This window comes from Cricetulus griseus (assembly GCF_003668045.3).
Source record: "Cricetulus griseus strain 17A/GY chromosome 1 unlocalized genomic scaffold, alternate assembly CriGri-PICRH-1.0 chr1_0, whole genome shotgun sequence".
Classification (NCBI taxonomy): domain Eukaryota; kingdom Metazoa; phylum Chordata; class Mammalia; order Rodentia; family Cricetidae; genus Cricetulus; species Cricetulus griseus.
The window spans coordinates 85,036,617-85,108,705 of NW_023276806.1; the positions used below are offsets into that span (position 1 = coordinate 85,036,617).

Consider the following 72,089-nt stretch of genomic DNA (forward strand, 5'->3'; position numbering starts at 1 on the left):
ATCTGTTGAGGTTTGCTTTATTGCTGAGTATGTGGTTGATTTTAGAGAAGGTTCCATGTGGCACTGAAAAGAAGGTATATTCTTTTGTGTTTGTATGGAATGTTCTATAGAGGTCTGTTAAACCCAATTGGGTCATAACTTCTGTTAGTTCCTTTGTTTCTTTATTAAGTTTCTGTCTGGTAGTCCTGTCCAGTGGTGAGAGTGGGGTGTTGAAGTCTCCCATTATAAGTGTGTGGGTTTTAAAGTATGAATTGAGTTTTAGTAATGTTTCTTTTATGAATGTGGGTGCTTTGTATTTGGGGCATAGATATTCAGAATTGAGACTTCATCTTGATGGATTTTTCCTGTGATGAGTATGAAATGACCTTCATGGTGAAAGGGAAAGGGACAAGAGCTCCTGAACAAACTGGGAATATGGAGAAGGGGTAGGGAGGTAGGAGAAAGAGCAGGGGAGAAGAGGAGGGGGAAAGAGAACATGAGGGATCAGGAAGATTGAGTCAGGAGATGAATAGAGGGAACCAAGAAAAGACACACATCAAAGGAGGGAACCATTATAGGTTTAAAGAGAAATCTGGCACTAGGGAATTTTACAGAGATCCACAAGGATGACCCCAACTAGGATTCTAAGCAATAGTGGAGAGACTACCTTAAATGCCCTCTCCCTATAATGAGAATGATGACTACCTTAAATGACATTCAGTCTAGTGGCTGATGGAAGCAGCAGAGACCCACAGCTAAGCACTGAGTTCATCTCCTGGAATACAGTTGTAGAGAGGGAGAAGTGATGAACAAAGAGGTCAAGACCATGCTGGGAAAACCCACAGAAACAGCTGAACTGAGCAAGTAGGAACTCATGGACCTCAGTCTGACAGCTGGGGAACCAATATAGAACCAAATCAGGCCCCCTGAATGTGGGTGTCAGTTAGGATCACTGGGAAGTCTATGGGGCCTCTGGCAGTGGAACCAGGATGTATCCCTAGTGCATGAACTGACTTCAGGAACCCATTCTCCAAGGAGGGATACTCTCTTAGCCTAGATACACAGGGGAGGGCCTAGACCCTGCCCCAAATGACTTGACAAATTTTATTATCCCTCATGGAAGACCTCACCCTTCCTGGGGAGGGGATGGGGGATGGGATGGAGGTTTGGTGGGGGGTCATGGAGGGGAAGGAGAGGGAACTGGGATTGATACGTAAAATAAGATTGTTTTCTTATTTAAATAAAATGTATATAAAAATCCCAGAGTTCAAAGTATGGAAGAAAATATTGTGTACTCCAAAATTCCTTTCCTTTTCTTATTGCTCTGGGAATGAATGCATCTCCAAGTCTTCCAGGTTGTTAGGTGTGCCATGTGGTCTGGGTTCAGTCAATTAATATGAGTGCAATGGTGTGTGCCCTTTTCAAAGAGGCTCACGAAGGCCTCCCATGTGTGCCACTCCTCCCTTGCATTATCACTTCTGCTTTCCTGGACATCACTTCTGGTTTTCAAAGCATGTTGGCTTTGAAAGCCTGTGCTAGAGATGGCAGAGCTCATGTTGTCCTGGGTTTTCTGAACAACTGTAGAAGGAAAGACTGCTCCAATGACTGGCTCATCAATCCAGTGCTAATGTCTAATTAAGAAATAAACCTCTGGATCGGCGATGTAGCTCAGCAGACAGAAATGTTAGACCCAGAAGACTGATGGCCTGAGTTCCATTTCCAAAACCCATGTAAAAAGACAGATGCTGAGTGTGCATCTGTAATCCCAACATTTATACGTCAAGATGGGTGTGGGCAACAAGAGATCTGACTGGAAGCTCACAGACCAGTGATGCAGAAGTGCAGTGCAACAGCAAAAACAAGAGAGACCCTGTCTTAGCAAGATGGAGGGCCAGAACTGACTCCCAGAAGATATCCTCTGACCTCCATGAACATTAGGGCATGTGCAGACTTGCACACACACACACACACACACACACACACACACACACACACACACACACACAGGCATGCACCCACACACACATTCATATTTTTTAAAAGGAGACACTTCAGTTATACCTGAGCTTTTATAGCTTTGGGGTTCTATTTATTGTGAATGAGGCCAGAAGTATCCCATGTATTTAAAAACAAACACACAAACAGATGAAACAGATGAACGGTTAAGCAAGCAGAGATTCACATTCAGAACAAAGCTGACAGCATTAAGCTTCTGGATTGATGGCACACAGCTTCAGAATTCCTCCCAATTATAAAACAGAAGTGTTGACAGCTGCGACTGTCAGGGTCTAGAGCCTGCACGGATGCAGGTAAAGGAGCAAAACAGCCCATGGAGGTTACATGATTCAGAACATAGCCATAGAGATGGGTAGAGATCAGTTTAGTGCTTCTATTCCATTTATTCCATCATCTCTGTAGGAGAATAATAAAGACAGAAATTATGTTTCTGGCTCTGTTTGTTCCCTTTTACTCTATTGCTTTCATTTCCAAACAGTTCCAAGTGATGCATCTTACCCTGCTTCCTAGATGTTTTCTAACTAGTGGGGTTTAAAACAGAACTATTAGATTTATTTTAACTTATTTCTCAGTCTACCTCTTTCTCACTCATTATTAAATGACTGCTTTGTGGGGATTCAGGAATGGTCAGTTAATCACATTTGTCCTTAGATTAATACAGCGGTTTGAGTATAAAACCAGTAAACTGATGAAGATTTGAATATTGGTTTTCCATTTTTTATTTTCTTTTTATTATTTGTGTGTGTGTGTGTGTGTGTGTGTGTGTGTGTGTGTGTGTGTGTGTGTGTGTGTGTACGCCTGTGGAGGCCAGAAGAGAGAATCAGAGTCCCTGTAGTAGTTATAGGCAGTTGTGAACTACCCAATATGGGTGCTAGGAACCAAATTTTGTCCTCTGAAAGAGCAGCCAGAGCTCTTAACTGCTGAACCATCTCACCAGCCGTTTCTCTTTTTAATAAGAAAACATTACACTTTTACCTCCCCTCTATGTTCAAATTGGAGAAGACCTTAGGGATTATTTAGTCCAACACATGCGCATGCATACATGGATGTGTGAGTATGAGCACATAGGCGATTTCATGGGCATACTTGCACATGCATAATGTACAAGAGAGACTTGACTCCATCCAAGTCATTCAGATTCTTAGTTAACACTTCTTTGGTAAGGCTATTTAACCAACCAAAACTATATTCAGTTACAGTTATGATTTCATGCACAAAGACATCAAATAATCAAAGTAAATTTAGATACAACATCTGTATTTACATTCCTAGAAATCCAAACATTAATGAAACATGGAAACATTCACTTAGCTTTCTCTGAGGCATTGAAGTTTTGTGACCTTTTCTAATTACTCTCAAATTATTACACTCAACCACTCTTTGATCACTTTGAAAGCCATAGTGATACATCATGGAGAGTCAACATGCTTGTTCTACCTAGTACAGTCTCATTGATTCCAACGCACCCAAGACAAATCTAAAAGGAGAAATTATTTTCCCTTCCATTGTGGTGAATAAACTCCAGAGATAAAGACTCCAGGAAACATCCTGGAGATGACTGCAGCAGATGTCACTGTAGAGTGCTGGATTCCAAATGTCTACCATCCAGAAGATGTTCTTAATGGAGCCAGGCTGTGTATCCCAATGTGTTGAGTGAAAAAGTACAGATGAGATGGTATAGGAACACTATAAGTAAGTTGAGAGTTCAGAACATGTGATAAATGGTGTCAGCTGCTTCTGTTTAGGCTTGTGTGTTCTTCATATGGGTTAGGTCTTTTGGTTTGTTTTTTGTTTGTTTCTTTGTTTGATGAGAGAGAGCCAGCTAGGATGTGAAATACAAATTAAAATAAGAAAATTATAGTACCCAGTCTTATAAGGGTCATTTTCAGTCTTTCAACCACATAGATGACTTCCATGGAAAGTCTCTACTTTCTTTTGGGTTCAACTCTCTGAACCAGTTCAGATGATTCTGTTATTTCTAATAATGATTAATATAAATCTTAACTTTATATTGTATAACTATGTTTATTTATGTAGGTCTAGCGTATAAGATGAAGCTAGAATGTTTCCTGTGTGTGTAACCAGAAAAGTGAAAGAGCAACTAACATTAGCATATAGCAGCAGAGACAAAACTCATTGGAGAACCTGCAATTGAAGTATTCCAAATCCAAATTATTTAAAATATAAGATTTGAGTTTGTAGTATCATGCCATGTTGTGGAATTATTCAATGTACAAATTGTTTGAAATATTTAGATTGTCTTCAGATTACATACATAAAACATATATATATATATATATATATATATATATAGAGAGAGAGAGAGAGAGAGAGATGTATAAATAAAGTAATTTAATTGCATGCTTAGAATTGAGTCCAAAATTCAAAAATCTGTGGTGCCAGGCATTTCAGATACTGGATACTCAGCATGTGAGAGTTGAGTGAATCTATGCTGATGCATACATTCTGAGATACTCTTTGGGAAACTGAGTTCTGCCCTTAGGACCCTGACTTCCATCAACATCCAGTGCTATTCATGCTGGCAGAAACCTTTTTAAAATAAGTCTAGAAATCATCTGGGACCAAAAAACATCCCAATTTAAATAATACCAGGAATCTAGTACCCTCTAAATAGCTGCTTTCTTTCACCACAAACTACTCTCAAGATTTCCCCTACTAGGAGGGCTTTACCATGACTGTAACTGGAGAGGTCACTTCTGAAAGAAGCTTTAATGGAGACTGATGCAACAGGAAGAACCATTTCTAGACAGTAAGAGCCATTTCTAAGACCAGCTTTTCTGAAGGTCAAAATGCGTTCAAAAACAGCAGTGAAAATGTACCTATCATTCCCCCTTCTATGTCAGCATCCCTACAAAGGATTTTAGCTACAGTGGTTTTTGTAAAACAGATATATCCCCCAATTTTTGCAGCCAAAGGTTATAGAGCCCTGAAAGGGTGCATGGACCACAAAACTCTGAGCATATTTTTACATTGGCAAGAAAAACAAAATGTCAGTCAACTAAATTTAAGATTGTTCACACACATCTGCTACCAACAGACTGCTGTAAAAAGAAAGAAGAAGAAGAAAAGGATGGGGGTAACTCACATTCTAAATGTCTCTGGGTATTTCCTATTGTTTGGGTGATTTGTACTCTTTCAATAATGATTGAAAGGCTATCAGAACAGAAGCTAACATCTGCTGGTGGTTTGTCATGGTGCAACAATTTCTTGTTAAGCAAATACATAAACAACCATATCTCAAAATGTCTAAACTAGGTAGCTGTAGTTATAAATATATCACTAAAATATTTTCCAAAGAGGAAAAAATGTAAAATGTTACACTCCTAGCAATATCATACAGTATCATGTCCTTGAGAGACTGAGAATGAGGGAAAGATTGACAGATAACAGATCTCTGAATCCAGCATGCCTCACATACCCAACTTTACTACATATAGTGAGCACAGGTTATGACATGAACCTCACATTGCCTATATTATTGAATGACAGCCTCATCTCCCAGAAACACTTGTTCAAGGTTCACCTCCATAGGGCATAGACATGGCTTGTGATAGAGGGGAAACTAAAACTTGAAGTCACATAGTATGCTTACTATGAAAAAAAAAGCACCACTTATAAAAATCCATGCAGAATCATAAAATCAAAGGAAACAAACTAAAAGAGCTGGATGATAAATTTACCTTTCATGCATTTCAAAAAGCTTAGTGCTTTTAAATATTGAGATTAACTTAGGAAAACACTAGTGTATTCACTAGGCAAAGCTGACAGCATATATGCAACAATATCACCCTAATATAAAATTAAGTCATATCTTTTAAAATTACATATTCCATATACTGTCAAGAATAAGTACCATTTATCTAAAACTCAAGTGCCAAATTACTGAAGAGTTGAGATTAATAGTAATTCACCTGAAAATTATGAATAATAGAAATAAATGTCTGTATTTGAGTTTGAGGTTCTCAAATATAAGAACTATGAAGATAGTAAGTTTTATATAACAATAACATTAAAAGAGCTTCATTAGAATTTAAAGTAAAAGATTCTGTATAAGTGCCTGAAACTATATTTAACTGTCCCAGAAAAAAAGATAATTCTTAAATTATAGCTTAAATGACTTCACGTTCTCTTAGACAACTCTGAATGGCAAATCAAAATACCTTCTGGGGTCATTATTGGTAGGAATTCAAAGTCGCTTCTCCATTGGTTATGTGAGATCGTAATATACAATTATCCTGAGGAATTTAAGGAGGTGGGTGAAAGAATTATTTGGGGGGAATAAATTGATTTTTGAAATTTTGATTTAAACAGCTAAGTTGGAGAAATTTTGGAACTAAATAAACATTTAGTGTTGCTAAAATAACAACTTCAGTAGCTCATATCTAATAATTTGATAAAAATATCTACATGTACCTTTGCATCAGTTTTATAGTATATGTGTGATGTGCTGTGTATATTAATGCCAGTGATTAAGTCACCAAACACCCCCAGTGTGTTTCAGCATTAGAACAGATAAGGGCTCTTTGAGAAACAAAACCCTGACCTGTGGTCAAAGAGTTTAACTGTTCTTCAGAATAACAATAAATCAGAAGCCACTTTCCAGAATCTTCTATTGATAAAGGGCAACAAACTACACCCTTGAAACTATTTCATGTATGTTTATAAAATGCTATTTCTAAAACAACTTTTCCATAATTACAAGGTAATTAATTGGTGTTGGATTTTTAAAGTCTTTACATTCTCAAAATTTAAAGTACAGACACTCAAATATCAAAGTATGCAAACTTAAAACATTCTTTAATTAGCATCTTAGCTTTTAAACAGTGGTTCTCAACCTGTTGGTCCACAGACACAATCCTGTATCTCAAAAATATTTACATTACAATTCATGACAGTAACAAAATTATAGCTATGAAGTAGCAACTAAACTATTTTATGTTTGGGAGAAGGTCCCCACAACACTAGGTTGAGAACCACTGCTTTAAAATGATATTTAAGTGGTTGTTTCTAAACTTAAAAATGCAGTGAAAGGACTCTTTTACAGTGTCAGTTGGAGTCACTTGCTTAGACTTGGGGGCTGCCTCTCCCCATACGTCTACAATGTGGTGAGCATATAACAAATGATTGGATGTGGAAAACTTACACTGTCAGGTTGCTTGTCTGGGTCACAGTCCCACGCTGCCCTTAAGCACTGCTCAGCCCTCTCCATGGTGCTGAACAGTTACCCTTGTCCATTTGAGGAGGAAGAGATGTTCACTGAAACTGGCTTGAGAAGGAGTCCATAGAGGGCCACTTTGTTAGCAGATAAAGTTGCCTGGAGAGTTTCCACAGCACGGGCTACAGGGGGAATGATCGCCTCCCCCCCCACCCCCCGCTAGCAACCCAGGCAGCTCAAAGCAGATTTTGGAGCAAAAATCTTCAAAACTGAAAGAAAAGAATAATTTCCCTGAGAGATGAAGCTGCCTGGTTTTTGTCTGTGTTCTTCAAATTGGGGGGAAAATAAATACATAGACAAGCAGGAGCCTCAGAAAGCAGAGGAGTCCAGACAAGTTCTTGATCTTTATGATGAGAACAAGCCCTCATTAATCCAAAGTAGCTGATTCACTTCATCTACATTAACTAGAAAATGAACATAAAACCGAGAATTCCACAAGGAACTAAACACACTGTGCAAGCAGCTTTGCCTCCCTCTAGTCCCAGCTTCTGTCTGCTGAAGATCCTCACAGCCGAGACCAGACTCTTTTGCCTCTCACAGATTATCTCTTTCTGAGGCTGGAACGTTTAAAGAGCCACATGACACCCAATGATGTCATCTTGAAAGCAGGTCACAGTTGCTGCTGTATGTAGATGAAGTCCTTCTATTAAGTGTTTAGCATAACGATTTTCTTGAAAATCTATTTGCAGCAAATAACTTGGTCTTCTACCAATATGCTTAACCCTATCAATACAGTGCCTCTAAGGGAAAATCAATTCATGCTTCACATGTAAAGCAGCCTCTGGGTGAGCAACGATGAGCTCCTGGTGCTGCCATAGGAAGTGAGTAATTATAATTAACTCACAAAGAGCCTAGTGATGAAGTCCCCTTTTCCCTCCCTAGGATCTGTGGTAGAAATGAGAGGATGTCTTCAAATACAGAATCTACTTCAAAAACAACTCGGAATGTTTAGCATGTTAAAAGCTGTAGTCTTTTTTTTTTAAACAGACCATTGTGACTGCAAAATAAAAGTTACAGCAACTTTCTTCAATCCTAACACTATTTTTATTTAATGGACTATAACATCTCAGAAACAAAGAAAACTTACTATTTCTGAAAGGATTTTATTTTTTTTTCAAAAGTTGGTAGGGAACTTTCTTTGACTAATTATTTTGTATGTGTTTTAAACTGAGAATGAAGAGATAATTAAAATGTTACCTATATTATAATTGATTGCTATAAATCACTAGTAACACATAACATTTTGGCATAGTTTTAAGGGGCTTATGATGAGAGTGCCTGTCTTATTCTGAGTAGCCTGCTTTTCTTCTGTTTCTATTTAGTCATGGATCCTAATAAAAGATTTTCAGTCACAGTTGACAAACCTGCCACTAAGCAAACTCCATGTGTTATGAAAGGGTGGAGAGCATGTGAGGGGAAAGTGGGAGAGGGGGAACAGGGAAAAACTGCAGCAGAGGGAATGCGGGTGCACTGGGCCAAAACATACTAAATACATGTATACAATTATCAATTAAAAAGTTTTCATAGACGTTTTGTTGATACACTACTGAAATAGTATTTTGCATTGTATATACTCATGTAAAAATAAAAACAAACGAAACCCAAAATGCTAGCATCAGGATAAAGAGCCAAAATAGATGCATGGCGTGTGTGTCTGGATTGCCTTCTTCCAGCCTCAAATTTCCCAAAGGAAGCACTGTCTTAGCCCAGGGCCACTGATATCCCTTCTTTCCTACTCTCCAAGAAGCTGGAAGGAGTTAGTCAGGCTGAAGGATTGGCCAGAGGGCCTCCACGGTCCAGGTTTGCCTCCATGCTCAGGACTTCCTTCAACTTGCTTGTTCATGAGGCTAGCAGGTTTCAGTGCTACCTGTGACTGTTAACACTTTCTGATTCTAGACCCCAGTAATAGGAAGTTCCATGTGGCCTCTGTCTGAATTATACCCAGGGTTCCAGTTTTTGTGAGAGATAAATCTTTTTGAATCTCCCTCTGCCTACCTCTGTCATCATCCAAGAAGTAGTTTCTAAATCAGAAAGGGAAAAGAAGTTATGTGCTAACCTCTGAAAGCCCACCTTCCTATAGCATCACTCTGTTGGTTGGACTTGGTGTGTATATACTCTATGAGCCAGTTAATGTAAGAAGCTTTATGTGCAAACTAAGTAAATAAAACTCTCATTTGTATAATAAAGCTCTATAATATTGGCCTATAAAGGGGGATGCCAAAGTCTTAACTCGTAGTATTACACAATGCACTGTTCAACTCATATAAATTTTATTATTGAGTGATTTAGGAATTCAAATACATGGAATCTTTCTTTTAAAATGCTACAACTGAGTTCCATGGGTCAATTGTCTGAATATTACATTTTATGGTGAAAGAAACTTGGAAATGTGGGAAAGTACCTCTTTTTGCATGTTTAAGTTTGCTGTGATACAATGGAAACTGACAAAAGTCCCAGAGTGAGTAAATAGACTTATCTCATCTCCCTTCCAAGTAATATCTGTTTGTATCCTACAACATGACTGTTTCTGGTACCAGGTTCCGGTAAATTCAGCTCCTGGAAGATGTTGTAGCAGTTAGATTTTGCTAAGAGTAAAATATTCCAGGTTTCTACACAAGTAATAAAACAAAATTTTAGTATCTCCCTTAAGTTACCAGCATGTTTGTTACAAGACCTGCTGGTCATGCGTAGGGAATGGCATGAATCCGTGAGGGTACAGGTTGTAAGGTTTGCTTGGTTTGTTGGTGAGTACTGTGTCTCTGTGTCCTTGTGCAGTGGCCTAACACACAATAGGCACTCAGATAGCTACAGAAAGAGTGAAGTTGATTAACAAGTTGAATCTAATCCAGGAGAGTAACTCTGCCCTCTCACCCCACCAAAGATGTCTCTTTTAGACTAGGGAAACCAAGAGAACAGGAAGACCAAACGGTTTCCAAGAAAAAGAGCTATGAAAATAAAACACATGCATTCCCATCGCATCCCACTTCTCTTTAGATCCTAGCACTTTCTTCATTCTCATGAGATGAACTCAGTGATCTGGTATAGTCTGGTGTGATGGCAATGAGGGTGCAGTCTTGGTCTCAAACAATAACCTACCATCTTCTGTGATGTAAGCTGTAGAGCACAGACAAGACCATGGCAAGGATGAGTGGCAGTATGCACTTTTGGAAACTACAACAAAATGTGTTTATCGATGGCAAGGTACTAGTGACTAGTGCTTTGCATCTACATGTAGGCCTCTATATAAGCTTTCAGGTACGGAAGTCACCTTTATTATATTAGGAAAGTTAAGGTGTTAGTGATCAATGAAGTCACAATTTTGCACATCAGTCAATGTTTAGTGTTTTAAAATTTTTACTTATTTCTTATTTTTAAATATATTTCTAAGTTTAGAAATTATTACTGTTGTTGTTGTTATTATTGTTATATTTGTGGGGGTGTTTTGCCTGCACGTATATATGTCTTGCCTAGTACCTGTGGAAGTTAGAAGATGGAATTAGATCTCCTGAAGTTACAGGTGGTTTTGAGCCACCATGTAGGTGCTAAGAATCAAACCCAGGTCCTCGGGAAGGGCAGCCAGTATGTTTAAATGCTGATCTGCCTCTCCAACCTCATATCATTTTATCATTTTTAAAGATTCCAATATAATTGCATCATATTTTTCCTTCCTTCAAATTCTTCCCAGGTCTCCTCCCCATACCCTCTCAAATTCATGGCCTCATTTTCCTTAATTATTGTTGGTGTGTGTGTGTGTGTGTGTGTGTGTGTGTGTGTGTGTTTTCATACATATACAAATACAACTTGCTAAGTCAGTTTAGTGTCACTTGTATTTATATTACTTCAGGGATGACCACTAGGTGTTGGATAACCAATTTGAGGCTCATCACTAGGGAAAACCAATTCTCCCTCTTCCAGCTGTTATTACTTGACTGTAGTTCTTTGACTAGGGCTCCATGAGAATTCCTCCTTCCATGTTAGCATGTCTATTGGTGTTGTCATTTTTTAGGTCTTGTCTAGGCAGCCATACGATGGGGGATGTCCTTCTGTGTATATGTTTATCTTATTGGTTGTTGAATAAAGCACTTGACCAATAGGGGACCAAGATAGGTGGGATTAGGAATCAAGGAGAATTCTGGTAAATGTACGAAAGAGAAGTCTTGTGATCCAGGCAGGAAGTGACATAGTAGGTAGATTCAGAATTTAAGCAAGGACAAGCAGGAAGTCATTCTCCTGCTCTTCCTCTTCCTCCTGCTCTCTGCTCTGGAGCTGCCATGTGGTCCTAGCAAGACAGGACGCATTCTGCCAGCATTCTCCATAAGATAAGTCTTATGATTATGGCTGATAATTAAGACTGAGGTAGTAGATAAGAAATCCTAGTCAATTGGCCAACAGCATTGTAAACTAATGTAAGACTCTGTGTGTTATTCTGGGCGTTCACACGGCAGCAGGGCTCAGGAGGATGGAGTAAAGTCTTATCGTAACAGCCGTATTGTGGTATCATGGGTGAAACTTCCTTATTATAACTAGGAGACACAATCTCACAGCAGATTTCCTGGTCCTCCGGCTCTTATAATCTTTTCCCCTGCTTGTTCCATAATGTTCCTGAGTCTTGGTGTTTTTTAAACCCCCAAACCAAAACAGCTTGCTCATTTTCAAACACTGCCAGGGGGGAAATATCCTCAAATGATGAATTTAAAGAATTTTGGAGAAAGGAATCTGTGTTACTGGTGAATATTGAAAGACATAAAATAGAACCGTGTGAAGACATTTTGTACAAAAATATCTTTTGCCGGGCATTGGTGGTGCACGCCTTTAATCCCAGCACTCAGGAGGCAGAGGCAGGTGGATCTCTGTGAGTTTGAGGCCAGCCTGGTCTCCAGAGCAAGTGCCAGGATAGGCTCCAAAGCTACACAGAGAAACCCTGTCTCAAAAAACTATATATATAATAATAATATATATATATATATATATATATATATATCTTTTGCACACTGTCATTCATGCTTATATATTATTAAAATAATTTTGGAAACTTTTAAAATTTATTTTCAATGACTCAGATTTAAAGAAAGCTGCATCTGGTCCTATGTAAATATCAAGAATTCTTCCCTTTGTCCATAAGGTTACTACATTCTCTGCGCTATTTGGGAATCTGAGACACAGGGTGAAAGATGGAATTTGGGAACTGAAACACTAAGACTCAAGGTATCTAAATCTGTAACAGCTGGGTAAAAGCCTGTAAGTTGCCCCTGACCTGGAAAATTTAAGTTATTGAATTATTAAACATCACAAGGCTTACACTCTGTGCAATTGCAGCATTTGAGATTGTACTGGCAATGGTCACAGCAAAACCTCTTTGAAGGCCCAGTGTACTCTCCCCTTGAGTGGCCTTGACTTGATTGTAAACCCCTTTAGTCACCAGATTTCTCCTGGTGTATTTAAAGTTGCATTTTAGAGATCCAAAATGAGTAATTAAACTGGAGGTCAATATGACACAGTCCATGGATCTGACTGCAGGGATATCACTGACCTTGGGAATATTTGGAAAGTTTTAATGAATCAAAGGTTACCAATCAATTGCATGTCAAGGTTCTCTTGCTAAATGCTAGGGACACTAAAGCAACACCAGAAATCAAAAGAGCTGACAGCCCTTCTCTCCAGGATGGCTAAGGCACTAGGACCCTCAGGTGGTCCTGACATCTGTCCTTGACTTGCTCAGATCTATAATCCTCTGATTTGGGATTAGAGTGATCCCATGGGGTTGGTCTTCTACCACTACTGGAATGGAACTTATGCCTCAATCCTGTGGAAAAGGGTCTTTGCAGTCTTCTAGAAGGAGGAGAATAATCTGCAACTCCTTGACTATGTGAGAAGTGTAATCTCTCAGGAGATGCCCACTCATGCTAAAACAAACACTCAAGTCTTGTTTCAGTCTCAGAAATTGAAAGTCTTTGGTGAGAATAACACTAAAATACATGCTTGAATGTACTCTATTATGTAGTTCTTATATACACATGTATGTATGTATGTATGTATGTATGTATGTATGTATGTATGTGCACACACATATGTTCATTCTTAGACATGTTGATTCTGGAGGATTCATTTGGAGAATCTCAAACAGGTGCTGGACCCAAATCAGTACCAAGTCAAAAATCTCCCTTTTTGTAGTGTACAAGTTCTCCACAGTGCTATGAGAAAAGTGCATTGAATGTTATCAAGAACAGATTCAAGCAAACATTTCTTTGGGACATCTCTCAAAAAGTACTTCTTTATCTGCAACTGAAGGTAACACCCACCTCACAGATGGATTGGTATTTCTATGAAGATTAAATGCCATGCCATCTGTAAAAACTCAGCACGGAGTCTTGAGCCAACAGGCAGAACTGGGTGTGGCTAAATGGCAGGCAGGGTCTTGGCCATGAAGTTAAGCCAAATGGTACAAAAATATCTCCTAACCACCTCAGAGGGTTTTCTGGGTTTTCAGGAGTACATACTAGTAATGTTAAACAAGTTAAGATTCTTGGAGTCTGTATTATATTAGTCAAATTACAGATTATTCAGAGCTGAGAACTAAGTGCATTTTAACACAGGAATCTTACTAATAAAAAGTACACAGTGTAACCACTGTTGTTCTTGCAAATTAATGAATGGTTTTGAGGCAGAAATGTTAACTCTTTCTCACTTTGACACCTACAATTTCCATTTCCCAATAACAGTTGCTATTCAAGTTTCTTATTTCTAAAACAAAACTTTCCCGTTACCACATGATACACTACAGTATGAGGGCGCTTAATATGCAAATTGCTAACATAACTTAATATTATCTTCCCTCCTGTTGCTCTTTAATTTGGCAGTGAACAGCTGAGGTTTGAGATTTTAATCAAAGAGCATGGGATAAGGCAATTTATAAAATCAAATGGATTTTTTCAATTGTTTCATTCACTGTTTAGAGCTATCAAATTGTAGAGTAGTCTTACAAATGCATTAGCTGATTGCTGTCCCTCCAGCTTGACCATGCTTAAATGCAGGCTTGTTTTCAAGTGGTATGAAATGATGGAAGAGGAATGCATGCAAGTTCCAGCTCCAAGGATGGCTTCTTATCTTTTAAGTCTAATTTTCATCATCTGTAAAATGGAGATAATAATTGTGCCTCCTTCACATGGTCATTGAGCAGACTGGATGAAGAACCCAAGGAAAGTATCAGCCAAAGGCGAAGCACGTGACAAGTCTTCAGCTCATCTTAAGCCAAAGTTGGGAGCTCATGCTTAAACATGACTGCTGCTTCATGTTTGAAATTTTAAAGCAGATGTATTCTGAGAACTATATTAGCCACTATGTTCTGCCAAAACAATGAGCAGAAGTGCTCAGAAGGACCATTCTTGAGTTAGGGGGAGGATTCAATCAGGTCAAGGAGCTAGTTTCCCCTGCAATGCATACCTTGGACAGGCAGCTGGGACAGTCAGTAACTGTAGCTATGGCAGTGTGGGTGTGGGGGACAGTTGATCTGGCTCAGGAGCCAAGACAGGCAACTTGATTAGATTCAAGATATCTGATCATGATCTAGGCAGCAAAATGGAAAAGAAGCACTAGTCAGACCCAGGGAACTCTCCATGAATAACTTCAACCCCACTCACAGGAAACCAAACCTCCCAGTGGGCTTCCTGAGGATGTAGAGGCAGTGTGTCTGGCAGGTAGCTCAAAGTAAATCAAAATCTTTTTCTACGTTGTTTCCATGTGGGTTGCAAGCCCTAAAAAGCTGTAAAGATAATGATTCTGTAAGGGACCCTGTCACAGTGATAATCATGGAAGACAAGAGAACATTGACCCATCTATACTGACTACAAACCACTAAGCACAGAATTTTTTTATGTTTTGTAGGGACTAGGGTTGGAGCTCAGTGGTAGAGGACTTATAGGACACACATAAATTTGATGCCCGGAATTGACAGAGTACAATGAAGTCTTGAATATTTGCCTTCCTGATAGCCTGGAGGCTTGGAAACAATTCGCCATCTAGTATTGCTTATGTCTTACATTCTGTATGTGTCTTTCACGTCTTTCTTTCTGTACAGTTGTTTCCACATGGCTGTCATCACTAATCTAGAAGTTATTATTAGCTGTGCGGTGGTGGTGCACGCCTTTAATCCCAGAACTCAGGAGGCAGAGGTAGGTGGATCTCTGTGAGTTTGAGACCAGCCTGGTCTACAAGAGCTAGTTCCAGGTCAGCCTCCAAAGCCACAGAGAAACCCTGGCTCGAAAAAACAAAACAAAGCAAAACAAACAAAAAAAGAAGTTATTATTATAATCAATAACCTTTATCAGAACTCAGCAGTCTCTGCGTACTTCCTGATAGCAGATGGCATAATGACTGTTTTTTTTTTTAAATACCTGTTTGACTCTTACTTTTTGTAGACATACAGACATTTCTTTGTCCTTCAGCCCCCAGAGCCAAATGATGACATTAGATCAACACACCATATGAAAAACTCAATTGACAGAAGACATTTGGACAAGGCAAGCTCCTCTATGAGAAAAAGATTCAGAAAACTTAGGAGTTAGGCTGACTTAAGGAACTCAACACTGAGCAGACACAAATAAACAGGGCAACCCATAGGTACAGATGGACCACCATTTACTCACAAAACACTTGAAGTGTTAAGATTAAAGCAGTGCATCAGTGAAAATGTAAGGCTAGGATGCAGATTTCAACAACTCCCAAAGGCTAACAGACACACACACAAACAATGGGGCACCAGGATCAGCAAGGCAACAGATTGTCCTGAACTGGGAGATTTAGAACAGTGGTTCTCGACCTTCCTAGTGCTGTAACCCTTTAATACAGTTCCTCATGTTGTGGTCACCCCCCACCCATAAAAAATATTTTCGTTGCTACTTTATTACTGTTATTTTGCTATGTACACAGTTCTGGAAATAGAGGTTTGTCAGCGGGGTCGCGACCCACAGGTTGAGAACCACTGCTTAAAAAGCTTAAGAGCCATGAATCTGGACCCCTAATCCACAGACAAAATGATTTCTGAAATCGAGTTTCCGTCCTTCAAATAGAATCTTCAAATCATTTAATTGCATTTTCTATTGGCATTCACAGCAAAGGCATCCTAAGGACTCAATTTTCACTTTCTCTTTTTCTCATAAATCAAGAGCGCTGCCCAGCTTGGAGGCCCAACGTTCTCCAAAGTGGTTCACAGGCGCCCTCTAGTGGCCAAGAGGCTAGTGAGCGCGAGCCGTTTCTCTAAATTTCCAGTTCTAGGGTCAGTTGAAAACACATCTGCCTCTTGTACTTTCACAGCAGTAAAGCCAGCTTATTTTTTCCTTAAAAAACTCATATCTACTCATATCTACGCAAAACTATTAGATAGTATGCCAAGCCATGTAGTCTTCTTCACACATTCCAAAAAAGTAACGTTTGCCTGATCTCATTATATGACTGAAAAAAAAAAAAGACAGCAAAGTAGCAGAGGTATATATATATAATTAACTCTTATTTAAATAACTCTTCCCAAATTTTCATCATTTCATTGATTACTTATAAATAAACGATCATATGGAGAAACTCACTGCTCACTCGTTTGCCAGTGCCGCCAGTTTGTAGCAGATGCATTCATTCCATAACCAATACCCTACCCGAGAGTTCTTAAACTGGTGTGAAAAAACACGTTTCCATTTCAAATCCTCTTAATGTTCGACATTACTTAAAACTCTGGACTCCTGGCACCTTCTGGAGAGCTGAGCTTGTCTATATCTGTCCTGCACCTATGCATGCCGCAGGTTTCCTGGAGCCCGGGAGGCAGCCCGAAGGGGCATGGGCACACTCAAGCCCAATTCAGTCTGTGATCACCTTCAATTTTTCCTTTCAAACATTCTCTTTCTAATCCCAATTAAGCTGAGTTTCCAACCAGCTGAGCATTACACAGGCACACACCAGAGCAAACACACAGTAAGAAAAGGATAAGGAGGGTAGCGGTAGCGCGCCCACCTCAGTGACAGAGAAACAAGCTCGCAGAAAATCCCCTCTCCGTTGAGTGCAGTCAAGTTCATTTGGGGTTCATGAATCTTGCCTTAATTCTAAGATGTCAAGAGCCTCACTGTGGGCTTCCATGCAGCAGATATGCGACGCAGACCCTCCCTCCATCGCAAAACCACTTTAACACATTTTCTTGGAACCAGAGCCAGGGCTACCTATATGCACAACAAGCCAGTCTGAGCAAGCTGGCAGGGACACTCACGGGTGTGCTGCTGTCGGAGAAGGTGTTCATGCTGACAGAGCTGCTCAGCTTGTCTGAAGAGACGGAGGGTGGCGACGGGCTCCTCTTCTCCAGGGGCTCCTGCCTCTGCAAGTACTCTCGCCATGCTCGCTGAATGCTGCAGAAAACCCAGCAATATGTCACTGCCCGTCATCACCCACAGACTCAGAAGGGCATGGGGGTGGGGATTGGTTTTAGAGATACAGAAACTGTAAGATAAATTGTGCTTCAAGAAACAACCCTTAGGCTTTAGCTGCATTTTGACCACCGAGACTGGATCGTAAAACAGTAACCACAACCAAACCAACTGGTTTGTCTTTCTCAGATTTGACTAGGCTAACTCAGCCTGAAAAAAAGTCAATTAAGTCCCGGGGGAGGGGAGTACACATCAGCCAAAGTCAAAGCCAAACTGGTCTGGGCACTAAATGTTCTTTGATTTATGGGACACCAAATACTTCAATTTCTCTGTTTGAGAAAAATTAATGATTCATTTATTCAGTGCATGACTTTAGAGGGTCCACCCCATGCCTAGGCCCTGGACACAGACTACAGAGCACATTTCTGGGATTCTACACACACAAACTTCACAACACTGGGCAGTATGTCTGCATGGCCAGAAGCAGTGGTCTAGTGGCCCTGATACCTGGACAAGTCTACAAGAACATTGCAGTCATTCACTTCACATACTGTGGGCTGACACGGGTGACAAAGACCACCTGAAAGTACCCTGTGCTATTTAAGACACTAAAGTAACAGGTCATTAGGTGGGTTTTGTAAATGTTTCATGCTAGACAGTTTGTTATTCTAACTTGTGGTTAGTATCAGGAAAAAAAAAACTTTCTGAAAAATAGGCACCTGTCCTGTTTCTGCGTTAAAGTTAAGGAAGTTTTCATGGATCACTGGCCCCAATCTCAGGCAGTAATATGTCTGAGTTCATGGGTACTCTGTGAGTGTACCTGGAACTTTCCCAGGCATTCACGTGTGCACACCATCTGCCAGGACTCTAGTATTCTAAAGCGACAAAGTTGTATCTGTTACTACCTCTGCTAGACTCCTAGACACACCAGACTCCTTACTCTCTTTCGAATGAGCTAGGCCAGTGAAGTTATTGGCATATGAACAAACTGATAACCCTTCCTCAAAGATGAGTTCTTTCCTCAAGGAGAATTGAATACCATCAATTCTCAATAGCTAGTGGATATAAGGAATACAAAATGCCATCATATTATTAAACTTTATTGTTTTCCTAACTAATTAAGGTTTGTGAGTTATAATATTTGAGGAAAATTCCAGAAGGTACTATGAAACCCATGTCATGAATTCAGAGGCCAATGGAACTTCAGGAAGCTATGGAACTTAAGCACCTGGACTTAAGCTTAGAAGTCAGATTCCTCTTCTGGGATCTTGTTCTGTTCCTCGTGGTTTGTGTAAAATTCTACAGTAAGATTTTTTTTTAAGGGTTGTGATGGTTTTAATAGTAATGGCACCACAGGCTTATATATTTGAATGCTTGGTCACCAGGGACTGTCACTATTTCCACAGGTGGCCTTGTTGGAGTAGGTGTGGCCTTCTTGGAGGAAATGTGTAACTGGGGTGGGGGGGGGCTCTGAGGTTTCAAATGCTCATGCCAGGCCCATGTCTGCCTCCATGCTTCTCGCCTTGATAACAATAGACTAACCCTCTGAACTTGCAAACCAGCCCAAATGTAATGGTTTTTCTTTTTAAGAGTTGCTGTGGTCATAGTGTGTCTTACAACCAGAAAACCCTAGGACAAGGGTCCTCTATCCACCGCTCAGGCCCCCTAAAGCAAGCTTTGACTCTGCTCCAAATGATACTTTCTCACTGTTTTATTGCTCACTGCTTGAAGAAAATTCATCCTTGTTGGTTTTTTTTTCCTTGCCTTTAAGGTTTTAAAGAGAATTTTAAAGTCCTACAGGTGTCTGGGCATCTCACTGCTTCTTTTAAGACAGCTGAAGACTTTTGGAAGCCATTAGTGAGTCACATGATCTGAAGTCCTACCAGCCCTCCAAAGCTCAGTGAATGCTTCAGGAGCACTTTGGATAAATCCTAGCCATTAGGGTCTCAAAATATGTTCCATTTAAAAGAAGCAAAAAGTTAAATAATATATTTATGACCACTATAATATCCAAGAGCTTATAAGACTCCAGCAAACAAAGAAAAAACCTACCTTGAAAGTTCAAGAAGAAGGAAAGAAAGAAAGAAAGAAAGAAAGAAAGAAAGAAAGAAAGAAAGAAAGAAAGAAAGGAAATGTGTCATTTGAAGCAGTGTTACACTTTAGCATGCTGAACACCAGGGGGCAGTGTAACTCTGTAGAGACCCAAACAAGGTTGAATAAATCCAAAGTGAGGGCTTTTCAAAGGTTTTATGGAATCCAGGGGGTGACATACTAATTTTAAGTCAGAGACTAAGAAAGAAGGGTTCATTTCTTCTAAGTGGGTAGGTATCTTCTTTCATTGATAAATATTGTAACAATGTCTAACTAATATCTTTAAATTGTATGAAAATATACAGTAAAGTATTTACTATTTTTAAATACATATTACAACATTTCTATGTCCTCTTAATTCTTTAATATACTTTGTTTATTTTTGAACACCTGAATTAAGCTATTGTACACATACACAGAAAGAATTATATGTAGTTGAAAGAGTATTACCCTATTATTCTTGATCTTAATAATTACAGTTTTAAAGACTACATTGCAGATTGGATAATGCCTTTAAACTTACTTCAGTGGTTAAAAATAACAAGCCATTTCTGTCACATTAGACTATTGTGCTAAATTATGGCATTATTATTTTTTAGTGGTGCAGCCAGGATATCATTAATTTGTGGGCCCCCAAAAAAGGGATTTTTAAAATCCAACTCTACTTATTCACCTTAAACTATACCTCTAACTTGATCTTCAAACAGTAAAACCTTCTACCATCAAGCCTTGCGAATACCATATTCAAACGCTGAAAGAGGGGATTAAAAAAAGGCATGGAAGCTTCTGACCCACACTCATAGGCCCCACTTTCTCATGTTAGCTTTACCGTAATCCCACCTCATGATTCTTCCTTATAGATGCAGCCTAGAGACTATCTTGTACACTTTTGTTTTTAAAATTAAACTATATTATCAATATGATTTCAAGAATTGATTGAAATAAGTGAGTATAACTTGTTCAGTCCCACCTTTTCAGTTATAAGCATCATTCATAATAGAAACTGAACATTTTTGAAGTCAGTTTTTGGGTATCAGTTCTTTTGTTTGTTTGTTTGTTTGTTTTTGTTTTTTGAGAAAGGGTTTCTCTGTGTAGCTTTGGAGCCTATCCTGACACTGGCTCTGTAGACCAGGCTAGCCTCGAAATCACAGAGATCCACCTGCCTCTACCTCCCGAGTGCTGGGATTAAAGGCATGTGCCACCAATGCCCGACTTGGCTATCAGTTCTTATTCTCTTTCCTCCTGCTATTTGCTGCTTCTGACTTTAGTCTGCTTATTTGTGTCTATTTTGTGGTGGGGGAGGGGTGTGTGCTGACAGTGGGCACCATCCTCGTTGCCGCCAGATAACCTGAGAGCAGAAGAGAGAGCTTCCATAGGAGGACTGTGATGCTCAGAGAAGGTTTGGGGAATTCTGGGATTTGAATTGGGTCCTAGAGGGTGTATTAGACTGAGGAGGGGACAGAGGTGGAAGAAAAGGCATGAAACAAAAGGAAAGCTACCAGGCAGGAGGCCCAAGGGAAGGTGCTAAAGCTAACAGGCTGTGAAGACCGTTCCCCCATAGGTTGTAATTTAGACAACCTGGTCTTAACTCCAAAATACTCTTCTTATTAGGAAGACAGAGTTCTTCTGATATGAGGCACATAGGATCCAGGAGTCCAACACAGAGGAGAGCTCCCCCAAGACAGCATTAACCCTGAAAACAAAACCTATCAGATTGGGTCTCTTTCTCAGAAGTCCAATCCCTGGAGCAATGATGACCCACATAGATACATCACTGTCTTTGTAGTTCCCAGATAATGGTCAGTAGCTGATTAGCAAATGTGTTCTTCTAACATCACGGCCTAGAAATTGCTTTAAGAAAAAAGTTCTACCTCACAAGGAAGTGTGTTTAGCATGATAGATGTTCTTGACTGGTTTTACTTCTCATTAGCAGTGGCCTTAAGCAAAATGCTAAACAGTCTGGCCTACATTTTGCTCTTCCACAATAGGAGCATATAATAATGAATTCTTTCTAATTCTGTCAAGAGGGCAACTGATAACATATGCATGTCATTTAGCCCCACACCTGACAAACAGAGCAGACCTGGAGAAACTATTATTATTGCTTAAGAAAACAAAAGACATAACAATATTTTCAGGTTATGTGCAAATCACCCATCAACATGCTAGTCTGGATTCCCAAAGATCCCACAAGCTTTGCTTTGAGGACCAGGTGGACATATTAAATACATTTGGAAAAGACACATTTGGATAGAAAAGCTAGAGCAGGCTGAACATTTTTATCTGATGTTCCCCCAGAAAATCATTTCGATCCTGTTAGGGCTGGAGTGTAAGGGAGCACAAAGGCCGTCAGGGTTCCCAATGCCACACAGGAGATGAGAGTTGGCTGGGATTTGAATCCAAGTTGCTCAAATTCCAAAGTTGGTGCTCGTAACCACTCTTTCCAAATACCTTCTATAAACTACACTTTTGGCTGAAGTCACATTTTAGTTGCTATGATAAAACATTGACCGAAAGCAGCTTTGGGGTTTATTTCAGCTTTGGGGTTTATATCTCAATGATGGGTCCATCATTGAGAGAAGCCAGAATAAGAACTCAAGGCAGGAACCTGGAGGCAAGAACTGAAACACAGAACATGGGGGGATGCTACTTACTGACTTGCCCCTCCTGCCTTCTTCAGTTTGACTTCTTATGTAACTCAAGACCCACCTGCCAAGGTGTGGCACCACCCACAGTCAACTGGGTCACAGTGATCTCTGACATCAATCTGATGTGGGATGTCCTTCTGTATATATGTTTCTCTTATTGCTTGATAAATAAAACACTGTTTGGCCAATAGAGGCAGGAAGATAGGTGGGACTAGGAGTTGAGGAAAATTCTGGGAAAGGTAGGCAGAGAGAGACAGCAAAGAGACACCATGTAGCCACCAAAAGAGTTAAGAGGTCTGGGCATTCACTGGTAAGCCAAAACAATGGGGGAATACATAGATTTATAGATATGGGTTAATAATTAAGACAGGTCTATCCAATAAGAAGCCCTAGCCATTGGCCAACAATTTAATGATGAATACAGCATCTCTGTGTTTATTTGGGGCTGAAGCTGTGGGGCACCTGTCAGGACCAGAAACTCCAGAAACATCAATCATTACCAAGAAAATGCTCCCACAAACACCCAAAGGCCACTTTGATAGAGGTGATTCCTCAATTGAGGGTCTGTCTCCCCAGTTGACTCTAGCTTGTGTCATGTTGATATAAACTAACATAAGTAGGTGGAAATTATGCTTTAACAACGTGATTTAGCATCACTTTTTATGAAATAGTCTCACAAATTCTATATCTCAACAAGTTTTTTTCAAGTTATCTAAACTTGCCAAATATATTTTCAGATGAAAAAAATGATTAATGTCCAATACACCTATATGTTGTTCTATCATAAAATATTGTCAAAACATAAGTAATGGTTGGGAGGAATTTCTTGATATTCTTTTATAACCTGTAAACTGTGGCCCAGTCATAAAAGATGACACTCAGGGGGCCTGAGAGGTGTTTTCCACAGGGCTCTGACATTCATTTGTTGTAGATTTTCATGGCCAGACCATTCTAGCCTCCACTCAGAGAAGGCTTAGCAGTACTCCTCAGGCTGTGCTGGCATCCTTCATCTGGGTGTTTTCTCTTGACTGTCTGATGGAGGTTTGCCTTCTCCTGGTGTGGGGAACCTGCCTTTCACTGCCCCCAAATGTCTTCCATTAATCCTATGTGATCCATTTATCATTCAAGTCTAAAACTCAGAATGGCCTCTTAACAGCTGTGTTTGTGAGCCAGGTAATGTGCTTTGGTTGACACTTGACTCTCTCTCTCTCTCTCTCTCTCTCTCTCTCTCTCTCTCTCTCTCTCTCTCTCTCCTCCCTCCCTCCTCCCTCCCCCTCCCCCTCCCTCCCTCCCTCCTCAATGCTCCCTCCCCCCTCTCATTGTATCACTTATTGAGGCCTCCACGTCTTTGTTCTGACTTTGCCCTACCACATTACTGGCTTGCCCTTTCTTTCAAATGCTTTCCTTTTCGAAGTTTCTGAGTGTGAGATGCCAGTTGAAGGGATCATGTCCTGCCCCACACCCCATGCTGGGGTTCACACTCACACAGGACAGGCTGCCCACACTGAGACAAGTTCTTTTCTTGCTTGTCTTTTACCTTTGGGGATCTGATCACCAGGGTTGCACTTGCCAGAGTCTCTATCTCTGCCTTTGCAGTTCAGAGCTCACCATCAGCTGTTTGTATCATGGGAGCCCAATAGTGCTTCTTCATGGTGGAGGAGGGAGATGTCTCCAGAAGATATGATAAAATGACCCTTACTCTTCTCTTTCATCAGGAGAAGGCAGATGCTTATGTTGTCACCACCAACAGAGGTCAGAGGCCCTAAGACAAAGCCTATGACTTTGGAAGGTGACCCTAAGAGCTCAGACAAAGGCCATTGTATTAGTTCCCTTTATGCCTGAACACTGTCCCTTGGGAAGCAAGGCTGGACATGCCCTCTCCTGTAAGGATGCCAAGGACTTGGGGGAAGGGTGCCATAACAGATATGCCTAGAGGTGCAAGAGACTCAGCCAATGAGGAGGTAAAGTCTGCATTTATGAGGGCCTGTGGTCCCATCCTCCAGGATTCCAAGCCTTGGGGCCTACTTAAAGGAGACAGCTTCCTGGAAGCATGAGTGCTCACCATTGGCGGGGAGACAGGAAATCCTCAGGCAGTTTAGCACAAGGGGAAGTAGAACAGCCTGCTGCAGAAAGGAGACTAGGGAAGGAGGAGGGGAGGGAGATGGGCATAGAGGGTGTGAAGTTGTGGGTTATAGCAAGTGCTGTGTGTGTGTGTGTGTGTGTGTGTGTGTATGTCTTTCTCTGTCTCTGTGTGTCTCTCTTTCTCTGTCTGTGTGTTTGTGTGTGTGTGTGTGTCTGTGTCTCTCTTTTTGTCTCTGTGTGTGTGTCTGCGTATGTGTGTCTCTATCTCTCTGTCTGTCTCTCTGTCTCTGTCTCTGTCTCTGTCTCTCTGTGTGTGTGTGTTTGTGTGTGTGTGTGTGTGTGTGTGTGTGTGTGTCTCTCTTTCTGTCTCTGTGTGTTTGTGTATGTGTGTCTCTTTCTGTCTGTGTCTCTGTCTGTGTCTGTGTCTGTGTCTCTCTCTCTCTCTCTCTCTCTCTCTCTCTCTCTCTCTGTGTGTGTGTGTTTGTGTGTGTGTGTGTGTGTGTCTCTCTTTCTGTCTCTGTGTGTTTGTGTATGTGTGTCTCTTTCTGTCTGTGTCTCTGTCTGTGTCTGTGTCTGTGTCTCTCTCTCTCTCTCTCTCTCTCTCTCTCTCTCTCTCTGTGTGTGTGTGTGTGTGTGTGTGTGTGTGTGTGTGTGTCTGTGTGTAGGGAAGATATGCAACCTGCCCCAGGAGTTAAGAATTTAATAACCAGATTAGACAAAACTCACTGAGCTGGAGTGAATTCTCTGATAGGACTCAAATTCCATTATTGGGCAAGATTAAGCGCTCTCCCCCACCTCAATCCCCTCCAGTGACTGGAAATAGGGTTCAGAGTTATTAGGAGAGATAAAAAGCATTCATTTCTACTTCACTGAGCTGAGACCCCTCCATCACACCAGCAAACATAAACTCACAAGGCCTCAACTCTCTCAGCTGGCTGGACTCACAAATCCAGAGAGGTTTTTTTTTTTTCTCTACTTATTTCTCGTCCTGGCACCCACTCCTCTGCCTTGATATATGGGAGATGATGAGAACTTAAGAAGAAAAAAGACCACGCTATTTTGCTAACTTAATTTTATCATCATTCAATGAGGCACTCTCATGTTTTTCACACATAACAACTTCCTTTGCAGCGCCTTTGCATTAACAGGACCTCATCTTAATGAGATTCTAACAACCAGGCAACCTGTGCTCACACTCCAGCATGTTCTGCACTGAAACTGATACTTCTTACATAAAACAATTCAATATCCAGATTCATTCTATCAGGAAGTGAGGCACAGAACTTCCTAGCAGGGGGTAAGGCTGGTTCAGAGGCTGTGTCTGGGCTTATCATGAGGCGTAGGCTGGTTGCTCATACTGTGACGATCATCTCAAGGATGTGTAAGGCTGGCACAGATTTGCAGTGGTGTGGATGTCTATTTTCTTCACTCAGCAGGATATTACAAATCTGTCATTCCATTGCCGTCTAAATTCCCTAATCCAGCAATAACTTATTGTTCAAAGCTCAACACCCCCAGGCACCCTTCTTCAGAGTGACTTCCTCAGGCTTCTCTGCAAATGATCAGATGTTCTCAAGTTCAGATATGTTTAAACTCTGTGGGTGTTAAACTTCTTAGAGTTTTAACAGGGGTGAGGAGGAGGGGTTGGGGGAGGGGAATATTGTGTACACCAAGCAGTGTTGGCAATTCTTATAAGCCCCTCAATTATAGCGGGGCTTTGAGTGAGCCCTGGGGTGGGGCAGAATTACAGAAATCATGAATGGGATATCCTGTCGCCCCATGAGATTCTGATAGCTCCCCTCTCTACTTAGAATACCTTTAAAGGGTTGATAACCTGCCTTCTAATAGGGCTTGCTTCACTCTGGGTCTCACTGGCTTCACTTAATTGGCGTTGAAGTGTGTTTCATTGTTACAGTCACTCCTAACAGGAGGTGGGGCTCACACTAATCTCTATTGGGAAAGGCTATGCAGAAGCATCATCCATCCACCTTCAGAAGAGCAGGGAAGATAACGGTTGTTCCCCCCACCACACACATTGATGGCAGGGATGAAATTGGGAAGTTAGAAGGGGGTTAAAAAGCAGCATGTGTGCACACATGTAAGGTGTTGCCTCCAACGGCAAGATGAAAGAATGAAAAATGATAGAAGGAATTGTGCTAGGCTTGAAAGGAGAACCAAAAACAGTGAGTGAAAAATTCCATAAAAGTACCTCCTAACATTGGCCAGTAGATAGTGGTATGCTCTAAAAGCACCTTTGTTGCTGCCTAGGCCCTGGCTGGACCTGTAGCACACAAATGTGAAAAGAAGAATTTATGATTCTGCACCAATACACTCCAAGTGTGTTCAGGAGTACAAACATACATACCCATAGAACGAGTTGCTTCATGTTACTTTGCAACGACTTACATTTTCACTTTGGACTCCAAGGGCTGTAGACTGAGGGAGTACTTTTCAATGTTATTCTCCACATCCATGGCCAGCTGGTGACTAGAAAGAGAAATGGTTTGTGTCATTATTGCTCAACCCAGGAAGTCATTGTTTACAGTGAAAACACTTCAAACTTACACGGTTTTGAAAAATATGATGGAGATTTATTAAAGGAACCCTTGAAATGGGTAGTAAGTGACCTCACTCTAGAAAGAAAGTATTGTATTTATTTTCCCTTTAGCGCCTAGTGGAAAAACATGAGGAGACAGATAAATTCTGTATGGCCACTAGATGGTGCCACGAGCCCAAAATAGCTCTTGTGAGGGATAGAAAAAGATCCTTTTACTCTGTGACATTGGGATTCAGGATTTGCTGTTAATTCTTTATTCTTCAGCCATGTGTGTGCTAGAAATGATTCAGAGCATGGGGTCAAATGGTGAAAACACCACTGATTGTCCCTGTCCTTTCAGTCTGGGAGGTGTGTGTAATGTGTATAACTGTGCTTAATGTAAGGTGTTACACACAGTTACATAAATTGACCTAATCCAGGGTAGGTGAGCAAAGACTCGCTTCACAATCATGTGATCTTGTAGGGGTAGTAGCCTTATAACCAGGGCATTTTAAAAGTTCAGTCTATTAAGCATCCCATTGAGCCAGGTGGTGGTGGTGTATGCCCTCGGGAGGCAGAGGCAGGTGGATCTCTGTGAGTTTGAGGTAAGCATGGTCTACAAGAGCTAGTTCCAGGACAGCCTCCAAAGCCACAAAGAAACCCTGTCTCAAAACCCTACCCCCCCAAAAAAAGCATCCCATTAATTGCAAATCAGCAAATTGGCAAAGAGTATCTGCAATATAGGCAATATAGCCTGCAATCACCAAAGACAGTAATAATAAGTTCTCTTTTAATAAAGAAAACATTCATATGTCTTAATTTGGGCATATAAATTACACATCATCAACAAGATGTAAATGACAAATATCTATTGACTTGAGCTGGCTAGCACTAGTGCATCTCATCAATAACTTCCTGTGGTTAATCAAGTCATTATATATCAGTACAATGGTGGAACATGCGATCACAAGTCTCCTACTAGAGATAGAGCCTGGTTCAATAATTACAAAAGAGCAAGGCACTCCGACTAAGGTCTTACTTAAGTTAATAAGCAATTATCATTAACAATAGACTCCCAAGAAGCCTCCTAATTAATAGGGTACCAATTAATCGTCTCTTTCTTTGGATACTTGCCAAGGTCTATTGTGTCTGTGTATATGTGTGCATGTGTATGTGTGCACATGTGTGCACACATGTCCATATAGGCAAATGCCCTCAACTGGCCTTACACAGTGCGGAGCTGTAGCTTCCCTGCCATTCACACTGACTGTCTTCCACAAAACCCTGTCGAGCATTTGGAATAAATGTAATGTTCCAAAGGGGAATAACCGATCAACTGCTATGACACCATGATCACTTAACTTATGGTCATTTTGAATAGCAGCAGTGATTTACATCTCTGCACCTAAGTCAGCTACAGCTGTAATGAAATGCCTGATCTGCTCACTTGAAGCACCTCAGGTTTTTCCATCAACTCTGACAGTTTTCAAGGACATAGTCCTGCCTGGAAGCAAACCAGGAAAATTTTCCAGCAATCTATGCAAATGTACCAAGAAATCCATGTAAATGTGGGGTCTGGTGCCTACTGCATTTGTTTTCTGTCATTGACAACCAGGAAAGAGACAGTTTCTTTGGAAACTTTTCCCTGCATGGAAGGACTTGTCTGTGTGCTTTCCCATCGATAGAATCTTCCATCCTCTCAAGAGAACAGAACACATCTGCAAGACAGACAGACCATCTCAGCAGCTGTTAGATTTCTCGGGTCTCTGGATGGCACAAGAGAGTAAGCTGGCATTGGTTGGGGGCTGGGTGGAACAACCCCCCACACACATAAACTTCACAAATGTTCACATGTCTTCCTGAGAGAAGAGAGCTGGGGAATTTTCATGTTGGCTGTACTGAGAGATTTAATAGGGAGCTGTGGTCAATTAGCAAGGAAAAAAAAACTTTTGGAGTTCATTTCCTCCATTTAAATCAATAATGGAAAACAGATGTAGCCAGGTTGTATAAATGAATGGGCTAAACATCACAGAGACAGTATGCCCTCAGAAAATGTGGCTACTCGGGGAGTTTACTGAGTAACTGCAAAGGTTGAAAAGCATCAGCCCCTCTGGTCCTCACCCTGACTCCTCAGAACCTCTTGAAAGAAGCTGCTAAATACTGCCTCCAGGACCCCAGATTCAATTTATCTGGGGTGGACCTTGAGCCAGGACATTTTTGTTAGGTTGACTCTAAATATCCAGGATGAAGAAGCATGTTGTAGACTTAATGTCATTACAACATGAGTCTCCATGGAAGAAAAATCTTTCTAGAATGAGCTAAAATACTCATCATTATTGTTTACAGAAACCTAGTGAAAATTTGGTAAGGAAGCATGCCAGCACATATGAGATAAACTACAGAGGCACGCCTGGAACTTCAGCTCCAACACGCTAGAGACAAGATGACCTCTGGGGTCCTCAGGATTTCAGCCTGGTCAAGAAAACACAACCCTAGGTCTGGAGAGAGACCCTACCTCAAAGGAATAGACATGCCCCCACACACATGCACACACATGCATGTGTGCATAAAATCACACACAGAGACTCACATAAGTAAGTAAGTTTCTAAATTATATGTATTAAGTGATGTTTACAAATTGACATACATTGTAGGGTACTTAAATTACTTTAATCTGTCCCCCTGAATGTATATCATTTCTTAGGGTAAAATTTTTAATATAAATTCTTCTGGCATTCTTTGGACTATATAAAAGTCTACCATTAGCACCCATTCCTCTGTCTTTCTCCACCCCTCCATGCTGCCCCCACCCCACAGCCAGCCTCTGGAAATTCCCTCCTATTCTCCATTTCCATGAGTTCGAACTTTTTAGATTCCACAGGAGTGGTAAAAAGTTCTTTCAGTGCCTAGCTTGCTTGTTTAATATAAGTTTATCCATATTATAACAAATGACAGGATTTTATTCTTTTGCAGATGAATAGTATTCCATTCTGTCTATGACCATATTTTCTTTATCTGTTCACTGCCCTTGAGGCTGTCTCCATGTCTTGGTGGTTCTGAGTCATGCTGCAGTAGGTGTGAGTACAGATGTCTCCTGACAGACTATTTTCATTCCCTTAAGATATATATTCTGTAATGGAATTTCTAGATCATGAAGTAGTTCTACTTTTTAAATTTTGAGAAACCTCCACAGTCTTTTCCATAATGGATAAGTTCCTTTATTCTTATTTACTCATATTATGGGACCAAGCATGACAATAATGGCCTACATCAAATGTGTAACTCAGAAACTTCATCTAATCAACAGTCAAGAAACTAGTCTTAAGTAGGTGGCATGACAAGGCCATAGACCACAGAAATGGGAAAACCAGAGATGCCCTGTCTAAAGGGGAAGGGAAGGGAGCTGGCAATGATGTTGCCATTGTCGTCGGTTGTCTCTTTTGATGCCTTCAGGAAGATTTCCCAGCCAGTAATGACATCTTTAAAGATACTTGACCCTGGGGCTCTGGTGGTTAATGGTGTATCCAGACTCACAGGAGTAGGGAAAAGCAGAAAGAGAAATCATATCCGATGTGTTCCCCTTACAAGAGTATTTTTTGCATCCTGGGTGTTTTCAGTCCTTTCTTCTAGGGCACAACTTGTACCTGTAGGCTCAATTCTTAACAAAAACATCCCCTTTGGTGTGGCACAGGATGGCATTTCAAAATCACTGTCATTCTTGTTACTAACATGGCTGTTTCCATAAACCCAGTTCCCTAATCATTGTTCTGCTTTCTAGAACAGAAGAGCAACTTGACTGCTCCTTCAGGAAGCATTTAACAGCAGCCATTGTGTTCCTTCTGAGACTCCTTCTTTTTCCCAGGCCCCTCATGCTTACTTCTTTGGAGTAGTTGATGCGGTTTGAGAGCTCTCATAGTTGTAATTTACCTACTTCTGAATTCTCAAGGATACTAACATCGTTTTTTAGACTCCAGAACCACACATGCCACCGATGCCTGTTGGGAGTACATGAGAACTCAGCTGAGGATTTGGCTGATGGTTGACATGGGGTTCTGGAGGCCTCCAGACCCAGGTTTCATTCTTATCTTTACTAACCAGCTGAGTACACAGAGTACACTTGGACAAATTGCTCATCCCTCTCTGAGTCTCGTTGTTTATCTGTGAAAAGGTCATAATGCTGCCTAGGTCAAAGGCCATAATGAGATTTGGTAGAGGAAACATCTGTTAAGCCTTAGTAATATAGACTACATTGTAAGACCTCAGTAACAGATGGCTTTTTTTTTCTTATTCTGTCTTGATGACCCATATCAGTTTATCAGTTGAACATATTAATGTTTTAGAATAATTATAAAATCACAAGCCATGATAAAGTTCAATAAACCCTTGAAGCCTTTGGACTCAAGTTGAAATTAGGGTAAGATTCTCATACGCTCTAAATAGTATTTTATTTTAAAATGCAAGCATAAGATACTTTTATCTTTCTGTTTTGAATTTTATTTCATGTTGAAATGCTATTTTGAATGTACACTCTATTAGCCTCTTTTGTCCTTGCCTTGTGTCCAAAATTATGCTTGCCTCCTGTGACTAAAATTAAACACAAAATGGGACAAGTTTCAGACTCCTGGACCTATGCAGCAAGCATCTATGCATTTAATTGTTCAGTTAAGCAGCAGGATTACCCTAACATATCGATCTATCTCTCAAATACAACATAATTCTTAGCCAAAAGATACAATATGCAACTGTCAAATTTACTTATTCATTTTTGCCTTGTCAGGATTTATTTTTATGTCATCTTCTCAGGTTAGCAATTAATTTAACTTCCTTGGAACTTTTACTTACTTCTCAAGCAAATATTTTCCATCATCAACTTGTTCTAAAGGATTCTGTAATCTTTTCAGTTCTTCCTGTAAAAAAGAAAAATTCAAAAATTACTATCTTGTAATTTTGGCACTATTATCTGAGAGTGGCTGTTAAGCAGCATTGAGACAAGCCACCACCGAGTCTGGGGGGAAGCAGCAATTGTTACGTCTTTAAACACTCATTACATTGTAATCCCTGCTTTAATTGGAATACAATAATCATACAAATGGATTGATTTTTCATCACCAAGGAGAATGCTTCCTGTTATTTTTCCAGGGTGGGTATTTTTTTATGAGTCCACATACATACACTCTTTCCAATTTATGACTCCACTGTAGTTTGCTGTTTGATGAATGGGCCTCTAATGAATGTGTGCTGGGTTTGGTCCTGCAGCAAACTTTCTCTCTTGTCTATTGGTAAGCTTTTCTATGTAGTCCACAGTTATACACACAAGCACATGCACATACACACGCTCACACACACATACCTTCCTCTGAATTTTGAATATCTGTAGCCACTGTGATCTCATTAACCACAGAGATATTAAAGAAGTTGATATGGGTTCTTGATGGGACTGGCAGCAGGTCCTCAGTCTTAATAATCACAAAGAGGAAATGTAAAGAAAGCTTCGGATATTCTGTTCCTGAGAAGACCATTTCCTGAGGCCTGTTTCCTGAAAAGTGCTGAAGTGACCATTCCCAAAAGAAAGCCACAATCAGAACTGAAATTATCCCTCACTATTGGAGGGATTGATGTATTGATGTATGATGTATGTATTTTGCATATTGATGTATGATTTTGCGACTCTAATATCCCAGGGGCCCAACTCTCTTATGCAAAGTGGCAAATGTTTGCATATTTTTGTATATACCTTACACAATTCTTTGCACACATTCGAAATCATATCTGCACTGCATTGCACATTGCACATCTCCACCACCACCAGGCTGCTCGCAACTTCAGCCCTCCATCAGCAGAGGCCTCTTCCTTGAATTCCTTTCAACAGTCCCTGAATTATCTTGTTTCAGCTGAACCATGCCTTTCTGTTCTGGGAACAGCTAAGTTGTTGTGAGAGCAGAATCAGCACTGTTTAGAAAAGAGTTTCAGCATTTAGAGGGCTTTATCAATGACAAACTTATCTGAATCCTTTGGGATGCCTTCTCCCTGAAGCCCTCAAAAGAGGGAAGCATTTCTTTCCTGTGAACTACATGGTCTAGATACAGGATGGTTTCTCCTTACTCCAGATTATGTCTTCCAGATTCTCTCAACTCCTTCCTTCATCACGTCAACATGCCCACTACCCAATCTGGGTCTTGTTCGCCGTGCTTGTCATTTTTACTACTATTTATCCAGCTTCTTATGAGATTTCAAACAGTCTAGATAGGAAAGTGGATGGATAATTGACAGATAAAAAGTGAATAGATAACCTAGCATTTTGCTCTTACAGTAAAATTCTTCTTTCAGTCTTATAAATTTATTCCTTATATCTGTCTTCTTTTCTCCAATCCTTCCCTCTTACTTTGTCATATCTCGCCGCACCTTCAATGGCATAATCAGTAAATGCAAGTTATATAAATGGTAGTGCTGACACCCACTTTTACAGAGAAACGATTTGTGTGTGTGTGTGGAGGATCCTTAATTATCTTTGAAAGCCAGAGGTGAATTTGTAGGCTCTTCACGTTCTCCCCATTGTGGTTACTAAAGAGCACCAGCTCTTGGTAAACTTTTCACTTTCTCATCTGTGGTGTGTGATGGTGTGGACTGTTGTTACTTTACTTCCCTTGGACACTCAGGGAGAAGAACAGGAAGGAAAGGGTTGACATACTCTGTGCCAGGCACTTTCTCCATTTTTTTCAGTTGTGGGAGTCTTCTGGGAGGCCACACTTTGATGCATTGCTTCCTCCAATCTGACCATCAGTGTTCTAGCAAATCATATTAAACATAAGGTCAATGACCAACCCAGCTTTCCGAACAGCTGCTCTACTGACTATTTAGAGGCTCGATTTCATCATTTGGTTATTTAGGCTAACTATACAAAGCATGCCACTTCAATTGCCCTGGAAGTTTCAAAGCATATCCTCATTTACTCAGAAATGAATTAAGAAGTTGGTTTGTTCAACAATCCCACTGGGAGTTTTGTCGTTGACAAAGTTCTATTTTATCATTAAACACATATACAAGTACTCTCTGCCACCACTACTTTCTCCCACTGGTATTTTCTGTGTCTGGTTTTGTATTTGGCAATGACTTTTGTTGTTGTCTTTGTTTTTTTTTTGTTTTTTTTTTCAGAAGCCATTAATAGCTCCTTGGTGTTGTGGAATGGGCTCCTGAATCTGAGGTCTGACTACAGCAGGAGCAGCTTGCCTCTCTCTGCTTTACCTCCACTCTTCCCATGCTCCTCTAAGCCTGTCCAGATGAAAGGCCACACAGTTCCAGAAGACAAGTTCTCCTCCATGACACCCAGTGACTGAGTCTTCTCAGCTTTCTCTTAGCCCACCACATTCTTCTTCCAGGAACACTCTAACCCCATGCCCCTCCACAAAGGTCTTCCCAAGCCCCTAGAAGGGCTCTTGTCTCCAGGCCCAGTTCCCCAGCAACCTGTCATCATTCCAGTTTTCATCTTACTCTTTGTCTGTCTCTCCCACTAAATTTCTGGGGGTCGGGGCCGCTGTCTCTGTCACCTGGTGTATATACCCCCAGAGTGAAGCATTTATGGCTTAATGGACACATGTTGAGTAAATGTATTGAATCTGCTGTGGCAATGATGCAGACACTTCAGCAGTCTGAGGGGTTCGGTCTCTTCTCTCCCACATGGCCCCTTTACTGTTCTCTCCTCTGTGTCTTGGGGAGCTTGTGACTTGGGTTTTTATCAGCTATGTCCCTTTGTTCATGACTCTTGGGAGGCGGGCACCAAGATGAGTGAGAGGAGCAGAAGGAAGAGGTCAGCAGGTTTATGCTCTTGCTGGAACACAGCTTGACAGGAGGTGAAAGCCACAACTCCCAGTAGCCTCTCTCACATATCATTTCCAGCCATAGTCCTATGACTCCTCCCTCTCCTTTCTTCTCCAGCATTTTCCCTTCTTTTTCTTTTCCCTCCTTTTCTTTCCTCTCCTCTTCTTCCTTTCCCTTCTTTCACACAATCAATTGATGGCTTCAGAGTCTTCCCAAACCTGGAGTGTTGCCCTAGACCCTGCCTTCACTTCCTTATACTTTTTCAATCAGTATAAGTGAGTTATCTGTTTTAGTGTTGGCCCTAGCTAAAACACCAAGAATCCTAAGTTGCTTTTGTTTGACCTCCCTGGCAATTAAAGCAAGTACAATGAAGAAAATGATTCAATCGCGTTAAATAACAGAGTAGCATATCTACTCAAAGCTGGTCTCTTGAAGGAGAGGCTGTCGCAACTGAACCCAAAGCTCCAAACTTATAGTATGGCTCAGTTTCACTCAAAAAATAATAAGGCAATTCCTACCATATTCTATTTGGCTACTATCTTTTTAAAATATTTAAGCTCAATGCCTTTGCAAAATACAAGATGAATTATTCAGGGATGATCCATATACACAGAACTGCAAATTCTTCCAAATGAAATCTGTTATGAGTGGTGAAGGAGTGTAAGCTATAGCGTTATGGTAAATAATTGACCGACTACTTGTCATGCTTCCCACTGCCAAGAGAGTTTTTCTGATGTAACTTGGGTGTGAAATACTAGCATGAATGGCCAATAATAGGGTATTTGACTTTTTGTGTCTGGCTTCTGCCTCCTATCCTAATCTTGCCAAGTGTTTTGTCAAACACAGTGGGTGGAGCCAAGAGACTGGCAAGTTCATCTCTGTGGCCCTATACTCAGCTACTGGACCTGCTGAATTATCAGTCTTGTCTGCCTTTTTGTTTTCTCTATCTTTACTCCATCTATGTTCTGAATAAGTAGGGTATATTGTTTGGACAGGTTTAAAATAAAAAATCTTTTCAATATTGCTTTTCCTCTAAAGTGCACTTATGTCTAAATACAACCTCTTAACTCTTCTGAATTACACATTGGCCATGTTATTCCCACCATGCCCCAGAGCATCTAGGGAAAGTTAAAATGTGGACACAAACTGCAATTTAGTTCATTTTATGGCCATGGGTGACAAAACCAGTGACACTCACATAAATCAGGGTGTGTGTGTGTGTGTGTGTGTGTGTGTGTGTGTGTGTGTGTCTGTGTGTCTGTGTGTCTGTGTGTGTCTGTGTTGGGAATAATTTCATATTAACCTAAGGGTAACTATTTAACAAAAGTTAAAAGCCAAATGTACTTTTGATGCTTTTGACTACTTAATCATTCAATTAAATATTAATAGGTTTCTTCACCAATACCCCCCCAGATCCTTTTTTTAAATGGAAGTATAATAAGGGCACTAAAAGGGGGGTTACTAATGTTTGCATAATTTGGAAAAGTAGAAGACATAAAATCTATACTAATTTTAGCTCTGCATCATTAAACATGAAATATTGATTATTGCTCTTTGTAACGGGGTTTATGAAGCTAGCTAGGCTGCTGTGTCCACATAAAGTGAGTCTGATGCTTTGCCCTCGGACCCCAGTGGCTGTAAATGATGCCCCTTGATGACAGCTGGGAGGCAGGCATTCTGATGCACAGCCTTAAGAGATGCATTTCCCAGATTAGACCAGGGATGACCCAGCTGCACAGCTCAACTTCAGAAAATTAAATTGGAGGGAGTCCAACCTCTGTTGAAATAACTGTGTGAATTATAACGCTTCCATAGGCCTTGTTATAATGTAAATGTGCTTACAATTTACTACCATTTCCCCCATCCCTGCTGTGAATATGGGCATTAATAGTCATCCCATATATTTAAAGGCATCAAAAATAAAAGTGCAAGATTTCTGTTTTCTCCCTTTGGAAGAAGGGAGGCGAGTTTTCTTTTTCTTCTCTCATTTTGCCATTTCCTTTTTCTTTTTAAAAATTTTATGTAAAAAGAGCATAGAGTTTGTTTATGTATTATGCATTCATGTTCTTTATGGCTGGCAGACCTGTAAATTTCACCCTGGGAAGTTACCTAGCAGCTGAACATGAATTTCTGTGGAAGGAAAAAATGGCTAATGCGACATCAACAGCTCATTTAAGGGACACATTCAGGTAAGTTATGGGCACATGGGTGAGGTGGTAGACTTTAAAAGACATTTTCTGTTTCCAGCACTCTGAGGATATTCTGACAGTCCCTCTACTTCCAGAGGGTCTGTGACTTTATGGCAGTGATCATGAGGTGAGGGAGTGAATGAGTGAGTGTGGGGCTGCTCTGTGCCTGTTCACAGCAGAGGTTTTAGTCACAATAAACTTAGAGACTTAGTAATGTAATACACAACCGGAATTATCATTGATCATTCTTTATTCCTGTCTGGCCAGCTTATATTCACAGGATACCCTAGACTTCAGCTGCCAAACATGAATGTCAAACACCTACCTAAACATATTTGAACAAATACTAAGGGACCATGTTCTATGAAACTCAGTTTCAACTACTGAGTCATTGTCCTAGGTCCCTGGGTATGAGGTAAATTCAGTCCTTGGATTCTCTTGGAGTGCATGGTGTTTTTTGAAAGCTACACTGATGATGATATCACCAGGACCAATCCTTTGTCCACACCCAAAAAAATGCTAGGGTGAGTCAGCCCCAGAATGAAAAGCCCTCTCTGTTCTTTTGTGAGCTGGAGTGTACCTTTATGAGCTTTGGCTGACTTCAGATCACAGACATTCTAATGCTATCCCTATAAAATAAAAACATTCACTATAAAGAACCTTACACATTCTAATAAATCCAGAATGTTAGAATATTAAACATTATTACTAATGATTTTAAAGTTGTCCCTTTACTCAAAGTTTATTTAGGGGGTTGATGAGATAGTTCCAAGAATAAAGGCACCCTGTCAAGCCAAACAACTGGAGTTCAGTCCCCAGGGACCATAGGGTGGAAGGAGAGAATTGACTACCACTAGTCTTCCTTCAATCTCAACATGCATGCCTTGGTACTCATACACATGCATACAGACATGTGTGTGTGTGTGTGTGTGTGACACACTTGAACACACACACAACACACAATTTTTTTCAAAAGGTATATTCAGTTTAGCAGCAGGAATAGCCATAAAGGAAAATCAATTGAAACTGAAATACTAGGTACAAATATTTTGTACTTTATGTATTTTTACATTCTGGGGGACCATCCCACAGACCATGCTTCGAACTGAGAACTCAAATACAGAAAGCACATAATCTCATACATAAACACCTGTCAGAATGCGGATGGAATAGCAAAGGTGGATAAGCAAATCCATATTCCAACTCCAGATTTCCTGTGCTGCAGGACCACAGCAAAACACTGGCAATCACAGTCGAATGCACCTCCCACTTGCTTACACCTGATTCGGGAATGCATCTCTTTGCAGTGTAGCAAAGTTTCATCAGGAAATGTCTTTCTTAGTCCAGTTGAAAAATGAGTTTGGGTTCCTTACATACTCACTGTGGAATAGTGTGGAAGCCACCATACCCTCCGACCAACCCACTCGTCTTCCCTTCCTTCAACCAACACCATTACTCTGGGCACTGTTATTATTCACCTATATTATTCACCAGAACTGTCATAGAGAGGACACATTGCCTTTATTTCCAGTAATTTAATTCTCTGATCTTAAAACTCACTGTTAGCCTAAATTAAAATAATCTTCAGGATTAAAAATACCCCAAGTTCTCCAACATACAGTTTTGTCCCTTTATCCAGAAATCCTACAAATTTCCTTTCAAAATGTGATTCATGTATTTGAGTGTTTTCTTCTGCAGCTAATTGCATTTTGTTTCTTTGAATTACTGTTATTACTACTAAGATTTGATGAATTTTATTAGTTGCACAAAGTAGCATTTCAAATCATGTCTGCAAGGGCTGGCTGGAAGCTCTGTCAGCACAGTGTTTGCAATGTGAGCATGATGACCTGAGGTCAATCTCCAGTAGCCACATAGGAAGCTGAGTATGGTGTGCATGCCTGTAGTGTCAGCATTGGGGAGGTGACACAGAGAGGTCACTGGAGCTTGCAGACAGGATAGGGTAAGCTAATCAGGAATGCTCAGATCTCCCAGAGTGACTGTGTCTCAAATAATGTGAACAACTCCTGAGAAACAACACCCAAGGATGACTCTGGTCACCAAAACACCAATGCAAACATGTACCGGACATGTGTGAGCCCACACTTATTCACCTGCACCTATATGGACATTCACACATTCCCCTATACACTCAAAACCATGTTGGCGAAAAATGCAATTAGCCAATTTGAATTGCCTGATTCCGTAACCTCAACATTACTCTTACCATTCTGGTCCCATGAGTGTGTTGATGCAGGAGGTAGCATAAACAGTGACATTACCTCACCAATGGTGTTCATAAAGGAGACCTTACAATGATTGTCAATATACTCAGATTTACTGTCTGTGACATTCATGTTACTTGCATGATTGCTGTCTGATCCTGGGTCTCAACTTCATCATTCATAGGATGATGGTATCAATGGCTACCACACATTGTTATGAATGATTAATTACAATGCCAAATTTAAAAGTGTTCTGTATGCTCTTTGGTGCTAACCATCCATATGGAGAATCTTTACATTTCATAGTGAAGATAGCAGGTATATCATTCTTGTGGTATACTGTAATTCTCTTCTGTCTGTTCGAGCCCTCTGAGCCTAAATTGCTTCTTCTATAAAATGAGAATATTATTTGTATGAAATTTCAAGAGTTGCTAAAAAGGATGATGCTCTAACTTCATCGAAATCATTGTCTTGAACTAGACAGAGGGTTAATTTCACTGTTGTTTACATTCTCTGCTATTATTATCTCTCACACACTTGGTTAAAACATTGGCATGCACATAGATACCTTTCCTGGCCCACTCTATATCCAGCTCTTTCTATTTATTTCCTATTTGTTCAATGTTATTCAATTTCCACTGTCTATAGTTGAAAAGTTATGCTTGCCAGAGTGAGCAAGCTTATATACAAACATTATTAGGATAGACTCCTGCCTTGGCCCTTTCTTCCTCTCCATCACTAGATCCTAAGCCTTAAGCCTCACAGGAAAATTGGAGCAGTCTTTGTGCCTGCTGTGGCTGCCATTCTGTCCCATTCCCCTGACCCTTGCTGCCCTTAGCCACTCAGGAGGTAGGCAGGAGGATCTCTATGAATTAGAGGCCATCCTGGTCTACACATTGAATTTTGGGCCAGCTAGGGCTACATAGTGAGAGTCCATCTCAGAAATAATTCTTGTAAAACAAGGATGAAGTGAATCCTTAAACAGATAAAAAAAAAGAGAGAGAGAGAGAGTAGCATATACTACAGGGTGCAGTGGTGCACATTGATCATCATCAAACAGCTCCTTTCTGTCTCCATAATTTTCCGTTTTTCAGCTACCTGGAGTATAGTTTTGGAAAATGCCATACCTTGGGACATACCTTTTAACCTGGATGTTAAGGCCCAAAAGACACATAAACACAGCTACTATCCCAGTCCTTCCCATGTTGCCTTGAAAGCTCCATTAAAATTTTTCTTCAGAAAACAACTGTTAACATTAAGAAAGACAGTGAAAGGGATGCAGTAAATCAAGGAGCTTTCCTTCAGCCATTGATCATCTTCCTGTTAATTATTTAGCAGATGTAGTCAAGTGTCAAGTGCTGTCCTTTGTGTGGGACCGCAGTGGAGGAGACAGCGGACACAGCCCTGTCCTGCTGGGTGAAATGTCTAACATCAGTAGAGAAGGAGAGAAGAGTTGTAGAAGCTGTTGAAAATGTTCATTTTTAAAAATTGAGTACCTGAGCCTTATGTTACAACAGAGCTTGAAAGACATTATTCTGGAGAGGGCTAAGGAAAGTGGTCTCATGAGCTCCTGGGTGCTGTTGCTCCTCACTGGCTAAGTTGAATGGCATACCAACATGTAGAAGGTGTAAGGGGCAATGGAAAAGCCATGGGTGGGATTTAGGGGTGATGAGTACATTTATTGACCAGGAAATGTCAAGCACACCAGAGAACAAAAGACAATGTGTCAGAGAGAGCTTTGTCATGGGTCATGACACCATTGCCAGTAAGAATGCCCACTTTCTCCCTGCATATTTTAATTGTTAGCAACCACTGAGTACCACATTATGGCTGGTAACACCTGGAAGGCAGAGCTTGCCGAAGACCAACCCTTGGGAGTCATACATTCTAAACCAGTGTTGATTTTCTTGAATAGACAAATCCGAACAAGGAGAAAGTGATACGGGGATCATGTAAACAGGATATCATCACTTAAAACCAACAAGAAATTTCCAGCAAGACAGCATTATTCTGTTCACATGGGAAAGTCTCTCACTGGTGCTCATTACACTTCAAGGTCTTATCTAGTCCCTGAACTGCTTCACAACAAGTAGGTGAAACACTTGGATACAGAGAAGTGTTTTATCCTAAAGTCAAGCTTTATCAGAATTGATGCTTCCTCTTCAGACTGGGGTAGCAGTCTGGAATGTATGGAAAGAATGCATCAGTCCCAAAGAAGATATCAAGACTCAGCTGAACCCTGTATAACAGCTTTTATCATATTTAGATGCTAATCTCTGTGTGGTATAGAGATTGACACAACTGTTACCAAAAAAAAAAAAAAAAGTAGAGATATATTGAGGAGAAAGTGAGTAATCTAAGTATGGAGGACAAGGAAGGATAGAGACCAACAAGGGCAACATCATGGAACAATGTCCCCACTGTCCAGCAGTGTCCAAGTCCATGAGTGTGGCCGAGCCAGTGCAGAGCCCCAGAAAGCTCTCCTTCCCAGCTTGGTTAGTGCTCTTCTTTCTCTTCACCATTTTCATTAACTCCTGGCCAGGCTTTCTTATTCTGCATTTAGTATGCAATTGTCAGTATTGATATCAGTGAAGTCCTCATGGCTACCATGCTAAGTTCTTCAGAGACTGCAGCCTCCCAGTGCCTTTGCAGGAACAACACATTCTCACCATTTGGGGAAGCCCCTCAAAGATGGCATTACCTCTTTTCCATGAAGCAGCAACAGCACATCTTCACTTAAACTGTCTAATTTGCTCTATGGAAATCTTTTGGAATCCTCTCCTAGGAATGTGCTAGCCAGAATGAACAAGAAGACTCTGATACACAGAGTAGTTTCCAGGTAGCCAGCATCTGTTGAGGTGCATTCTGGTCCTGGCTATCAACAACTGTGAAGTAGACAGATAGCCACTGAATCCATAATGCCACATTTAGAGGCAATTATATTACCCAGCCTTAACCCAGTTTTAAATTGAATAGAATAAAATGCATTCTGGAACATTCCTTAAGGGAAAGAATCTGATAATTCACCCCACCACACCACACCACATACTGAATAAAAAAAAGGTGCTTACTCTGGGCAAGAGGGTTCTGAAGATATCAATAGAGGAGCTTTAATATACCTTAATATACCTTGGAATTCAGTTAGCTACAATTTCACGGTGGCTAAATAATTTATAGTAATTGACAATTCATTAGATTATAATTCACCACCACCAAACCTACGGATTTCCCAATATCTTTTAAAACACACATTTTCAAAGTGAAGCGTGGCATTTGCTATGTTCATTGCTCCCACAACTGTCTGATTTTATTAGTTTAGAATGCACGCTATTACTTAAACCTGAATCATTTGGATGTTTTCCCCTAACACAGAGACATAAACCTAGGAGCATTGCATTAGCTCATTAAGCCTCTTGATTCCAGCAGTTTCTGGCCTTAGCTAAAAGCAATCTACTACATGTGCTTCGGTGGCACCCTATTCACCCTGCTCCACAAACATAAACACAGGCATGGAGTAGACGTGCCTACCAATGTACTTGCCACAAACACAACACATGGACAGCTTGGTGGATTATCAAGTAAATTCTTGTAACTGTTCTCCAAGGAAAGAAATAAAACCTTGCCAAACATGTCCCACCCTGATTACAGTTCCCTCCTCTCCTTCTTGCTATGCCATCCTTACATAGCTGAGGATGACTTTGAACTTGTGATTATCTTGCCTCCCTCTCCTCAATGCTGATAATACAGGCTTTGTGCCTCTAAGCCTAGTGTTATGCAGTACTGGGGATCAAACGTAGTCATCTCCTGACTCTTGACAACTATTCATCTGTTTTCCGTCTTCATCACTTCTTTAAGGAGACCAAGAGTGAAGTAATATTGCATAAAATTTTGAGAATGCCTTTCCCCACATAGCACCATTTCCTTTGGTCCATTCATGTTGTCTAGCGATAGCTGTACTCCTTTCTTGTGGACTAGCAAGCCATCATATAGCTATGCTAGTTGGTTTAAGGATTGACTCATTGAAGATGATACAGTTTGAGTTCAATTTTTAGCTCTTCTAATAAAGCTTCTATGAACAATTATGAATGGATTTTTATATGAACATAACTTGTATTCTTCCATGATAATCAATAATGCAATTTCTGGACTATATGCTCAGTTTTTTTAGAAGAAATTGTTAAGCTGTTTTCCCTAGTAATTGGACCATTTCACATTCCTAGCAGCAATACACGAGCAACCCCAACTCTCTGCGTCCTTTCTAGTATCCTACTTCCCACTTTAAAATTCATTAGTACCACATTAATTTATAGATCCCCACTGCATTGTTTTCCTTTCTTTCCTGTTAGTTTGTGAAGATCCCAGGCAGGTTAACTACAGAGTTTCCCAGTCTGGTTTTTCTGGCATCCTCATGTGAACTTCAATTAGTAGCTGGATCCAGAGACTTAATCAGATATAATCTGATCCCCTGGTGAGATACAGACTGTTCCCCAGGTGTGTTCTTCCACAGGAGGCTCAGAGTGGTCTGTAGCTTCTGCACCTCTGAGAGCTGTGACCCTTGAAGCTCAGCACCTAAATCTATTCCTTTGTTGTATGTAAGATGTGGACAATGGTCATATGTTAGTTATAGGTTCCTCTGTTGTTAATTACATGTTTTAATTTGTTGTGTGAAACAGTTGTCTAAACATCCTTTCCTTTCTCATTTTCTTTATAAAGTAGTCACAGGTTGAACTCTGGTACTCCCCTCTCCCCACATTCTGAGCCTTCAGGGTACTATGGTCCTTGACTATCATTCACACTTGTCCAATTACTTTTTTAAAAAAACATTACTAGTGAAAGGGGAAAATTAATAAAAGTCTAAAACCCAGACTCCAAAGCCCAAATAGAAAATGCTGAGTTCCCAAAAGGCAGCCCAGCAGACAAGGTTAAACACAGGTCCACAGGACTCAAGCCCTTAGGCGAGATATCACACCCTAGAATGATGTCCACATTCCTCTGGTCCAAAGAGGATCAGATAGTTATCAATTGTAGAAGTCCCCAGCCCAGGAGACAATTAACAAACTCATTTCCTCTAAGCTTCCTGCTTAATTACACCTTGCAAGAAGCATACAATCATTGTCCTATCCTGTGTAACTACGGAAGTTTTGTAATCTTGGGGCTTCCAGTCTTATAATTTTCCCTTATAAAAACACCCCTCAGTTGAAAGTGGGTACCCCATTTGTTCCCTAATGAATGGGGTCCTTGCTGCAGCTCGTATTCTCCAGTCAATAAGGAAACCTTTGTCCTTGCATTCAGGTCTCCTTGTTGGCGGGTTCTTTGGGGGTTCCCGAAATCTGGGCACTGAAAGGTTCAGGTATTATGCTGGCCTGCCCTTGTTACCTAGTGGAACAGGCAGTACCCTGGTCAACCCAAGGTTCCATGGGAACTAAGTCTGCACACAGATGCAGAGGACCCCTTTTATGCTCTCTGCTTCCTCTCTACTCTCTCTCTCTCACCTATGTGTTCTCTCTGCCTCTCTATGGCAACCGACCATGGCGGTCAGCCATTATCCCTGTTCCTCTCCTCTTCTTAGTCTCCCTACTCTGCTGGGCTTTATAATAAACTTATAGTCAACATGTCTAATGTCTCAGCATTTCTCTTTTCTTCTTTTTAAACAAAAGAATAACAGGCACAATGCTAGGAACTCGTGAATTTGAACAGATGCAATCTTTCTTTTGTTGTTATGCTGGATATTTCTAATGACTCTTTGTTTTCTTACTACTAAAACTCAAATTATGGACTGCAGATGTCTCTCTGTTGGTAGATTATTTACCTGGCATGAGTGACTCCCTCCCTGGGTTTGATTTCCATCGCTGCAAACTGAGTACAGTGTCATCCCAACACTTCAGAGGTGGAGGCAGGAAGAACAAGTGTTCAAGGTCATCTTTGGCTACATAATGAGTTCAAGGCTAGCCTGGACTACATGAGATCCTGTTTAAAAACAAACAAACAGGAAAAAAACCAAATTATTCTACCTGGTGGCAGTTGGCTCCTCTTCTAGTTAGCTCTTGAAACTTTTTGACCTGAGCCATTATCTGGTGACTTCCTGATTATTGGCTGTGACAAACTTCTCCGGAACTGCACATTTCCTGCCACAAACCCAGAATCAAACATTTTCTCCCAAGAAACACTGGTTCCTTCTAGGGAGAAAGGAATCTATGTGTGGTAGACATTGCATCTGGGTGTAAGTCCAATGTTCTGTTCCTTTGCTTCAGTGTTCTTCCTTGGGAAGGGAATTCCTTGAATCTTTTCATGTGTTTTCAATACTGGGCCTATTGTCTACGACTCTTTTTATCCCTAATCCCTTAATTTCTCTTGATTTTCAGCATTTTCCTTTTGTGCTTCCCTTTTGCGTGCTAATGGAATTATCTGTGTGCTTATTCATTCTTGCATTTCTATTAGCTTAATGTTCAATTCTACAATTTTAAATTCTATCTTGGTTCTGTCACCTCCATGGCAGAGATGAGGACTTTTAGATAAAGCCTCCCATAATGGCTTTTAAAAAGTACTTCATAAAAATCTTTTTTTTTTTTTTTTTTTTTTTTTTTGGTATGTTTCAGGGGCTGAGACTTCGGTGTCTGTGCCTTAGAAAATGCTTATGAGAAAGACACAAACGTTGACAGGTGGTCCACATCCAAATCTCCATGCAGCCTTTGCGATGGCAGCAGGACCATAGTGCCTTTCAAAGCACTGGTGTTTGTCTCTACTTAGAGGAAATTGTTATAATTTATAATGGCTTTGCTCTCTGTGGGAAAACACTCAGGAGCAATCACCTGCAGGCCATTCCCTTCAGTATCCTAAGGCCATGGCAGGCCCTTTTAAGAACAGGTTTTCAGAAAAGAATTATTTAACCCTTGAAGGTCTGTTGTCAAGCCTCTGCGGTCCTGGGGACAGAAGCCTACAGAGTGTCGAGCTTCCATAGTTATTATGTTAGCAAACTGATCCCTAAGTATAAGATCCTCTCTCAGTCAGTGGTGTTTTAAAGAAGAAGAAGCAATTACAACACCAAGAAGTTTACCTAGCATCACACAAAACAGCCCAGCTCTTGAAGGCATTGTTTTCTGATACCTTGCTTATCCTAGATATAGGGGGAGGCTTTGGTCCTGCCTCAAAGCAATGTGCCAGATTTTGTTGACTCCTCTGGGGAGCCTTATCCTCTCTGAGGAGTGGATGGGGGAGTAGACTAGAGGGAAGGTGAGGAGAGCAGGGGGAGGGGAGGGGGTGGTAATTGGGATTGGTATGTAAAATGAGAAAAGATTGTTTTAAAATTTAAAAAAAAAAAAACCTAACAGTCAAAGGGTTGGGGAGGTGGCTTGGTGAGCCAGAGAACTAGCTAGGAAGACAAGAGGACCCAGGTTCTAATTTCTAGTACCCATGTAAGAAGCTGGGCATAGCCGAGCACACCAGCAACCCCAGTATTGCAAGTCAGGTCAGGCAGGTCCCAGGAGTGCATCCCAGCCAGCTTAGCAGTGAGTGAGCTTCAGCTCCAGTGAGTGATGTTGTCTCAAAAGATGTAAGATGTGGAGTGGTGGAAGACTTTTGACATCCCTCTAGCTTCCAATGCACATGTATACACAGAGAGACCAAATGATAGCCCAAAACTAAGCCATGGAACTCCTGAAGTCTTAGTGTTTTAAAACCACATGGCTCATGTCTGCTTGTGGTCCATGATCACCATGAACCCATCTGGGCTGCTGGGTTTTCACTGAATTGATGCTAGAAATGAAGTATCCAGCAGCCAGCAGACTGTCCATCCCTCAATGCCACATAAACAAGCAACTGCACTGGTTTCCTGGGCTTCTCTAATAAAGTATATCAATCTACTTATTATTTGAATAATTATGGAAGCTAAAAGCCCAAGATGAGGTGCCAGAAGGATTAGTTTCTTCTGCGGCCTCTCTAGACTTGGAAATGATTGTTCCCCAGCTGTGTGTCCTGAAGGCCCTCCTGCTGTGTGCATACTTCCAATTCTGTTGTTCCCTCTCCTTATTAGGACACCAGTATTGCAGGATTAGAGCTTCCTCCCTGGGAGCTCAGTTGAAGTCTGTGTCTCCAAATACATTGTCAGGCAGTGGGGTTAGGCTGCAGCATATGAACCTGAAGGAAGCACAGCTCAATTCACAGACTCTGGGCACACAATGCCTGGGTTCTGTCCCATAAGCTCCCTCGCCTTTGTACCTGCTGTTGAAGCTGCCTTTAAAGTCTAACAAAGTGAGAGTAAAAAGCACTATCAAAGACTCTTAAGAGTGCACATGTCAAAGAAATCTGTGCTGTGGGAAGAATGGAGGCACACTGCCTGGTGCTCATCTCTTGTCCATTAGGTTTCTTTCATGCCTCAATGGGGAGGAATTTCAAAACCACAAAAAGAAACCTGTCAAACTTCTTCCTAGAGATACCACTGGGAAGGCAGGAAAGCATCCCATCAAGCAGGCTTTTCCCTTCTCCCACGTGGGGCTGTATCCATCAGGAAGAATTGCAGGTTTGTCCATGAAGTGGAAACTATGAGGAGTCATTCAGCCTGGAGCAGGACTCATCCATGAACACATGAATTCCTCTATACTGCTGTCCTAAGGAGACCCATCCTTCCACATCATTAAGACAGAACAACAGGCCCAACGGTCAGAAGGATAACATTAGACTCTATTAACAATAGAGAGATTATTGGTAGTTTACTATACAAGCTTGTGGTCTTTTTGAAAGATCTTGGAATTGGCTTTTCAACATTTGGGAATTTACAGCGAAAAGCTTTATTTATACCATTTCTTCTGGGCATCAGATGGTCTGGTGTCTTGTAAATATCAAGAGATTGTCCCCTCTGCCTACCATTCAACAGTTAGAGAGGTTCTACACTATTCTCATGTAGAGATGGGCTATGCAGTTGAAACACTTATTCTTCCTTGGCTGGAGGAGAACTCCTCTATCCTTCAACACATCTCCATTTAAGCAGCCCTTCCCTTACTAAGACAAAAGTTTGGCGAAAAGATTCTGTGCTTTTGTCTTCCACAATACTTTTCAAACTGGCCCAATAAGTGGGGATAACCATGGATCAGGGGTGCTTTTCTTGGCCATTTTGACTGGAGGTTCTAGGATATACAGTAAGGCCAGGCAAATGGTCTCACAACCATGAATGTGTTAACCTCTAAGGCAAGGGGACTTTGCAGACACTGAGATGGGGAGGTTGTCTTGGGCCTGCTGAGATCAGAAGAGTCCACATATGATGGCAGCAGGGTCAAAGTCAGATAGAGCTCTGGAGATGCTTTGCTGCTGGCTTCGGTGATGGAAGGAGCCACAAACCAAGAAATGCTAAAATAGCCTAAGCAACAGCCTCTCTCCCAGATCCTCCAGGAAAAGACAGCCTGGCACAGATCTTGATTTTAGTCCAGTGAAATCCATTTCACGCTTCTAACTTTTAGAACTATCATCTAACACACTTTTGTTGGCTTGGGCTACTTAGAGGTTATTTGTTCTAGTAGCAAAAGAAATAGAAAGACTCATTCCATAGAACCCTCAGTTGGGAGTTGGAATATAGAAGGAAACTTGCTTTATATTCACTCATTGATGCTATGAACAAGTCTTAATAGTTCCCAGACCAAGTTATCCAAGGAGCATCCTATAGTCCAACTAAGCCAAGAGTAGATGCTGACACCGGTTATATGTCATGGTTACCTACTATATGTATAATAAAAATGTATGTTATGCTTAAACTAATGACACAGTTGCACAGTGCTACCTGTCTGACATTCAAGCCTATCACAAGCATGCCCCAATGACTTCCTATCTACCCTTGTGCTCAAATTTAATCACCCCCAACACTTGAGTCTCTATTGGGAAACTATGTCTACCACTGTGCCTAAGTTTCTGCATAATCTCTAGGGCAGCATTCAGTAGCTCCATGTCCCTTGGGCCCTATGACTACATTTTCTGATGTACAGTGTTTGTTCAACAGTTTTTTAATACTTTGGGGCACAATGTTTGGGTTCAGATCCCAGCAACTCTAATTGATAGCTCTGTGAGCTGGAATGTTCAATGTAATAAACTAGGGGGAGGGAGAGATGAATGCTCATTTTATCATGTTTAAAATGGGAATAATAGCAACAATTACCACATGTGGTTGTTGTTGAGGCTTCTATTGGATAAATAATTAAAAGTACTTAGAACAGTAACTACTACGTAGTAAGAACCACCAGATATTTTATCATTGTTTCTTTTTGCCATTAATCACCATTACCCTGGTGTGTGGCTACCACCAAAGCTGAAGTAATAAAGGTCGAATAGTAACTGCCCTCGAGTTCCCTTCTTTCTAGTGGGGAATCTGGGAAAGAAAGAAAGCCAATGTGATTCAGTGAATGTCTTCACATATGAGCAAGCTTGTATATTGACATGGAAGGAATGAGGCAGAGGATAGGTATGGAAGTCAGTCTGCAGAAGGTGACATTTCAGCTGTGACCTAGGAAGGAAGGACTTGGCTGGTGTTATGGTTTAGATATAAAATGTGCCTCAGGACTCACGTTATTGAATACTTGGTCTCCAGCTGGCACACTGTTATGGGATGTTCTAGAACCTTTAGGAGGCTCAGTTGAATGAAGTGCATCATTCGAGGCAAGCCTTGGGTTTACATAGCCTAGCTTTGTTTTCTGTCCCATTCCTCTGCTACCCTTTCTGCCCAGATAAGACAATACAGCCTCAAATGCCTACTGTCACGTGTTCTCCACTGTGAGGAGCTACATCCTCAAACTATGAATCAGAAGAAGTCTTTCCTCCCTTAGGTTGCTTGCTTCTCCTTGATATTTGGTCACAGTGATAAGAAAACAGTGATAAGAAAAGTGAGTAACATGGGAGAGGAAATGAGTCATAGGAAGAGGGCTGTAGGGCAGCCTGGAAAAAGACAACAATGCTAGGATTAGAGAGGGGTATCTGCTGAAGGAGGGAGAATGCCTTAGGGAAGAGGCCACTCTCCCTGACTTATTGTAGCCTTGCAAGATGAATCTTATTTTTAGCACAACATATAAATCCAAGATCATTATTATTAGATAGGTTAAGGCCAACTAGGCACGGAAGAATACCCAGCCAATATAGAAGACAGACTTCTGATTTTCTAAAGAGAAATGTCTTGAAGAAACATTTTTGAAATCTAGAAGACAATTTAACCATTTGATAATAAGAAACTAACAACTAAATGTTGTAAGAGTGGCAGAAAACAAAATTTCTAGGAATGTGCCAACTCCAGTGACATACTAAAATCACCTAGTTGCCTATGGAAGGTCACAGCTGCTAGGCCCCATCCTAAGCCTGTTAAATAAGAGTATGTATGGATGAGCTCAAAAGTATCAGCAATGACACACACAGTGAGGGCTGAAAACTACCAGCTTGGTGTTGTCTGTAAAGCATTAAGAGACTGAGAAGAGTCCAAGCTTTTTCTTTTAATGATCTAACTCTATGAGCTCCTATTATACTATCAACCCAAACTTGAGTAAATTTGAAGAAATAATCAAGCAGTTAAATTGCAAAATAGAAGGTACACTGTCATCAATTAAATCGACCCTGGGATCTGGGCTGTCTGCTCACCTTCACACAGACTCCCAGGCCATTGGCTTCTACCTGTATGTCACATTATTTTGTTTTTAAAGATAACTTTAGGGGCTGTCTTGATAATGTGCCTGTGACCTTTTATTGGACCTACAAAGTGAGCACACCATTAACAGAAGATGGAAAGCATGGCACTGTGTAGTCATTTATTCTGCAAAAGAGAAATACATGTATGTCAGTCAAGAAGCAAGTCACAGGCTGCAGAAAAAATGTCCTGCTGAACAGAAAATTAGGCAAGGGTAAGGAAACAAAGGGCACCATAATGGAAATCTCTCAAGCTTGAATTAGGTTACTGACTAATGAGGATCCTGCAGGGAAGGGTGATAAGGGGGCTGGACATTTATTTAAAACTATTCATGCAAATTACCTGACTGATGGTGTTGTTGGCAAGGCCTCTAAGATCCCCTTGAAAGGGCAGGACCTAAGGGCAACAGCCATTAGGCAATTTAGACATGGGAGCTTCTGAATAGAAAGTAATTAAGAATTTTCTTTACCTGTATTCCAGGAGGAGAAGGTAGCATTATTTATCAAGAGAAAGAGATTTCAGCAAGGATGGCTTAAGAATTATAGCCAACCAGAGGTTCAAAAGGAAAGATCTTTCATTTGCTGTTTATCAACAAGAGTGTGATAGACTAATGACAGGGTGACAGAAGGCCATGGGGGCAAGCCCTCTGTGTGCCTGGAGTTAGCAACAGAAGGGGAACAATGGAACACAGAAGCACTTTTTCTAGGTTCTTTCTCTCTCTCTCTCTCTCTCTCTCTCTCTCTCTCTCTCTCTCTCACACACACACACACACACACACACACACACACACAGACTTTCATTTTTATTTTTGAAACTTCTCCTTGTTTTAGGAGAGAAGAGAAAACCCTCCAGTTCCCACCAGAGGTGACTATGCTCCTTCAGTCCTGAGCAGCCAGTGCAACAAGCCCAAGTAGCTAAGTGGTAAGCTACTCAGAGATCTGGAGATTCCCAGTGATTTGAACCAGTGTATATCATGACAGGCATTTCACCACATAGGGACAAGACCCATGGCACTGTTATAGTTTAGTGGAGGGGGAGGCTTTGCTTCAACCAGGAATCTGCATTGCAGACATATTCAGCACATTCTCTTGGGCTATCTGGTCAGTTATTCATCATCTTTGAGTATTTTTCAACTCCATAGAAAACCAACAGCAATGCAGAATAACCCTTCTTTATAGATACAGAGATTGTCCAGTCCAGTGTAGATTCAACCAACTGGCTCTTGCTGTGGAAGAAGGTAATTCTACCTCCACTTGGACTCACACTTCAAATATTGCTGACCCTTCTTATCCCCTTCCCCTCTCTATCTCCTTTTGCTTGACCCAATTTATTTTTTCAGAGTTTTATTATTTTTTATTTTTTGCAACTTTTTTATTTGAATTAGAAACAGGATTGTTTTACATGACAATCCCATTTCCCTTCTCCCACCCATCCTCCCATACCCGCCCCCCCCAACTAAAACCTTGTCTGTCACATATCTTTTCTGCTCCCCCTGGATGGTGAGGCCTTCCATAGGGTGTGCTTGACCCAATTTAATGTCAAACTTTTACTAGCTTTTACATTTTAAGATGGATCAGACCTATGGTTTTGCCCTTGATAAATTCAGGACACATTACCCCCAAAATACAGCACTGTGATATGCTGAGTATTTTATGCTGAAGAAGTTTAAGAAGCCACAGTGGAGGAGGGGCTTTCTGACATTTCTATGAAGGGAACCAAAACACCCTTCTCTGCCTGGAGAGGTGTCTTATACCAAGAGAAGGAGCAGCTTCACTGCAGCTGATAAAAGTCACAGAGAGGAATTGAAGCAAGCCTTGCTACCCTACCCCTACCCCGCCCCCCAGGCTGCTTTATCACACTTAACTCAGGTCAAATTTCTTCAGAATATTCCACACTCATCAATTCTGAGCAAAACACCTTCCAGGATTAGCCACATCCTCAGGTCTTCATTCCATAAGGCCCTTGTGTCACATAAAATTTGTATAAAGTAAAGTGATTTACTTTTATTTTATTAACTGTCTTTTTTTTTCTGGAGTCCCCAGCACAGTAAATATTTTAGAAATTTAAGAAAATAGGAAATTATAGAGGAAAAAGATGTTTTTCTTCCAGATTTCCCTGAAGGGTGGCTAGAGAGCTAGTAACAACCCTTTGGGGCCGAATATGTGGACTTCAGATGAACTTAAGGAAAACCTACAGACATATAGTCAAACTCAGAATTCAGAAGGGAAAAACCATAGATGCCAGAAAAGGAGGAAAAAAGAACCAAGCGCCGAAGCAGGAGGCATTGCTGGAGTCCCTGTGTTCACAGAGGAGCCTAAGTTTCCACCTCTCACTGTGCATGCCAGTAACCTGGTAATAGGGTGAAAAGGGTTGCTTTCATAAGCTGGAGGCCAGCAGACAGTTCTACAAGTGAAAGGTTGGAGGAAAATGCCTCCCAGCTACCTGCTTGGGCACTTAGAGAAACTGAGTCATCATTGGAAGATGGAGACATACAGTCTGGGTTGGAATGTGTTTTGGAAGTTTGAATATGAACCAGTAATTGGATTAAAAACCCAAAAACTTCTAGACAGAAAAATAATCTGAAAAAAATGTGAGTGAATTCTGAGCAAATCTAACAAGAAAAACTGTGAAGAGTTCAAGCTAGACAGACTGGAGGTGGTGCTAAGGCCATGACAGTAAGGTCACGGAGCAAGCAAAAAGGAGTCAGGAGCTCTGTGAGAGGCCAGATAGAGGAGGAAAAGGAAGAGCCATCCATGATACTTGAGTTTGACTCTGTTAATACAGGAATAATGAATGCCCTTAACCACAGGAGGAGAAAGAATTAAAAAACATGGCAGCCGGGCAGTAGAGACAATAACAGTTCAGTTTTGCATCTGTGTCAGCACGGAGGTCTATAACTCAGAGACATAAAACTGTCTAGGACACAGAACTGGTAGAAGTCAAAGATTGGAACAGGAAGAGCAAAATTTCCCAAAGAAAGCAAAAGTAGAAAATACTCTGAATGAAGTAATAAAGCACCAAAGCACTAAAGTAAAAACAAGGTCTGTTGGTCTTCAAACGAGAAAACTACAATAGAAAGGTCAAACCTCTGACTTAGGCATGTATGAAAGGCAAAGCTACATTTCTGTGGTTGAGTAAATTCCTCTTTTCAGAGTCCTCAACCTTAAAAATAACAATTTCTTTAGGAGCAGCCAGTTGATCTGAGCCCTGGAGAGATGAGCCATTCACCATTCAGTCAGTATCTTCTGCACTCCCACTCTGACAGGAAACTGCTCTAGTCCACACAGCACTTTCTTCTTTCTTCAATTACTAGGCTTAAACAAAACAAAACAGCATACAAAGTAGCAAGCATCAATATGGGATTCTCATGCTTGCTTTGCTTTTATTGGTCATCTCTCACTGCCCTTTCCCAAACTCTTGTTTGATTTGCTGCTTTAAGTTTTGTGAAATGTTTTAAAATGAATTTTGACTTGGAGAGAATTTCCAACTCTTTACTAGAAATGGTCCTGATGAGACCTCTGCTGTTTTGTGCTATTCGTTTTCATGAGACAGCACTCTCATCATTAATGATAGAAGATCAAATTGGAAAAAGATTGAAAATTATCTGTGTCCTGAAGTTTCAAATATTCAGCCAAGATATAATTGTTTATGGAAAAATAAGTAAGCACATCCATTTATCAGTAGATGAATATTATTCATCATGTTTCCTTTTTGTTTTAATAAATGGAAAAGGTATATGTATACCAAAGAATTGCTTTATGTACTTTTATTGGTAAATGTTTGTTTTGTATACCTATTTTACATATCTATTTAATTATGGTTATATAAAATTTTCTCCTGTCCCTGTGCTAAACAATGGGATATAGGAATCTGAATCCCAATCTTTAATGACAATAGTTTAAGCTATATAGAAATAAATAACACAGCATAGGGCATGCTTAACCAGGGTGCCCTATGATAAGCAGAAAGTGGGGTCAGAAAGTGTCCACAGAGGGACTCAGTTAATCTTAAGTAATTGTTAGCATTAACATAATATTTATCAAGTGTTGGGTTTTGTTCTCAGTAGCTGTACTGAACATTCAACTCATTACATCACCACAGCAATCCCCAGGGAACCATGACTCACATTTTATAGAAGACAAGACAGGTGCTGAGGTTGACTTGCCTATGACCATCCCGGTAAGAAATAGTAGTGCTGGGAGCTGAATGCAGGTGCTCTGCTTCCAAAGTTTATCTTAAATCCTCCATAATCCCATGCCATTTAAAAGACAGCTCAGAAATTGTTCAAAGAAAGGAATGGCATGGCTGTTTCTTATACAGAAAAGGATTTACACAAAGACAAAAAAAAATGGAAGATGTGGTCCAGTTATGATGGGTTTTCAGCAGCAATTCCCATGGTGGGGTCAGGGATCTCTCATGGCTATATCACTGCTGTCTTATCTACTACCTGATATTGATATTGAGCTTTTGTGAGTTATTATCTCAACACTCATGTGTAGCAAACGTCTGTAAACATTACACACACCCAATGCCACATGAACTTCTCTGCCTGCCTCCCCCAGTACCTTTCATTGTCTCCCTTTTTTTTTTTTTTTTGCTTTTCGAGACAGAGTTTCTCTGTGTAGCTTTGGAGCCTATCCTGGCACTCACTCTGGAGACCAGGCTGGCCTCGAACTCACAGAGATCCGCCTGACTCTGCCTCCCGAGTGCTGGGATTAAAGGCATTCGCCACCAACGTCCGGCTTCATTGTCTCCCTTTTGACTCTTTCTGATCTAGCTCAAACTTAAGCAATTTTCAAATTTCATGCCCCATCTTCTTTTCTGTCTCTTGTGTGTCATCTCTGCCACCCTTTTGAAACAGTAAAGCAAAGAAATAGAAGCTCAACAATCCACACTTCTTTCCTTCCAAACTACTCATCTGCAAGTCCAGTCAATGGAATGATTTGCAATATATTGTCTTTCAGGCAGACTCATAATCACACCTCTGCTTGATATTCAGTATCACAACCCACAATTGACAGTAAATAGGTAGCTGCCATTCTTCTTAATAGTTGATCCTCAATGCCTATGCATTTTGAACTAAAATACGATTTTAAATTCTAAACTTTATTGTGTGTGGCTATAACTTGCCCTTCATCTAAAGGGTGAGCAAGGGGGTCACTTGTGAGATTAAAAATGACTTCTCTAATTGTGTCACTGGGCGATAACCACCTTACTTTCTCTGGAAACTTCTGCTAAGGTAATTTTTAAGTTGACCATGTTAACATTAAGCAAAATATTTCAATTTGGGGGAATGAAAATACAACCCATCCCTCCTCACCTTCCATTTCCTGTTTTTCTTCATCCATACAATGGTGGGTCTCACATAGTTAAAAACCAAATGAATTGTTTTAATAGGCCTCCTTGACACAATAATGTCACTTGTAGTAATTATCTGATAATCAGTCATACTCATACAGTCTTCATGTAACTATTATTCTAGAAAACTTGATTCTCGGTTTTTACTCGATAATTTAAAAGTGTTTCACTCTAGTTGTAAAGATATTAAAGCTCAGTGAAATATTTTATGTATGAAACAAAATAGCTTACCTTGTAATTGTATTCTGTTTGATTGTACTATATAGTCACAAATACAAACTTCAAGGGGCCACACAGAAAGACAGAATTGTACTAAAACTTATATTGCTCACTTTAAGAATCTATATTTCATATAATTCTATTGTATATACTTCCTAATGTGAACATAATGAAAGAGTCATGAAGAGCACCCAAAATGCTCTGAAGATTATATGTTCTCAAAACAAGTACATATAGCTGAGTTTGTACATGTCAGTATCCATTGTGCAACTCAAATTGAATCCTGTGCAGAATATTTTACATACAAAGACAAAGCTACAAAATTTTTGCCATACATGGCATTTAAACTCAGCAGTTTTGTAGAAATTACATAACCTTTTTATTAACAAAATATTGAGAGGGGACTATTTTGTCACTGATATAATTTAGAATTGTTTGCTCTTGATAAATATTTAAGGACTGCTAGTTGATCTTACAAATTTAAATGAATTTTGTACAGATGAAATGCCTCTACTGTCTACCAGTGACCTCTCCCCTTGGTCCACTCTTGGTTAGGCTCAGCCTCCGTGAGGCCATAGTAGCTTTTCTAAACCCATAGCTTGTTCCTTTTTCAGGTTCACAGCCTCACTTCTCTTTATCTTTGTCAGTCTATTTTGGCATACATTGTGTCCTTCTGGTTTATTTATGTCCTACTATGTCATTTAAAATATATCAGCTAGAATCCAGGGTCATTAAAAGTGGAGACAAATTGTCACTCTTGTCACTCAGCTGTGTTACATTCTCCCAAATACTGCACTGGAGAATCTTTGTTTGCTTTTGCTGATGGATCCAGGTGTTCCTTGGCTACCAAACTCCAAATTCTTTGTCCCTTCTCTGCTTTTTTCCTATGTTGGTCTTGTTTATACACAAAGTTTCCATTGTATGTGACATCATCTAACTCAAGATAGTCTGAGAGCTTAGAGATCTATAGGCTAAAAGACATCTCCAAAGATTAATTTTCCAAATTATATCAATTTTATAGTGCTGGGGTTGGAAAATAGTCATATCTTTAGGAAACCCATTATTTATACCACTTGAATTAACCCAATGGCTTCTCATGAATAGAAATGTGAAGAAAATGAAATTGTTCTTTGTAAATTGAAGATTATTTTCTAAAAGCAATATTCTGTATGAGGAAAGAATGTCCTGGGACAGGATCGAAAACTACAAGGAATGCAAGATGTGGAAAAGAAGGATTTCTATTTAGTCTTATCTCAGATGGGAACCGCAGAACTCAGAATACCACAGAGAGCTTGTCATCAGGCAGAGAAGACACAGGACAATTTAGGGACTGTCAGGCACATGAGCTAAAGCCCCTTCTGACAGAAAGAGCCGGTAGAACAGCTTAGAAGCCAGAGGCACCAGTAGGACTATTTAGGCTGAGCATAGCACAACTACTTTGGTGATGGCTTTAAGGAATAGTCTGGGCCCTTTTCTGTCATCTGTCAGGAACTCCCCAGAAGCATCCACACAGGGCACTTTCACACTGAAAGGTCTCTGGACTTGATGGTCCATGAAGACTCAATGAGCTCATTTTTCCTCCCTTCTAAGTTGCTCCACTCCCACACTGGCAAATGCACATTCATTATCTTGTCAAAACTGTGCTAAGGGATAATTTTTAAAATAATGGTGCAGTGCACCATAGCCCTAATTGCTTCCAAACCACTGTATATTTGCTTTCTTAGCAAGTGTACAAATGAAGTCAGATCTGGCGGCATTTGTTTTCAGCTTGTTCAGCTGAGGGGACTCACTAGGAAAAAACAGAACAGTTTGCAAGTGCCTCAAAGGTTTAAGAGGAAATTAGTTATCACCTCTCCCAGTACCAACCAGATGGAGCTAAAATTCTAATAACTGCCACAAATGTTTTCCCCAAGATAGATCTTTTCAGAATCATCTTCCTAGATATGTTTTACTGCATCCCCCAAACATGGACTTCCCTTCATATCAGCATTTGATGGATGATCAAAAATCCTATTTACAACTTCCATGAGTGAGAATATGATGCCTTACCCCCATGACCACAGAGCAGATATGGCTCTGAAAACCACAAATTGCAACAGTCAAGTGATTTTCAAAGTTATCTTTTTATTTTTTATATCAAAATAGTACACAGGACATTTACTTGTCTTTGATCATTTTTGGTGTCTTGATAAGCCATAGATCTTCATTTCAAAATGCCATAGCTTTTACCTCTCATACTTTATTGATAAGAAAAATGCTGATGGAAAATAAAGCAGTAAAGCCATTGTCTGTATTTTTTTTCCTTGACTACGCACAGATGGATGCTTAAACCACTAGGGTTTTATAAGTGAGTTTCTGCAGCAGGTGAAAAATGAAGACTATTAACTATGAGGTTGACTATTTCACTTCATGGAACAAAAAAGGGCATGCATCTATTTAGATCTGCACTGGCTGGTTTTTATTGTTAACTTGAAGAAACTAGATTCAACTGGGAAGAATGACCATCAGATGAAGAATTGCCTGGGTCAGCATGACCTGTGGCCATGTCTGTGAGGAATTGTTCTGATTGATGATAGATGTAGTCTATGCCACTGTGGGTGGTGGCACCCCTAGGCAGATGGTCCTCGTCTCTATAAGAAAACTTGCTGAGCATGAGCTAGGGTAACAAGCTGGTAAGCAATATCCTTCCATCATTTCTGCCTAAATTTTGCCCTCAAGTGATGTGATGGATACTGACTAAGAAGTCTAAGGCAATCAAATTTTAGCATTCCTGAGTTAGTCAGGGTTTTGTGTGTGTGTGTGTGTGTGTGTGTGTGTGTGTGTGTGTGTGTGTGTGTGTGTATTGGGCCTCCTTATATTAAATGAGTAACAACAGCTGAATCACACCCAAGAGGCTGAGAATTCTGTAATTACGAAGTCCTTGAGGCTGGGATCCAATCCCGGAGGAGCCCAACAACCCAGTAGTTGCTTAGTTCACAGTTGGGTGCCTCAGTAGTACCAAGTTGTACTGAGACTTGCAAGGTTCCTGGAGAGCCACTGATTGTTAGTGTAAAATGGAAGCCTGGAAGTGCTGGTTCTAACATCAGTGAAGGAATTAGCAGCAATGACAAAAAATGACAACAGGATAAAGCAAGTCAGGGGCAAGACGGCATGGGGGGAAATGTGAGAAAAAGGTGAATCTTAACTCTGCTTGCTGTTTTTATTCAGAAGCAGCTGCTCATAGCTGAGGTGGCTCATCCCAATCAAGATAGTTTTTTTTTTTTTTTTTTTTTTTTTTTTTTTTTTTTTTTTTTTCGGTTTACGTCCTATACTGAGGAGGTCAAATTTGTAACAAGCTGGCATTAAAACTATGCATAATACTCCTCACTTTGTGTTTGGTCATGGTGTTTATTTTAGCAATGGGGAAAAAAACTAGAACACACCCTCTGCAGGAAAATTTCTTCTTTTAGAATAGTATGTGGAACCCCAGGTTATGGGCCTCAGGCTTTGTACAATGACTCTAGAGAGTTGGTACCCCAACCATGGTGGGGTGGGGCTGCAGACCATGGAGGAGAAGGTGGGCATGGTGAAGAACCTGAAACAGCTGGCAATTTGGAAGTAGAAACATTTTTTTTAATTTAAATTCTTTAATTACTACTCTTATTTACATATCCATCCCCCCCATTCCTTCACCCCCCCATCCTCCCAAGTTCCCCACCAACTCCCCCAACCCATCCCCCAACTCATCCCCAGGGATAGTGAGGTCCTCCACCAGGGACCCATGTAAGCAAAACTTATTCCTCAGGAGCTGAGTAGAAAGTTCAGGCTTTCTTTTCAGTGAAGTAAATTCTGTGTTACTCAGACTAGCAATGAGCCGGGCAGATGAATTTTTGTCACGTGAATATTCTTTGGGACATCCTGGAACATGGATGACTGTCAGTATCACACAAATTCTGGCAACTTAAATATTTCTACTTCTGAAAATGCAATATAGAGGTGAATTGAGAAGAACTGGAAGGCTCCATGGGAGATATTCCAACTTATCAGCTGTCATTTGAACCATGTTAGTCAAGGCTATTGTAATGGGTGAGCAGAGAACAGCCATTCCCTCTGTGACCTGCACTTATAACAAATGCACAAAACCATGAGACACAATGAGTGGTCATATGTTGTGAGATGAAATTTTAAGTTTTAGGAATTAGTTATTAAGTATAGCTGTATCACTCTTGCCAAAGTGGTCATTCACACAAGGAAGACCAGATATTTTACACACATGGACATATGTCTCCTCACACCTATTTGAACTCATTCTTATACACAGAACCATGACCCCACAAAAGTGGGGTCATGCACACAGAGGTGACTCTTACATGTAAGAATTCTGTCATCTTATTTTGTGAATCTGCTTTCTCACACAAGGAGATTTTACCTTCTTAGACACAGAAATAATTTGCCTTTAACACAACACACACTCACAATCACACACACACACACACACACACACACACACACACACACGGAGGGGTGTCTTTCTCTTCAGATACCACCTATATTTAGCAATGTTCTTAATGTGAAAATGACAGATTTTAGCTCTCTTAGGGGAGGGTGGGGATGGATTGCCTTTCTGGACAAATGAATGAGACTTATTGTGATGTTTGGGACCACATTGTGACAACAAGACAGAAACTAATCCAAAAAACCTAAGAACTAGACTACCCATCTCTCTTCACTGCTGTGAACTTGAGTTCTTGTTACCACTTAACAATGAGTCCCAACTTTGTCATTCAAGACAAGCATAATCACCCTGGAGACTACCCTCTCCTTAACTGTTGCTGACATGCTCAAACTCCTGCCTCAAGTCCCTTTAGGAATTACATCTAAATTGATTGACTTGTGCAAAGAGAGAATAATACCTGTACCAACTCGCTCAGTGATGCTGGGAGTTTAACCTCTGAATAAAAGAGGAAAAGTCCAAACAAGCTAAAAGAAGTCAGTCAACTCATCTGTAAGAATAAACTGCCCATAGAAAGAGATTTAGTTAATGACATTTCTTAGAATGCTAGATGCACCAATAGTTAGCAAGTATTGGTGCAAAAGCAGTTAAGAATGTAGGAGTCAATTAAAAACCCATTGTACCTTCTATAAGAAGAAAAAAAAAGGGATCTGTTACTTGTCTGGGCTCAGCTGTGCTCACTGGGCTGAAAAGAAAGCTGACTGAGGCAGCTTCCTCCCCTACTCGAAGCCACACACAGCAATCTGCACAGTTGTGCTCAGCTGCCACTTAGCCCCAGAACAAATGCAGTGATTGAGCTTGAAACATTTGCTCAGCTTGCCATCACAGCCTCACTACACTGTGTCACTTAAGGTGTAGATCGGGGAGTGTCAACAAGACCAAAAGCACCATGAAGAAATGGCCACCATTTTACCCTCTCTCCAAAAGAGAACCAACTTGCACCTTAAGGAGGAGTCAGGGGAGAAGTCATCCATAGGAGGCATGTGGAAAACAATTCCCCCTAGAGATCAGAAATAAAAAAAGCTTGCTACTAAATCACATGTTCTCTTCCATTTGCTTCTGTTTTGATAAGACATCTGGCCTTTTGTTTTCATGTTTAGAATATGATATATGATACCAATCCACTAAACAATTTCCACTTGCCTTCAGCTTTCAGACTACTCTCCTCTCCTCTTGAAATATTCCCAAAGTGGTGAGAAGAGACTTAACCACTAGAATCTTCCAGTTAAAGACATCCTGCCCCACCCCTACACACAGCTTTACATATAATTTCAAATAACCTCTGAATTAATGTGACCTCTTTGGGACTGCAAACTACCTTGGATGGGGCAGGAAAGAGTCCATCCACATCCTCTGATCCTCTGTATCCCGGTGTATTGTATTTCATGAACAGCCCTCTATGTGTTGGGGGAAGGGGTCTTTTCATGTGAGTCAGCTGACCCATAAGCTCCCCGAAGGCAAATCCTGATTACCAAATCAGTATCAATATGATAAAGGAGCAAACAACTAATTTACTCTCTTCATTGAAAGAACTGAGGAAGGAACAAAAGGGATGGAAAATCACTATAGCCTGGGTAAGATGGGGGATTAGGAGTTCCCTCACTTTTCACATTACTGTGATCTGACAAGACGCAACTTGGGGGAAGGGTTTGTTTGGGCTCATAGTTTGAGGGTGCAGTCCATCTTTGCAGGAAAGCCATGACAGCAGGAGTGACTGGGAACTGGTATGGACAGAACATGAGGCTACTTGCTCACATCACTGTGGACCAGGAAGCAGAGACAAGGGAACGCCATTGCTTAGATGGCTTCCTCCTTTTTCCTTTTTATTCAGACTGGTATCAAACCATCACACTCAGGACAGGATTTCTTCCTTTGTTAATCTGTGGATTAAACTTCACCAACACACCCAAATGTGGGCTTTCCTAATGTCCTAGGTATTTCGTAGTCCAATATAGTAAACAAAACAAAACAAAACAACAAAGAAAGCATTGCAAGGGACAAGGTTGGAGGGGAGCCAAGAAAGCAATGAAGAAACTCTATTCCAATCAAGGAGAAGAAAAGCACAGGATATCACTAAAGGGCTGAGGACTACCACTGAGGAGTGCAGGGAAAGAGAAAAGAAACCAATGAAGAGTAAGTAGCAAACGGCTTTAAACTGCCTGCTAAATATTTATGATTATATCCACAGGCAAATTCCTTTCTCAGCCTTCATCATAGAGGCTTCTCTTTGTAATGGACAGTGGGAAATGCAGAGACTCATGGATGCTTTAGGTGTGGAGGATTGACATTTGTGCAATCTTAAACAGGGCATTTATATCATCATACTAAAAAGTTGGTAAGAATGTGGGGGAAAGGGACTTTCGACACTGCTTGTGGGAGTGTCAACTGGTTCAAATCCTATGGAAATCAATATGATGTTTCCTCCAAAACTAAAAACTGAATTTACCATGTGGTTGAACTATACCACTCCTTTGTACATATTAAATGAATCTAAGTCAGTGTGCTAAAGATACTAGCTGTTCCAAGCTTGGTGCTACACTATTCACAAAGGCCAAGATGTAGAACCAACCTAGATCTCCATCAACATGTGAATAGAAAAGACAAATGAACATATATTCATATAAACATATATGCATAAACATACATACACATAAAAATATAGAGGGTTCTATCCAGCTATAAAGAAGAATAAAATCCTATCTTTTACACTAAGCAAAACAAGCCAGATCCAGAAAGAGAAATATTTCATGACTACTTTCATATGCATATCTAAATCAAATATATGCTCATATATATAGTGTAATATATAGTCTAATATAAACAGGAACTATGTGGAGCATTGGAGTGGTCTAAGACGTTGGAAAAATAATTGTTACAGAGCATTCTCAATCCTCCTCCCCTAATCCTAACACAGTTTTGTTTGTAATAATATAACTTCATGCTTACAACTCTTTGAAATTATGTTTGTTACAAAGCAAACAATTTTAAAATTGTGGAATTATTTTAAAATTCTATTTAAAAGAATTCAGAATGCTTCATTAATAGTTTTTCCTCCACCAGTTACTTCTTGAAGTTACTCTCTGCATGGAGAAGCTTGTCTCTGCACTGGAACAAGATAACTAGATACTAGAACTGAATAACTAATAACTAGCTGAGCCTCCATTCTACTCATTCAGCTATAGACTGGCTTGAAGTTACTGGGCATTTACCATGTGCTGGACATCATCCTCGGTGGTCAATGTAATGTTCATGTACTCTTTACTATCATCTGACATGGAAATTATAGCTACAAAACCTGAATATCAAAAGATTGGCTAACTTGTTTAAACACACACAGCTGGAACAAAGTTTTATTCGCTGTGCTCTTAGTCCCATTCCTTTGGGTCTTGACATTCTTTTCTTTATATTTTAATGATGACCTTGCAGATGATAAGTCCCCGGTTGGAAGACGTGTATGCAGTACATCATCTTGTGTCCTCTGCATACAATCCCTCCCTTCAGTTACCTGAGTTGTGGATGCTAAGTTCCTGCTTGGAAAACGTGTATGCTAACAGTACAACAGTACCACTGTGACTCAGTAACATCATCTTGTAGTGCTCTTCATACAATCCTTCCCTTCAGTTATATGAGTTATATACGTTATTGAGTAAAACCATCAAGACCCACTCAATCAAGATAGAGAAAAGCTTCCTTATTGTCACATTAATAATGGCTGTCTTAGCTGTCTGCATGTCTATATTGCTACTGCAACACATTGTCATACATTTAGTGACTCCAAACAAAAGAAATTTGTTATCTTACAATTCTGAAGTTCAGAAATTTGAAATGGAACTCACTCTTACTGTTACAGAGTATATTTCTTCTGGTTTCTATAAGAGATTTTTTTCTTGCCTTTTCTAGTTTACAGAGGCTGTCTGCACCCTTTGGCTCCTGGCCCATTCCTTCAACTTGTGCATTAAAAATGCAGCAAATTTTATAATTCTAGCACTCTGTGTTGCTTATTGTCTAAGATTCTTTTAGAGAAGCTCTTTATTACTACTATTACTATTATCATTATTGGTGTTAAGTGACCACTAGTACAAACTACAAACCTCAAAATTTTTAACTTAATCATACATACAAAGTCCCTTTTACCATATTGTGGTGGTTTGAATGAGAATGTGTTCCATAGGCTCATATATTTGGATACTTATCCCCAGTTGGTGGAACTGTTTGGGAAGATTGGAAAGTGTAACCATGTTGGAGAATGTGCACCACTTGGGGTAGACTTGAGGTTTCAAAGGACTCCTTCTATTTCCAATGAGCTTTCTCTGCCTTCCACTTGCACAACAAAATATGAGCTCTCAGCTGTTCTTTCACTCTACCATCCTGAGTGACTCTAATTCTCTGAAACTGTGAGCCAAATTAAATGCTTTCTTTAAATGCTTTGACCATGTGTTTTATTCCAGCAATAGAAAAGTAACTAAGACACATATGCATTTGAGAGATAAAGATATAGAAAACTTTTGGTTAGTGTTACTTTTCCTATTGAAGTATCTTGTTATGATAAGTCTTTCCGCCAAAAGCTGCCAAGCCCAACTGCCACTTGGGCAGTCTCTGCCAGCCACCTGAGTTCTGCCTGCCGAGTTAGGCCCCAAATTAATGCACAGAGACTTGTATTAGATACAAATGCTGCTTGGCTAATGACTAGGATTCTCATCTGTTAGCTCAGTCCTATTTATCATAAATCTATATATTTTATAAATTTATCTTATCAGACGCCTTCCATTGGCATCCTCCCTTGCCGGTAGATCACATCGCGCTGCTGGAGGAAGAGCAGAGGGGACAAAAGGGCCACTTCCTGTTTGTCCTTGCTTAAATATGAGTCTCCTTGCTATGGCACTTCCTGCCTGGATCACCACTTTTCTACTACATTTCCCAGAATCCTCTTTGACTCCTAGTCCCGTCTAACTTGCTGCCTCATTGGCCAAATAGTACTTTATCCAACAATCAAAAAGATGAACATACACAGTACATTCCCCATCAGTATCTGTTCACAATAATTAAATCACCTAAAATAATGGAAAGAAGTCTATTTATCTATCTTCATATTCTTGGGGGAAATTCTTTATTTCTCAGAACAGTGCAAGTTAATATTTCTCTCTCTCTCTCTCTCTCTCTCTCTCTCTCTCTCTCTCTCTCTCTCTCTCTCTGTCTGTCTCTCTCATATGTGTCTGGGTCTTTTGCACATGTGTTAGTGCACCTATGTTCAGGGGCACATGTGTGCACATGTATGTGGAATCTAGAGGTTGACTTCAGATGTCTTTTTTAACAGTTCTCTGCCTCATATATTGAGGGAAGGTCTCTCATACTTGAACCTTTAGCTCTCTGATTCACCTAGTCTACTTAGCTGGCTTTCTCCAGGGATCCCTTGTCTTTACCCTACAGCCAGGTTGCCATACGCATTTAGCAACTTTATGGGTGCTGAGTATACCAACTTTGGTCCCCATGCTTGCAGAACCAGTCCTTACCCAGTAAGCCATTTTCCTAGCCCCCAAAGTAATTCTTCTTAAAGTCTAATCCCTCTGGCTAAGTAGAGACAGGCATCCAGAAGAAGGGAGAAACTACAAGTTGGAAGTCTTCATATCTTTATTGTTCAACACAATCTTTGTTGTATATTTTATTACATAATCCCAGAAAATGGATTTTAAAGCCTGTTAAAGACACACATTTTAAAAATTATCTGAATTTCTTTCTGTTTTAAATATTAAACTGACTTTTGGTTGAATGCCATGTATACAGCAGAACATAACAGCAAATGCACAGTATCGCTTAGCTTCTTTCTAGTCAATATGCTCAACATCAGACCCTCAGGCACATACCTTCTGTCTTTCAGTCAATTCTTCCCTTAATGCTCTTCCTCTGAGTATCAAGCCTGCCAGTCCAACATCCTGATCCCCTTTCTGCCTGGCTGCAAATTCAAAAGTACAAATAAGGAATATCTATTATGGTCACTCTTGACTATGGCATCATTTTTTTCTGTTGGACTAACACCGGAACCTCTGTAGTCAAATGCCGTCCATATGACTAAAGTTTACTTCTTGATGACACTAGTCAATGTGGACATTTCACATCAAGGGAGTGGCTTTCTTTTATGCAGTGATTCAGTGGCCTGGACTCTCTTTCCATCTTGTGGGTACACTATCATTTTCCATTTGTATCGAGAAAGCCACAGCTTGGTTTTTTTTTTTTTTTTTTTTTTTTTTTTTTTTTTAAATCTCCTGGATAGAACTCCCTCACTCCCTTTGGTTCAGTTTACATACAGTTAATTCAATCACATCATCACACAGGTCTGTCATGGAGGCTAAAATTTGCAGTTTAGCTTTGTTCCTGAAGAAAATGGGATTCTGGATCTGGATGGGCTTGTCACTCAGCACTCAGAAGTCTGAACTGATGGTGCCACTAGCTCGACTGTATGAGAAGTACCAGATTTCTAGAGTTAGAACTCTACTTGTAGGTTTTGCAATTCATGACTTCATTTAAATTTTCTCTGTGTCACTGAAATTATTATAGGATTGACCAAAATTCAACCTCCTTCATTAGAAGAGCAATACTGGAAATGGAAAGGGCACATGTTTCAGCATTCCACAAGGTTGTTCTTGAAACTTATTACTAGTTAGAACTAGCTATATAGTTTTTGGTGAGTTATTTTATCACTGCCTCCTACCTTTCACTAGTGAATGAACCCAAGACCTGATAGGTAGGCCACTAAGTCTATTCTCTACTACTGAGCCACACTCCTTGCCTGAATTCACAACTTAATATCTTACTGGCAAAACTTACAACTCCCGGTCATGTCAGTTTATTGCTTATATGGGAAACATTCCCAGAGGAAGTAAGTTCTCCATCACTAAAAAGTCACATCATGCTAATGAGAATGGAGTGCTTATTTTACTGTGGCATGCTTTGCATAGATCAGATGCCCAATAATGATAGATGTCATTATTTTCTCCTTCCTTCATTCCAGTTGTTGAGGCTCAGAGAATCTCACTTTTGTAAGGAAATGATGGTACAGAAAAGAACATGGTACATATGCTTTTCTACTTGATTAAAATTTCACAGTCCATCTACTTAGCCTATAACAACCAAGGAAACATCTCTGCTTCTGCCACAAGTCTTTGTTTAATAGGAAAATGCTTGTTTCAGAGCTTGCAGGAGAGCACTTTTCATTAGTATTTACAAGACCCACTCTTAAATGCATGGTCTTAGGGCATTTACAACTCAACTAGAGAGTCAGCATACAAAGAGGAGACAACAACTTTCCTTGGATGGTTGGATACAAACCAGAGGCCATAGAACACAGTGACCCAGTGCATGGTTTGTTTATCTACGTTATGATAGTGAAAAATAGCAATGGGTTTACCACATTTAAAGGCAAAAACACTGCATTGGGATTTCTGACTTGGCACTGGGATGCAGGAAGAGCTGGCACTGAGTCCTCGGTGCTACAAAGCAATGATTTGGTCACAAGAGAACTAACTGCTGCACTCTTATACACCCTCACAACACCTACATGCCCTGCCTGTAGATAACAGTTTTTGGCTTTGGGTCTGGAAGCCATGGCCCTTAAGTTTTTACTTTCATATTCCTGGATCTTGCTGAATACATTCACATCATTTCCTAAGTTTTCTAATAATATTTTTCAAATTGTGCTTAGATTTGAGAATGCACCTCTTTCCTACTGACCTAAGACAGGCCTGGATGCTTGCCTTTCAGCCAACATCGTCTGGATCAAAGATAGTTTACAGGAGAAAATAATCAAAAGACACAAGCAATGGTTTAGAAGAGGATTAAGGGCAATGCCATAAAAAATGACAGAGGTAAGACATTTCAAGGGGCAGAATCAATGGGAAGTAGTATCTGGGTGGACTTCAACATTTCTTCACTTGCCACTGCCTCTAGGAAGGACAACCAGATTGCACACATTCTCATTCCCATTTCAATTGGCTCCATGGTTCATATTTTTCTCTCTAACTAATGGTTTGATTATACACACACACATGGCAAAGGGAGCCTTACATGGCAAAGATAAACCTTACATTTCAAGTGGGAAGATAATCAGGTATCTTAATGAAAGAAAAATAACAACAACAAAAGAATGTTGGACAACCAACTGCACTTCATTTGTTTGTCTGTTTTTTAATGGAGTAGAGCATGGAAGAAGGCCAATTGCAGAAAAGTCAATTTCAGCTTAGCAAATAAGATTCAAGCCATGAATGCAATCAGTGGTGTGGGCTCTTGAACTCTAGAATTGATACTTAGGTTTGAATCCTACCTCCCCTACTTCTTAGCAGTGTGGCATCAGATCCTTCCACTGTCACTCAACCTTCCAATGTCGTTGTTTCCTCTGAGAGATGACAATTAATAATTGTCCCTACTTCATAAAGCAGTGCAGGGATAGACTGGTGCTTGAGGAAGAGAAGAGCCATCACAGGCATAGAGTAATGAATATGTGCCCCTTGGGAAAACACTCCCCACAAAAGAGGGAAGAAAGCCAAATGCAGAGCCCTGTGGTGAGACAGAACTGGTAGATGGGCCCCAGAACAGTGGTTTTCAAACGTGATTGCATATTGCAATCACATGGAGAAATTCCAAAACTACTGAAGCCTGGGTCTCCTGGCCCCAGAGATTCTGATTGAATTGTTCTGGTATGTGGCCTGAGTCCTGGGAGTTTTAAAAGTTACTCAGGTGATTCTAACATACAGCCCATTTGAAAGACTATGGTTCTAAAAGACATACACAAGTTCTGAGACCCCCTCCCATGTTAAATGAGATTGTCCACCGCAATGGAGATCTAAACATAAATACTACTGAATCTTCTCTCATTAAATCACCATATGTCAAAGACTCGTAGGAAAATATTAAAATAATAGCTACCACTTGCTAGCAATTATAGTAAAGTAATGCAGTGACAGTGAGCATAGACTCTGAAATGGGTTAAAATCACAGCTCTAGTTCTTACTTTACAAATCTGAGGATGTTACTTATCTGTTTTTTTTTTTTTTTACATTTCTAATCCATAAGAAGAAAATTACATTACTATCTGTCATTAAGGGTAATGCACATTAATTTGTAAAAGGACTTAGAATTGTGCATTGGTACTGAGCAAGCACCTCCTAAAGATTTGCCACTTATGTTTTTGATATAAATGATATCATTTTATATCATTTGTGAATATTCTCTTTCAGCCACTACTATACTATGTACTTAAAGCAACAGGAAGACTAACTGACATTCCACTTAGAGTCTTATATTTCTCTTACCAGAGATCCACCAATAAAAACACTCATTTCTGTTTTCCTCTCAAGAGATAGTCTGATAGACCTTAGTGCATTAAGTCTCATACTCATCTGCACAGTGGGGAGTCTTATCTTTGTATCTCCAGCTCAGATAAGTGAGTAGACACCTCAGTGTGTTCCCAAGAAGTCCTTTCAGGACAGCAAGGCACTCATTTCTAAGCTATGTGATCATGGATCATGGCTGTTATCCTTCATATGAAACACTATTGAGTTAAAAGAACTATTTCTACACAAGCTCACACCCCTTTCTTGGGAATGTTCAGTGACTGGTGACTGTAAGGATGCTTCAATCTGGCTCCCTGACCTACAGTTAAAACATCAGTACTCTGGAACTCTCACTGTTGATCAATTGATCCATCTTTTCTGGCTTTTTGGTAATACTATTCTACCTTTCTCAGATGGAAGCCATTCCCAAAAGTACACTCAAATACAGTTGGTACACTAAATTCTTCATCTCAGATTCAATTACTTGGAATATAATCTAAGGCAGCTAGTATTATGAGTGATCCAACCTAAGATACTTTTAAATGGGATTTTTTTTCAGACAGTCCATCTTTAGTTACTTGACTTTATAATTCTGTCTCTACTAGAAAGAGGGAAATGAACAATCTCTGTAAAGCTTTCTTGGTGTAGTTTTTTAAATGATCACCAGTTGTGAGGTGAACAGGGATACAGGGGACGGGACCAACCTAGCAGATGCTGGTAAAGTATCATTAATAAGAACAATTGTGTTGCATGTGTATATGTGACCAATGCATTAGAAAAAGACTAAGGAAATATGACTGGCTAGTAATTTAAGAAGTGTTTTTATTGATGATAGACTTATTTTTAGGGGGTTGTAGGGAAGATCAGGACTAGGAATTAAATCCAGGGCCAGCCATGTGAGGCAAATTGTAAAATTTTTTCCTGAATAAAGAATAAGTAAAGTGTGAGAAAGTCAGAAGATGCCTAAAGACCAGGGCTTAACCATAAGGGAAGTGAAATTTCAAGGAAGCTTAAGTTTATTAGCCTGCAAGTCGTATGCTAAGACCTTATTTGAGAAGAAACAAGACCCTGATATTTGGAATAGGGAAATCTGGTTTAATGTGCTTAAAAATATTGTAACTCCAGACTCAAGTGAATCATTTAGTTAATGATATCTTCCTATCACAGGCTTTATCATAATGTGACAGAGAATTTGAATATGAAAAAAAAATGTGCTTCCTGGGTCTACTGTCCCCCATGCCCTCTCTTGGCTACTAAACCAACAGTTAGAGCACAGTTGTAACATAACCAGCAGAAGAAGTGATAGGATCTCTAGGGAGAGCTAAGGATCTAGCTGTGAATGTATAGAACTATTCTATGGGTAATGATTCAGGCTAGATAAGTAATAGCTTAAATATGAGTTTATTCTCCAGTGTCATAAGATTGAAAGTCCTGGTGATGACTCTGGAAGAATTGTTCATATACTGATAGAATGATTGCCATGGCATAAAACAGAAGAAAAAGATCAAGGATCTTAGAGTAGGAGTATGCTAAAATGGGTAGACTAAGGCTAGAACTCTCATCCTTCAACTACTATAATCAGTAGACTCATCTCATAACACCCAGCATGTCCAGGATATTGCTGTGTAGTGGATGGGAGTATAAGCATCATTAAGAGACTTGATGATGTCCAACCTTTGTATCTTAGACCTAATGCAAAAGATGTTATAAAACTGGACTTCTTATAGCAATGGATCTGGTAAGATCCCAATGTGATAGAGACTGAGTGGTGAAACTTAAGCATCAGAAACAGGGTAAATCAGAGTGGCTTCAAAATCATTTAACAGAGAATAGACA

The 72,089-nt window shown here is 40.3% G+C and overlaps 1 protein-coding gene across 1 annotated transcript; it reads right to left on the reverse strand.

The window, feature by feature from the left end:
- Window positions 1–17,426: 17,426 nt before the first annotated feature.
- On the reverse strand, window positions 17,427–39,346 carry Iqcj (IQ motif containing J). Its single transcript, XM_027391637.1, has 4 exons — window positions 39,272–39,346; window positions 31,831–31,895; window positions 26,859–26,939; window positions 17,427–17,613 (listed from the first exon to the last, which is right to left on the reverse strand). Exons 1-4 carry the CDS (start codon window positions 39,344–39,346, stop codon window positions 17,427–17,429), a joined length of 408 nt encoding a protein of 135 aa, XP_027247438.1.
- Window positions 39,347–72,089: the final 32,743 nt, after the last annotated feature.

What these genes read in the sequence shown, in the direction of transcription:
- Iqcj (XM_027391637.1), bottom strand. Translation starts at nt 39,346, where the DNA reads ATGAATGTCACAGACAGTAAATCTGAGTATATTGACAATCATTGTAAG. An exon ending in GGAAAATATTTGCTTGAGAA is followed by an intron (nt 26,940 to 31,830) that starts GTAAGTAAAAGT and finishes TTCTCTTTCTAG; the next exon opens with TCACCAGCTGGCCATGGATG. An exon ending in TTGGAGTCCAAAGTGAAAAT is followed by an intron (nt 17,614 to 26,858) that starts GTAAGTCGTTGC and finishes GGTTTTCTGCAG; the next exon opens with CATTCAGCGAGCATGGCGAG.